At 43.8% G+C, this 72089-nt stretch overlaps 1 pseudogene across 3 annotated transcripts; it reads left to right on the top strand.

Moving 5' to 3' along the window:
• Positions 1-18652: 18652 nt before the first annotated feature.
• LOC145346981 (putative G-protein coupled receptor 141 pseudogene) lies at positions 18653-46271 on the top strand (annotated as a pseudogene). Of its 3 annotated transcripts, none has more exons than XR_013887748.1 (3): positions 18653-18698; positions 39916-40117; positions 45300-46271. The product of XR_013887748.1 is annotated as a putative G-protein coupled receptor 141 pseudogene, transcript variant X2 (transcript). The 3 variants fall into 3 exon arrangements; XR_013887747.1 differs by lacking the exon at positions 18653-18698 and adding an exon at positions 27467-27674; XR_013887749.1 differs by lacking the exons at positions 18653-18698; positions 39916-40117; positions 45300-46271 and adding exons at positions 27467-27674; positions 28491-29019.
• Positions 46272-72089: the final 25818 nt, after the last annotated feature.

Here is a 72089-nt window from a genome sequence, read left to right as displayed (position 1 = left end):
CCTTTTCTTTCGGCAAAAACGGCCCTTTAGGGTCTTTTATTGCCAGAATCTGGCATTCATGGGGCTCCCTGCCATAGGTTAGGTTGTCTGCCAGGAATGTGGGGACCCAGGTGTGTTTGACCACAGTGTCTTGACCCTGTAACATGAGTGTCCACTGTGCAACACGGTTCTGTCTAATTGTCCCATCTTTAATTCAGCCGTTCAGCAGTAAATGTATGGGGTGGGGGGGGAGGGGTTGCGGTGTTCAGTAATATAGTGAGAGGGTCCAAGCCGACTGTACCGGAAAACTGATAATAAGTGGGTTTCACACACTGAAAAGTTGGTTCAACCAGAGATAGTATGCAGGAAGCGTAAGCAATTGGGCCGAGTTGTTCCTGCCATTCTTGGAGGAGCACGACTGCTAGTGTGCTGTCAGTGGCCGCTACCCCAAGGGCAAAGGGGAATTCAGGTACCTGTAAGGCAGGGACTTGTGCAAGGGATTGTTTGAAGTCTGAGACTGCTTGTGGGTGTTGCGCAGTCCAGACATATGGGATGTCTTTTCATAAAAGTTTGGACAGGCGAGCAGCTTTAGTGGTGAAACCATCTATGTGGTTGCAGCAGTATCCCACTAAACCTAGAAAGGAGCTTGGGAAGGGAAGATGTGTTACAAACTCAATTTGCTTCCTTTCTAAATCATGCTTTCCCTCAGTCACTGCCCAAGTAAGAGACCTGTGGTCTCATGATTTGGACTTTCTTGGGATTTACCTTTAACTCTAGTGTAGTGAGGAGGTTCAGCAGTTCATCCAATAACTTTAGGTGTTTCCCTCTTGTTTCAGTCTGTAAGTCTGCGTATTGTACCAAACATTCTGGTTTGGAGAACCCCTCCAAGCCTTTTGCTAAGCACTGGTGAAATATGGAGGGGGAGTTATGAAAACCTTGTGGCAAACACATCCAGGCATACTGTTGTCCCTGGAATGTGAAGGCAAATTTGTATTGACAGTGGTGACCTAAGGGAATATTCCTGAAGCCGTTACTGATGTCCAACACTGTGAAAAGTTTTGCGTGTGGGGCTTGTTTCATCATGGCTTCTGAGCTAATCGCCACTGTGGGTGTTGTAATGGGGATGGTCTGACTTCAGGCTTGATAATCAATAGTGAGCCTCCAGGAACCATCCAGTTTTCTTACCGCCCATTTGGGGGAGTTGTCAGTGGAAGCAACGGGGTGCAGAATTCCTTGTTTTAAGAAACTGCTGATCACCTTGGCCATTTCCCCTTCAGATTGCTTAGGGAAGCTGTACTGTCTTTGGGGTTTAGGGTCAGAACCTTCTATGATTACCTCCCCTGTTATTCAACCGCAGTCATGCTTGTGACTGGCGAATGCCTGCGTGTGTTTGGCTAATATACCCTGTGCTTCAGGGTCCTCTGTCATTTCCGTGGGCCTGATCTACAAAAGTAGAGATTCGATCTATGTATCAGCTGGTGACCGCCTCGACTGGGGATTGACAAGTGGTTGGCATTAGCCAAATGCAACAATTAGCGGGGTCAATGATAGGTTGCATTTCCTTTTCAGATTGGACCCTAGAATGTGCTCTGCCTCAGGGTGGACTTTAACCAAGGCAGCTGGGCAATGACATATTACCCATTGAAATTCTAACGGGTCAGTTACTAAGTCCTCCTGTAAATGTCCCGTAAAGCCACTTATAGCATTATTGTTTTCCTGTTGGGCCAAGTACAGTTGTGGTCACGGGATGTGTTAAGAGTGGAACAGGATCCTCCATTGAAACTCGACAGGGCGGCCTCCTACTTCGCCTTTCACAAGGGGTCTCCCTACACTATCCCATTCAGTGTTGCAAACCCAAATTGGGAAGGCCTGACAAAGTCATGCTTCCAGTCTGGAGTCTAATTGAGGGTAGAGGCAGAAAGGGGTATCAGAGGCATCCACCAGGGTTGTGATGTATTGTCTGGCAGGTCCTTCTAATGTCATAGGTCAGGATTCTCCTCCATGAAATCGTTGGGGTGGTTGTGGGGTCTGGCTGGGCGGGGCTGTACATTCCCTGGCAAAATGGCCGATCTGGCCACAGTTGTAACACTGTGCTTGTGGGGGTAGATATCTGGAACTGTAGGGAGACCCCTTATAAAAGACAAAGTGGGAGACCGCCCCATCAAGTTCCGATGGGACACTGGGGGATCCCATTCCACTCTTAACTCATCCTGTAACCTCAACTTGGCCTACCAGGAAGTGGCTTTGTCTTGTTCCCTGTATGTGAGGTTGGAAGTATATCAGGGTTCTGCACGGGGCTGCGGTTTTCTGTATCAATGATTGGCAGGGATATATGGGGACGGATGCCCTGAGTTTCCCTGTCTCTGTTTCCACCTCCCCCTTCGTTACTCCAAACCGGGTTCATCGTTCCGTGTTTTGTGGGCTTGGGAGTGTCTGTTTGTCTGACTTCCCGTTCCCACATGCGAGTCATTTTGCAGATGGCCCAGGCTTCAGTATGTATATTATCATCAGGGTCAAAATTCTCACAGGCTTTCTGACTCCCCTCAGTGGTGCGTGCTATCAGGGTCTGGATCCATGTGGACCAGTGGTGTGCATTGAATTGAACTCAATTTAATTGGCAGAAAACTGTAACAAATTGGTTCCATAGTCAGCTGTCATAGGCTGTCAGGCGTTCCCCTCCCTGTTGTTGGCAGTTGTTTAAGCCTTGTACCTGGCCTTTCCTATTGTAGCCTATGGTGGCCAGAACGGCTGCCTTTATTTCTGGTAGGGTTTCCCTGGCCATGTTCTGGGGTTCAGGTAGAGTGGAACAGATGGCAGGACTTAAACATAACAAAATAAGTTTAACCTCTTTTGCCTCGTCTAGGCCATTTAAAACACGGTGTTGGGTGACCTGGTCAAAGAGAACATGTAGATCCCCAGAGGGTTCAAATACTCCAATCACTTTAGCTATGTCAGTGAGCTGGTCCATGGTGTATGGAGTTACATATGTCACATCGTGGTTCTATCCATTGTCGGGTGGTGACTGGGTTCGTCGGCACAGGAACCGGATTAGTAACTGGACTTATCGGGATGGGAATAGGACTAGGAGCTGAGACTGAGTTTTCTGAGATGGGGGCTAGATTAGGTGGTCCCATTGGTTCCATTACTGGGAAGGGAGGTGAGGGTCCCCAGTCAGCAGTGACGCTAGCTGTTGCATAATGGCAGGCATCTTCTTCTAAATCCCCCTACTCTACCCCTGGTTTTTGTGATGTATGCACAGATTACACCCCTTTTTATGGCTAGTTGTGATTTTAAATCTGCAATCTCGCCCAGGCATTTGGATTTGGAGTAGTCTGTTGCACGGGCGGTATTTGCTTTTCCTGCTCGGTGCTAAACTTTCACTGAGGCCTGTAGGCCGCTGCATTTACATTTCACTTCCCCTACCTGTTACAGTGCAGCCTCTCTCTCACTGACAGCCCGCTGTGCCTTGTGGTAGGCTTTATCACAGTGAGCCTGGAACTGGCTCATGTATAGCATATTAATCTGGTTCCTTTCCTCTTGTGTGCCCATCTCTGCTTCCAATTGTTGCATGCTTGTGGTAGCACTCATTAAATCCTGCTTTAGTTGGATTACCTGGGCCTCTCTGTCCCGTTTAACCCGGATAACCTCTGCTTCTCTACCACGAAGCTGTTCCAGACAACTAGTGATTGCAATCACCTTCCTAAGCTTGGGAGCCCTTTTACCCACTTCCTTATGGGCACGACTCCAACAATTCTCTCCCTCAGATCACAGATTTGCTTTTTTGGGCATTGCCCCTCTGTACCCATTTGGACAACTTATGGTTCAAATAAATATGGAGGACTTCCTCCCGTTCAGCATTACTGGCCATAACTATTTCCTTTTAGGATTCGTCATGTGAGTATGGGTAAAGGATCAGAGTAGGAGTCCAGTTATCACTAAATTCTCTCCCATAGATTTTACCCAAATTCCCTTGACTGTTCTAGTTCTAGCTAAGCAGTTTGTCCACCTTGTGTTAGACACCAGGTTTATGGCCCAATTTACTGGTCGAATCTGTATTAGCTCTTCACTCATTTAAAGCTGGCTGTCACATGGCACAACCTGCCCTCTTAATTCAGGCTCAGACAGAGTGTTAGAGAATACCGGATTGAAGGTTCGACTTTGGAGCAACTTATCACTTCTTATCAAAACCCCATCTGGGATGCCAGGTGTTGTACCTGTTAATTCACAGGTACTTTCGACCTGTTTGCATACTCCAAGGTTTTATCCCGATAACCTTATTTGCAAGATAGACAAAGGGCAAACACAAGTAAAGGTTCAATAAGTTTATTAATAATAACACTATTAACCCTTAAATTATCCACATAAAACAAGAGGATATCCTAGATTCAAGTATATTATCCACAAAGATGATTTGGTTAAACTGCAGGCTCGATTCTGAGTCCCTCTGGTCTGTCGTCACGAAGGTGAGTCTCGATGGCAGCTTCTTCCTTCCTTCCTTCTCTGGGCAATCTTCTGAATGCTCAAGGTCGCCTCCCTCGTTGAGTCTTCGCTGCTGGTATGTCTGAGATGTGTACCTTTATCCCCCTGCCTGCCTGCCTTTCCAGAAATTTCTCTGGCTTCTGGCCAATGAGGTCCCAGGAGGGGGTTTCAATACCCAGTGGGTTTCTTGATATCTGCCTGACAGGACACCAGGGTCTGCCCCCAGGTGTCCATCTCCATGCTGTTGCTTACATGGAACCTGTTGTCAGATAAACTAACTGCAGAAACTCGCAGTGACAGAAAGTCTGGCCCGATCTGGGCTTCTAACAATAGGCCGGTGCATTTCAATGTGGTGAAATGATTTCCTACTGGTTTCAGTAGAGTGCAATGATTTTTGATGGGTTATTGATGGGCCAGGCCTAGACATGTTTGTGCATTTGTATAATTGGCCTACTCGAGGTTTGACTTTGCTTGATTTTAATATGCCCAATTCTTTAATTTAGGATATTCAATTTAATCAGCCTAAAACTAGGCCCTGATTATATTACCATAGCCTGGTAACCATGCAAGACAGATAATAACTGGTCCATCTGAAAGCTTTGGGACTCCTCCCAACAGCCTTGCAGTTGGTCAAGTGTAGCCATCAGCCCCTCCTGCATTCCTTGACTCTGTTGCTGCATCTCCAGCAGTTGAGGGAGAAGTGATCTCAGAGGCCCCAACATGTAGGCTGGGGCCAGCTGAGTCATCGCCTCCGGCAGGTCCCCACGCGCAAGAGGCCTTGACCATTCCCTCCTCCACCCAATGTAAATCAGCAGATATGTTGTGCTCATCAGACAGTGACTCAGAAGCCTCACCACTAACTGGACCCACCAATGTATCAATATCTGGGATGGTGAGCTGTGAGTTGGAAGCTAACACCAAAATGGTGCCACTCTCAGAGGTGTCTTCATCTGTTTCCTTTGAGGACGCTTCACAGCTGTCAGTCTCAAGATGGGCAGGAGCTAGACTAGAGATCTCAATTCCAGATGGCCCTGCTGCATCTGGATCTGCTCTTGCAACAAGGACACAAGGTTAAGTGCAAGGGAGGGAGACAAATCTGGGTTGCCAGAAAGTTAGCTACCATTTCTCCATTGAATATAGAACAAATCACAAAGAAAATTAGATTAGAGAAACAGAACCTCCAGCACTCCAAGCCTACAGCGACCCGGCTGCCCATCTGAATTAAAAACCTCTACCCTTCTGGAGACCATATGCCTCTATTCCCATCCCATTCATATATTTGTCAAGATACCACTTAAAAGTCACTATCGCATCTGCTTCCACGACCTTCCCTGGCAGTGAGTTCCAGGCACCCACCACCCTCTATGTAAGTAAACATGCCTCGTACATCTCCTTTAAACCTTGCCCCTCATACCTTCAACCAATGCCCCCTGGTAATTGACTCAAATGGAACATAGAACATAGAAAAACTACAGCACAAACAGGCCCTTCGGCCCACAAGTTGCACTGATCATATGGCTACCTACTAGGCTTAGCTATAACCCTCAATCCTATTACCCGATACAAGTGTATAAGATGTTGAGAGATATTTGTCAGGTGGATTCTCAGAGGCTTTTTCCCTGGGCTGAAATGGTTGCTACAAGAGGACACAGGTTTAAGGTGATGGGGAGTAGGTACAGAGGAGATGTCAGGGGTAAGTTTTTCACTGAGGGTGGTGGGTGAATGGAATCAGCTGCCGTCAGTGGTGGTGGAGGCAAATTCGATAGTGTCTTTTAAGAGACTTCTGGATGAGTACATGGGACTTAACAGGATAAAAAAATTGAGTGGAGGATTGTCAGGTGCTCACTTCTCAACTCCAGTTCGACCATGCTTTTGCTGACAGCACGGATGTCCTGCTCTCTGGACAGCTCCAGCACCTGCTCCTCAAAGAATGTGAGGACCCAGAGGGCAGAGTCACTACCCCCTGTTTTCATCTTCATGTGAGTGTTATGGGCATCTTCTTCTGTGGAGACAGAAGGAGCCATGAAAGAAATGGTGGTTTGACTCCTGCAGAGTATCAGAGGGTGGCCCTTAGAGGGCAAGCGTAGTGATAGTTTTGGTGGGGTGGGGGTGAGGAAGGAGGTGCTTTGGGTCAGGAGCTGGAAGCATCCAAGGTTCTCAGGCTGGGAGGATCTAGCGGAAGATGCTAGATGGGGTTAAGCACTCACCTTTGCTGCCCGGATTAGGTCATTAACCTTTTTGCGGCACAGCTTTGTTGCTCCAGGGGCCGGTGCCATGGAACTAACCGAGATGACAAGTGCCTCCCAGGCTGCTTTGCCGTCAGCTCCCCCGGGTCTGCGTCCTGCCTGGGGGGAAGAGGGAGTCCTGCCTGGCCCCTGCAGCATCCAGGCCTCCCTCTGAATCTGAGCGCTGATTTCTTTGCCATTTTTTCCTGCACTGCCTATCTGCCTGTCCATCCTTGGGTGGTTTTTATGGAGCTGCCCCTTGTTAGGGCAGATCAGCTGCAGGCAGTTTGGCAGAACATTCCAGCAAGTTAAACACAGTTTGCTTGTTAGAATTGAGGGGAAGGCAAGTGAGCACTTGCAAGTGTGCTGACTTGGGGAATCTGTGCCTCTGTAATAATTGGGAGCCGCGGAGAGAGAAGGGGGTGTCATACAGCCACTGGAGTCAGGGGGCAGATGGAAGCCATGTGCAGGTGGGTCTGGGGTGGGGGAAAGGGGTGCACTGCCATTCTGCCTGCGGTCGGTGGAGGGGGAGGGGGAGATGGGCCGTGATCGATCTGGATGGTGGGGGATAAGGGGGTCAGTAACATTGTGGGAGTGTCCAATGTTGATGAGGGCCAGGGGGAGGCCTTATCCAGCCCAGGAGGGATCTGGCAGGGGAGCTATTTTATTTATTTTTTGCACAGACACAGTTGGAGACTCCAGTCAGAGCTGCAGAGTTTTGGGCACATTAAGCCCCACCCACAGGCTTCTGCAGCGAGAATCAGACTCACTCAAAATTTTGCAGCCAGAGTGCACATGGGGGGGTGCCTAAAAACATGTCCAAAAAATGGATCTGAAACTCTCCCAGTTTCTAAGCACTTAGACAAAAAACTGGTAAAATACCTCCCAAAGATTATGAAGATAGTGTGTTTAAAATGTATCTGATCAGCCATGATTGTATTAAAGGAACAGGCTCAATGGGCTGAATGGCTTACACCTAGAACAAAGAACAAAGAAAATTACAGTATAGGAACAGGTCCTTTAGCCCTCCAAATCCGCACTGACCATGCTGCCCAACAGAACTAAAGCCCCCTACCCTTGCAGGAACCATCTCCTTCTATTCCCATCTCTATTCATGTATTTGTCAAGATGCCCCTTAAAAGTCACTATCGTATCTTCTTCCACTAGCTCCCCTGGGCAACAAGTTCCAGGCACCCACCACCCTCTATGTAAAGAACTTGTTTCGTACATCCCCTTTAAACCTTGCCCCTCGCACCTTAAACCTAAGCCCCCACCTGTTCCTCTGTTCCTACGTTCCTATAATGATGGCAGGAGCCCCTCTTTGAAGGATATGTGAATTACCTGGGCTTTGACAACATTCTTGCAATTTGAAATAATAGTTGTCTGGCAGCACCCACCTAATGGCAGGTTTAAAGTTTAATTTCATGACTTATCATAGAGGAATTTGAATTCATAACCATATGATCGTTGACCTAGTATCACCAGCAGCATCTGGCCTACCTCATCTTACCCAATTATCATTCTACCAGCAGTTAATCTTCCCAGAAAGCAATTTACAGCCACTTCCTTTCTGAACCTACTTGGTTCTTGTGCTCTAAAAGTACAAAGAGAAGTAAATTCCTGTTTGACATATCCTTAGCATATTAACAATATAACCTATCAAATGCCATAACAAACATGAGGAGCTGAATGAGCTATTTCTGGTCTATGTTACAAATTCCATTCCTTGTTTTTTGGCAGACATTTCACTAGTTTTAGTACACTTCCTTTCATACGTCTTTGCGGATGCGGTCAGTGAAGGGACTGAAATAAGAAGGTCTGTAAGGCTGAGGAAGATAATGTGCAAAAATGGTGCACACCATACAAATGCTGTGTCCTTTATTCACTGCTTCACCAAAAGTGCTCATAGCAGAGCTCAGGAAGAGTACGGTAGCACAGTAATTTTACTGGATTAAGAATCTAGATATCCGCAGCACGCTGTTCCATACTGTGGAACCAGAAGTGGGTGCCATCTCGGCTCACATGTTGGGTGCTGTTGTCTATGCGATTCACATGAAAATTTGAAAGAGAGGTGGTGGGCACATGAAATTACATGGCAGGGGTGAGTTTCCATTGGAGAGTCTTACTGTTAATCTGGGCAAGGACCTTGAAAAGCTGAGGAACTTATGAGTTTTTGCATGATATGTGAGTCATAAGAGTTCCATGGGAAGCAGGCATAGACCCGCATCATTCTTCACCCGTGGTCACAAACCAGTTGGTCCTCTGGAGAGAGTAATCCCTTGCCGTTATCATTTGCTACTGGCTGTTAATGGGGAATCCTAAAGGCAACAGAGACTCAGCACGGTCAATTACCCTTTACACTGCAGGAAAATCAGCAGTGACCACAAAGCCCAATCATTGGCTGCCTGGCCATTACCATCTGTAGTAAACCTGATGAGGGCGAGTGAAATACCTCGTGGATGGACCTGTGTATTGCAGCCTGCAAAATTCCATACGTAAGCCTCGGAGACCTGGAGTAGACAGTGACAAAAAGGTTGAGTGCTGCAGTCATTCCGACGGTTGCTGCCAAATTCATATGGCTGCTTATCTGGCAGTAAAAAGTCTGACAACACCAGGTTTTAGTCCAACCTATTTATTTGAAGGGGCTAACCCGAAAGCTTGCGAGTATATTATCAAATAAATAGGTTGGACTAAAACCTGGTGTTGTCAGACTTTTTACTGTGTTTACGCCAGTCCAACGCCGGCATACCCACATCATGCTTATCTGGCCACAGGATCAGGCAAACAGCCTAAGAATGTGCTGATGTGTCAGTGACTTACTCTGATACCTATTCTGGATGGTTGCATCCTGATCACCCTTCCCCTCTTGTATGACTGCAAAAGCCATTCTACGTCATATCCTGTACTCTGCTCCCATAAATGTAGAAATATGGGCCACGATTATCCCAAAAGCACTGAATTGGCAGGAAAATTGTTTGAGATCCCAACTATTTTGTCAGTTCAGCTTCTCACATGAATCTCCGCACTCTGTGCACTGCAGAGGTCCCATTCTAGAATATCATTAAAAACCCAGGAGGGTCTATTCGTGCCAGAGTCTGACAGCTCTGGAGCTCTGCGCATGCGGAATGGTCCCAATCTGTCAGTCTCCCCATTTGCTGCCAACCTGGGACCCCCCAACATGGCCTAATTGTGGTCCCCATAACAATTCCCAGGCCAGCCCTGACAACCCCCCCCTCAAACTCTCCCCATCCCGGAGCACCCTATGTACAGCCCACCATCCCAGCTGTGGCAACCCCCCACCCTGGCCTCCCCGGGACAGACCATTCCCTCCCACCAAGATCACCATACTCTCCCCACTCGAAAGCCCATCCCAATCACTGCCCTTCCTCCATCCCAGATGTATCCTGTCTGCAGACTGGACTGACAGCAGGATCCCTCACCCCCACCAATCGCCCCTTAGCTCCACCCAAAATAGACCCCGCACCTTGGCACTGTCTGATGTCCAATGCCCAGGTACCCCCTGGGCATGGGCACTTTGCATCTTGGGCAGTGCCAGGGGGCACAGGCTGGCACTGCCAGACTGCCCATGCTCAATGGGCACTATCCCCCCACTGGCCAATCCCTGGGCGGCCCCCAATTGCACCCCCTTACACTCTGGCAGGGTCTCCTGCTAGTTCCCCAAACATGGGGAGCTACTCTAAACCCTGTTGGAATGAAGTACACCTGGTGGGGTGGGAGATGTTATCAGGCGCAGCAAGATCCGTGCCGGGCCTAATAATCACATTTAAACTACATTTAAAATATATTAAAAACAGATTGAAATGACTCACCTCTCTTCCCGCCAGTTTCCAGCATGGTCTCAACCGTGACTTCTCTCCAGCTGTGGGAGACGCTCATGCGTCAGAAATGCGTGCGCAAATCCCACAAAACGGTCAACAATGATTCTCCCGACTGGACCCGCCAGAAAATTTGTGGTTCACAGTGGGAGAATCACCCCCAAGATTTCTTGCACTCTGCATCACTGTCTGCTGCACATCATTGTGGTTGTGTCCCCAGGTCCTAATTTTGCTGCAGCTACTTATTTCCAAGCTCACATCTCAGAAACCTGTTAGTCCTTATTGAAAAGTGGAGCAGACTTGAGGACCCGAGTGGCCTACTCCTGCTCTTAATTTCTGTGTTAGTATGATTTGAGTCAAATACTTAAGTTGAAGCTACTCCTCTTGCCTCTCACCAGTCATCTCCAGCACTCTGTCTCACAGCAGGGATTCAGGAGAGGGAAGTGGTGAAAGAGAGCATTAAAAAAACATGGATTATAACAGCCTCAGCATTTCTGTACCATCAGATCCACAACTTTACAATCCATAGTTCTGGAACTCTGTCTTCGATTCGATCCAGATGTTGATTAGGAATGCAGGTTCAGGGAAGGAAACTAACGAGAGAGAGAGAGTCGGGGAGCAGGAGGCTGGTGAGAAGGTAAGTCAGGGAGAGACCACAAGTTGGAGGCTGAGCAGAAAGAGTATGCAGTAAGGAATAAGGGAGGTGCCACAGTGGTTAGCACTGCAGCGGAGGGTGGGGTGGGGGCAGGGGGGCTCTGGGTAAGATGCTCTTTTGGACAGTTGGTGCCGACCTGATGGGCCAAATGGCTTCCTTCTACACAGTAGGGGTTGTAAGATTCTATAAGTCAGAGGATTGGTGAAAGGTCAGGTTTACAGCGATCAGCAGGGTCAGGGAGTAACATGAATGGCAAAGGAGTTTCAGGATACAGGATCAGCAGCGAGTAGAAGGTAGACAGAAAGTTATAAAATTTCTTTTTTTAACTTTTATTTTAATTTAAAAGTTATTTCTTTACCAATTTAGGAATTCAGCAATGCAAAGTGTTTCAAATTGGAGGGCGTAATGTTTTAATATCGATGTGGCTATGCTGCTAACCTTGTGCTTCACATCACCTATGTGAGTTGGTTGATTGGTGACTGTTAAATTGTTAAACAATCTGTTTTGTTGGAGATTGAGCAGATGGCAAGTCTGAAATGGACTTCTTACGTAACATATGGCTTTGTCCATCTTGGTAAGAAGTCTCACAACACCAGGTTACAGTCCAACCATTTTGTTTGATAGTAAACCCACAAGTTTTCGGGATTTGCCCCTTCGTCAGGTAAGTGAAGAGTCCATCTTGACCATGGCAATACACAAAAATCTGCAACTATTATTGGAGGTTGCAGAGTCAGTGAGCACCACTTTGATTATTATCACAGACTTTTACAAATTCAATATCCTGATCCTGCCTTCTCCCCATATACCTCGATCCCTTTAGCCCAAAGAGCTATATCTAATTTCTTCTTGAAATCACACAACGTTTTGGCCTCAACTACTTTCTGTGGCAATGAATTCCACACATTCACCACTCTCTTGGTGAATCCTCAGTCCTAAAAAGTTTACCCCTTTTCCTCAAACTATGACCCCCTAATTTTGGACTGCCCCACCTTCGGGAACATGCTTTCAGAATCTACTTGCCTAATCCTCTTAGAATTGTATAAGTTTCTATGCAATCCCCTCTCACTGTTGTAAACTCCAATGAATATAGTCCTAACCAACTTAAGTCTATGAGAGCAGTGGCAGATAGTATTTAACACTGATAAATGCAAGGTGATGCACTTTGGAAGAAGGAACAAGATGAAGGAGTATCTTAATGAATGACAGGACACTAGGTAGCTCAGGGAAGACAGAGAGATTTTGGAGAAATTATTCATAGATCCCAGAAGGTGGCAGAACACAAGAATAGGATAGTTAAGGAGGCAAATGGGCCATTTGCTTTCAAGTGTTGTGGCATAGAGTAAGAGCAAGGAGGTAATATTGGAGTTGCAGAGAGACCTTGTTAGTCTACAGCTGGAGTACTATGTGCAGTTCTGGTGACTTCACTACAGGAAAAATGCGATTGCACTAGAGGGGATAGAGTAGAGATTCACAGGATGTTGCTTGGGATGTAGCTTTTGAGCTATAAAGAAAATTTGGCTAGGATTGAATTGTCTTCTTTAGAGCGGAGAAGGCTGAGGGGGAGCATGATGGAGGTGTATAGCATTACGAGGGGTATGGATAGGTTGAGTAGGAGCAACTGTCCCCCTTGGCCTCAGTTTGAAAAACAACCCTCTACAACCACTCTCTGGCTTCTGTCATCTAGTCAATTTTGTATCCATTTAGATACCTCACCCTGGATCCCATGAGATTTAACCTTATGCATTGTTAAAGTCCTTGCTAAAGTGTATGTAGACAACATCAATTGCACTGTCCTCATCGACCTTCTTGGTTACTCCTTCAAAAAATTAAATCAAATTTGTGAGACATGATTTTCCACTCACAAAGCCATGCTGACTGTTCCTCATCAATCCTTGTGTCTCTAAATGCCTGTAGATTCTGTCTCTTAAAATACCTTCCGACAACTTACCCACTACAGACGTGAAGTTCACCAGACTGTAGTTCTCAGGCTTTACCGTGCGGCCTTTCTGAAACAAAGTCACAGCATTTGTCACTCTCCAATCTTCAGGCACCTCACCTGTGACTATCAATGAATCAAATATCTCTGCTAGGGGATCTGCAATTTCCTCCCTAGCCTCCCATATTGCCCTGGATACACTTCATCAGGTCCTGGGGATTTATCTACCTTAAAATGCTTTAAGACTTCCAGCACCTCCTTCTCTGTAATGTGTATACTCCTCAAGACATCACTATTTATTTCCCTAAGTTCCCTAACATCCATGCTTTTCTCAACAGTGAACACTGTTGAGAAATATTCATTTAGGATCTCACCCATCTCAGCACACCTTTAATGGTAAATATTGTTGATGCAAACTTGAAAGGTCAAAGGGCCTTTTCTGCACTGTATGATTCTATAGCTCTATAATTTATACTCTCACAAATTCTTAGTCCAATCTGGTTTTAGGATAGGGACAATGGGTGCGGCCCATTTTAAATGTTGAACAGCTTCATGATACTGAAATTGTCCAGTCTCTTCAGTTCAACTTCAATCTTGGTGTTGCCTCCGGATTCAAATATATTTTAGCTTTAGCTCCCCTTATAAGCCCTTTTGAAAGACCTCTGCGTATTTATATAGCAGGTCCTGAAAACCTCCGCCTTGCAGATTTAATATCTCTAAACAATTTAGTTTAATCTGTTGCCACACTAAACAAGTTCAATACTTCTTAATTACCAAAACAGGTAACTGTGCCTTCTGATCTTTGTAGGACACTGTGACTGTTGCTGCTCCTAAAGTCTGTTGTGTCTTTCCAGACAATATAACTCCAGATCAATTAATCTCAATGGCTTGAGCTCTTTTTGAAGTTAACAAAATGCCTATTCCCCTTTGACTGTAGCCACAGTCCCTGTGTCGACTTCCATTTTACGAGGTCTGCCATTTGTTCTTTCTCACTTCCTGATAGATATGATCTTTGCATATCATCCATTAGTTTCTGAAAAAGTGTCAGCCTTTTCACAACTTCCTAGTGCTCAGTATTTCCAACTTTACTTGCATTGGTTGTTGTTCCTTTTCTTTCTAGTCCCTTGTTGGGCTCCTCAGCCAGTTTCTTCACAGAAGTTAAACTAACCATTATACATTTTTTTGTATGTTCTGTCCTGAAAGATTTAGGCTACACCACACTTATAAATGACGCTTATTGTTGTATTGAAAACACACAATTTCTATAACAAAAAGGCTTCTTTGAAATGATCACCTACACACCAATAACAAGCTCTGCCCTCGATGCTGTATCCCTTTTATCGGACTCTTCAGTACCTGCATTTGGGTTGGCCTTTGTAATAGCTGTTTCCCACTACAAAAATGTAAAGTTTATTTATTAATCATATATAGACTTACATTAATACTGCAATAAAGTCACTGTGAAAATCCCCTAGTTGCCACATTCTGGTGCCTGTTCAGGTATACTCAGAGAGAATTTATCATGGCCAATTCACCTAACCTGCACATCTTTGGACTGTGGGAGGAAGCTAGAGTGCCCAGAGGAAACCCACACAGGCACAGAGAACATGCAAACCCCACACAATCAGTGACCCAAACCAGGAATTGAACCTGGGTCCCTGGCATTGTGAGGCAGCAGTGCTAACCACTATGCCATCATACCACCAAGTGGTTTACTTCATTTGGCATGCCTTGAAATTTGCTTACACCCTATTCTGCACATTCGGTCGCTTGGGCTAGCTCCACCGCTTTTTCTATAAAAATTTTGCTCTCTGCTACCAACTTCCCTTGTATAATCAGGCTGTTTATACCACAGACCAAACAGTCCCTCAACATTTTGCCTAAAGCTGGGCTGAATTCACAATGCTCTGATGATCTGCTAATCCTCACTATCTGACGACGAAGCCTGAGACTGTTTTCCCAGGCTTTCAGCTGCTGAGTGAAACTTGTACCTCAACATAATTATTGAACGTTGGGATTGAAATGATTCTTAACCAGCTCAGCTGTCTGGTCAAAGATTGAGTAACAGTAGCATCAGGTGACTTTAAACTTCTGATTAAACTGTAAGTCCGTCGGCCACAAACTGTGAACAGAATAACCTTCCATTTTCTTCAATTGTTATCTCATTTGCTACAAAAAAGTAATGTAGTCTCTCAATGGGCCAGTTTTCTGCTTCAGTGTCAAAATGTTCTAAAAGCATTTTAACAATGTCCTTGCACCTTGCTTTTTCTTATCATAGAATCCTACAGTGCAGAAGGTGGTCATCCAGCCCATCAAGTCTGTACCGACCACAATCCCACCAGGCCCTATCCCCATAATCCCATGCATTTACCCTGCTGGTCCCCCTCACACTAGGGTGCAATTTAACATGGCCAGTCCACCTGACCTGCACATCTTTGGACTGGGGGAGGAAACCGGAGCACCTGGAGGAAACCCACACAAACACAGGGAGAACATGCAGACTCTGCACAGACAGTGGCCCAAGCGGGGAATCAAACCCGTGTCCGTGGTGCTGGGAAACAGCAGTGCTAACCACTTGCCACCATGCCATCCTATTATCTCGACACTCAGTCACTTCTCCCTCTAGCTATGTGCTGTGATCCCCAAAGAACTTTGAAAGATTTTCTCATCACCAGTGTAATGGACTCGATGAGGCTTCTCAACAGAAAGGCATTATTGCTAAAGCAACAAGTAATGATATATATTCAATGGGTGGTAGAGGTTCAGACCTCGCTTCCACAAATGGTAGTTGATGCTAAATTAGTAGCTATCATTAAATGTGAGATAGATAAACTTTTGTTAAATAAAGGAGTTAAGGGATATGGGCAAGAATATGGAGTTAGGCCACAGATCAGCCATGATCTTATTAAAAGGAGGAACAGACTTGATGGGCTGAACGGATTACTCCTGTTTGTATGTTCCTAACTATGTGACTGTACACTACTCCTCCCTGGCTCCATATGTCAATCATTTCCAACCCGGGGATATGCACCCTCACACTTAATTGGCTCAGCTTTCGGCCTCGACATTCCATAGGTTCCAGCCTGACTATGTGGCCCTCAGGGAACACCTCCTAAATGGGGTGAGACTATCACAGAAAGGGAGCAGCACTCATGTCTGCAAAGGCTTGCAGGTAGCAGTCTCGCCCTGTCTCTGATTGCCGGAAGCATCCAAATCAGCAAAGCCACAGCTGAAAAGGAAGAGTGACAACTTTTCAGCTAAATTGTAGAACTTTTCAACTACTGAAGTCAGCACTACTAGAGTCATGGCTTTCAAACAGTTGCAATGTTTTGTCATCTACTCCTAACAGACAAGTCAAGGACTCATTCACATATCTTCTTTACTTATTTTAACTCAATTCTCATTTCTAATCTGTGTGAATATAGCTAATAATTTCACTCTTTCTTTAACTCATAAAGCCTTATTAAATTGGTTCCTTTTAAAACGTTAACACAATGGCTCTGGAAAAAGTTATGTGCAAGAGAAGGATCATTTTAAAAGTAATCTTGGTGCAACCAATCAGGGGTTTTGAATAAACAAAGGGAGCCTGCTCAAAACTCCTCACCCAGGGGCATAATAATTCAATATTATCCCATCTGGAATTTAACAAATTGATGCTTGTGTCGAGGTAGTTCCCACAGAAGGAACAGAGGATTATAAATTTGTAGACTTAGCCCAGGAACTGGTTGAAACACTTTTCGGAGCAATATACTGCATTGGAGAGAATGTAAATCACAGTCACATATGACCAACAAGACATTTTACAGATGCACCATAGAAAGCATACTTTCTGGTTGTATCACAGCTTGATATGGCTCCTGCTCTGCCCAAGACCGCAAGTAACTACAAAAGGTGAATGTAGCCCAATCCATCACGCAAATTGGCGGCATGGTAGCACAGTGGTTAGTACTGCTGCCTCACAGCTCCAGGGACCTGGGTTCAATTCCCAGCTCGGGTCACCGTCTGTGTGGAGTTTGCATGTTCTCTTCGTGTCTGCGTGGGTTTCATCCGGGTGCTCTGGTTTCCTCCCACAGTCCAAAGATGTGGTGTTAGGTTGATTGGCCATGCTAAAATTGCCCCATAGTGTCCTGGGATGCTTAGGTTAGAGGGATTAGCGGGTAAAACGTGTATGGATATGGGGGTAGGGCCTGGGTGGGATAGTGGTTGGTGCAGACTCAATGGGCCGAAGGGCCTCTTTCTGCACTGTAGGGTTCTATGATTTCTATGAAATCAGCCTCCCATCCATTGATTCTGCCTACACTTCCTGCTGCCTCGGCAAAGTGGCCAGCATAATTAAGAACTCCGCGCACCGTTGTCATCCTCTCTTCCACTTTCTTCTGTCAGGAAAAAGATACAAAAGTCTGAGGTCACATATCAACCGACTCAAGAACAGTTTACCTCACACTAAGTTGATCTTTCTCTACATTCTAGCTATGACTGTAACACTACATTCAGTGCTGTCTTGTTTCCTTCTCTATGAACAGAATGTTTTGTCTGTATGGTGTGCAAGAAACAGTGCTTTTCACTGTATGCTAATATATGTGACAACAATAAATCAAATCAAATCAAATCCTCCATTCCCTTATGCTTTTGACCAGTTTTAATCAGGTCCATACAATAGGGGCATCTTGACAAATGTATGAATAGGATGGGAATGGAAGGATATGGTCCCCGGAAGGGTAAGGTGTTCTAGTTCAGTTGGGCAGCATGGTTGGTGCAGGCTTGGAGGGCCAAAGGGCCTGTTTCCTGTGATGTAATTTTCTTTGTTTCCTTTGTTCAGATGTGAAACTCTGTTGCAGGCACATTTGCTGTGAACTTACTATTTATATAACCATTTGTGCTTTTTCACTTCCTGATAGATATGATCTTTGCATATCATCCATTGGTTTCTGAAAAAGTGTCAGCCTTTTCACAACTTTCTAGAGCTCAGTATTTCCAACTTTACTTGCATTGGTTGTTGTTCCTTTTCTTTTGCTGTATTTCTCCCTAACATTTTTATCTACTTTCATCATATTGAACAACTAACAACTAAAACATTCACCTATAATTTCTCTTTTCAAATGCCATTTGACTTTCTGTCTGATTACAACATTTTATTTTATTTAGAGTTTCCACCATTTTCAATTTTTTACTTTTTCAATGAATAGCTAACTCATGTTTTGTTCAGAAATAGCACCCAGTGGTATACAACCACTGTTAAAGCATTCTCCCTTATAAGGTCACATTTAAGCTTTTGGCTCTGTAGATGTTTTTGAGAAGATTTCAGATGTACAAACCGCTATATATTTTACAGTGTTCAACCTTGTGGTTAACCTGACAATGTCCTGTTGGACTGAATGGACAGTTTCTATATTTGACCTCTGTGCTCGCCTGTAGTCATCGACGTAATATTGGTGCACAAATCTGTCAGAATTGTTTGATTTCCAGTGATTGTTTGCCCCACCTCTTCCTGAGTGTCAGTCACTTGCTTCCATATTTCAGCATTGACTTTCTTCACTGCACATTATAATTCGCAGATAAAAACCAGCATCAACTCATTTTGATTTGAGGTACCAAGTTTTTCATGTACAGAATTTTGGAAGGATAAATTATTTGAAATTCTATCAATGCATTTCGAGAAAAAAATTCATTTTGAATTTATCCTGATTTTTACTCATTTTAAGTACCTTGTTATTTCAATGCAGATGAATTAGATTCTTAAATAGACAAATAGAGTAAAATGTTTTTCTATGTGGTTACTATCGTTTTGACCTGTGCTTCATTTTGTATACATAATTTGCATACTATTGTGGAATTATATTTGCTTCTGCTTTAATGAAAAGAATTGACGTAGCTGACTCTGATACTCTAATAGCTACTCCCCTTGTGTGTGTTTAGATAATAAAAGATGTTCTGCTACCCAGTTATAGCTATATCAGTTACAGCCACACCTCCCTGCCATCCATACATGGAAACTTCCCAGCAGGGTTTGCTAAATAGTGGTCAGGAGTGGCAGCTTTTGCTCAGTGTCTGACTGGCAATGTTCTTCCCAAACTTTTGGGAACTAGAGTCTGGTTCACTTTTATATTGATGAGTTCATTGATGAGTGAGCCCTGTTCCTTAAGCCTGTTCCACCATTAAATTAGATCATGGTTGAACCATAACGTCATTTAACAGATGGTCCTATGATGTAGCCTCTGAGCCAGAAGCCCCAGGTTTGAGCCCCATTCCTGGATTTGATGGCTAAGGAAGGTGTTCTCATAACACGACTCAACAGGTTGAGCATCAACCTACAAATCGTTCCGACACACCACTGGTTGTAACATGGGAGAAACTCCTGGTCAGCCATGCTTGATTCAAGCTATAATCCTCCCACGACAGACTAGCAACCTGTTCCAAGAATAACTAGCTACAAAAACAGGCAAAAGTCAGCCTTAATGTACCATTAGGTTTGGGAAGAGGTTCGGAATGGAATTTACCCATTTTAATTTCATATTTGAATATTTCTGAAAAAGAGACTTGTTGCCAAACTTTTTAATCTTGCATTTATCAGGCTAAATACAAGAATGCAAATTTTTAAACGATCACAATATATACCACAGAAGAAAAAATTGGTTGGCAAATTGATGCTGATTGGCCATGATGTTGCGATCTGCTCCCCAAGATCCTAGATAATTCAAAAAAAGTGCAAGGCTTGAACATATTTCTTTTGTTTGCAGTGCAACAGTTTTGAATATGATCGTATGTCACTTCTAACAAACATAAATTAGCTTGATTGATCATCTTAAATTAGTTGCTTGCTAGAAGCAACAAACTTTGTTGTTCACAATTTAGACTTTAGAATCAAAAACACAACTTTGAAATTTGCACTTTGAAATTTGCATTTAGAGATGCAAGGACTGATTAGGGACAGTCAGCATGGCTTTGTGAGTGGAAAATCATGTCTCACAAATTTGACTGAGTTTTTTGAAGAGGTACCCAAGAAGGCAGATGAGGGCAATGCAGTTGATGTTTTCTACATGGACTTTAGCAAGGCCTTTGACAAGGTACCACCATGGTAGGTTGTTGCATAAGGTTAAATTTCACAGGATCCAGGGTGAGATAGCCAAATAGATACAAAATTGGCTGGATGACAGAATTCAGAGGGTAATTGTAGAGGGCTGTTTCTCAAACTGGAGGTCTGTAACCAGTAGTGTGCCTCAGGGATTGGTGCTGTTATTTGTCATTTATAATAATGATTTGGATGAGAATTTAGGAGGCATGGTTAGTAAGTTTGCAGATGATACCAAAAGTGGTGGCATGGTGGGCAGTGAAGAAGGCTATCAAGGATTGCAGTGGGATCTTGATCAATTGGGCCAGTGTGCTGATGAATAGCAGGTGGAGTTTAATTTAGATAAATGCGAGGTGATGCATTTTGGTAGGTCAAACCAAGGCAGGACTTACTTAGTTAATGGTAGGGCATTGGGTAGTGTTATAGACAAAGAGACCTGAGGGTACAGGTTCATAGCTCCAAGAAAATGGAGTCACAGGTGGACAGAGTGGTGAAGAAGGCATTCAGCATGCTTGATTTCATTGGTCAGAACATTGAATACAGGAGTTGGGACATCTTGTTGAAGTTGTACAAGACATTAGTAAGGTCACGCTTGGAATACCGTGTACAGTTCTGGTTGCCCTGTTATAGAAAGGATATTATTAAACTAGAAAGAGTGTAGAAAAGATTTACTAGGATGCTACAGGGACTTGATAGTTTGAGTTATAAAGAGAGGTTGGATAGTCTGGGGCTTTTTTCTCTGGAGCGTGGGAGGCTGAAGGGTGATGTTATAGAGGTCAAAAAATAATGAGGGGCATAGATCAGCTAGATATTCAACATCTTTTCCCAAAGGTAGGGGAGTCTAAAACTAGAGGGCATAAGGTTAAGGTGAGGGGGGAGGGATACAAAAGGGTCCAGAGGGGTAATTTTTTCACACAGAGAGTGGTGAGTGTCTGGAACAAGCTGCCAGAGGTTAAAGTACAGGCGGGTACAATTCTGTCTTTTAAAAAATGTTTAGACAGTTACAAGATGGCTATAGAGGGATATGGGCCAAATGCGGGCAATTGGGTCTAGGCTAGTGGTTGAAATAAAAGGGGCAGCATGACAAGTTGACCTGAAGGGCCTGTTTCCATGCTGTAAACCTCTACGACTCTATAACTGGGAACATTGGAGTTGCCCAATCGCTCATCATTGTGGTTCAATCACTCCATCCTTGGCTAATTTCTCTCGTTCTACTTCTACTTTGCCTTTAATTGTATAAGGGACAGTTCCTAGCTTGAAACATCGAGGATTGCTATCAGGTTTGATCTTGAGTTTTGCCTCCACTCCGGTCATGGACTCTGGGTATTCTTGAACACCCTCTTATACTTCTCCAGAAGTTTTTGTAGCGTGTTCTTGCTGTCAACTGCTCCCTAGTTAAGCTTGATTTTGTGTAACCACACTTTTCCAAAGAGTGCAGGAGAATTTCCCTTTACTATGTGCAAAGGCAATTCTGCTGATTGACCATTACTTTCTACTTGAACCATGATATATCCCTTCAGTGGGATTATCTCCACGGTATAAATTCTCAGGATACAGTTCAGGGTTCAAATGATAAATATTTAAGCTTCTGACTGTATATGCTTTCTGGGAGAAGTGATACAGCAGCTCTTGTATCTACTTCCAACTTTACTTCATTTCCGTCTAACTTTGGGTAAATCCGGAACTTTTGCATAAGCCCTTTCATGGATAGGAAGGCGATTCTCCTAAAAGTGCTGAATTGCTGAAAAAACTGGTCTAGATCACGACTGTTTTTTCAGTGAAACTTCAGACCTGAATCTCCCCACCCTGTGCAATGCAGAGGTTACAATCGTGAATATCATTAAAAACCTGGGAGCCGGGCCTATTCGCGCCAGAGGCTGACAGCTTCAGAACTCTATATATGCGCATTGGCCCCGATCTGTCAGTCACCCTGTTTGGTGGCCAGCCTGGGAATCCCATAGTGTGGCCTTTCCAGCACCCCCCCATGGCCCAATTGAGGCCCCCATGACAATTCTTGGATCAGTCCTGACTCCTCCTCCCGATGTCCAATCCCGCCCCCCCGCACCCAGCAGTGGTGATCCCCTAACCCCCCTCACCCCAGCATATCCGCCCCCCACCCAACCCCGGGATGCAGGCCCCTCCCCGGCAGACCACCCCACCCTCCCATTCCACCCTGATCACTGGCCTCCCCCCAGCCCAAACCGATCCCCATGCAGAGTGGCAGTGGGATCCCCCACCCACACTAATCGCCCCTAGGCCCCGGCCACAATGTCCCACCCTATTGGCACTGCTTGATGCCCAATAGGCCATGTGAAGGTGCCCTCTGGGCATGGGCACTTTGCCCCTTGGGCAGAGCCCAGGCACACAGGCTGATACAACCATGATGCCATGCCCAGGAGCACACTCCCCCCACTCCAAAATATTCTGGACAAGTATAGGAGGATGTTCAAGAATAACCTAGAATCCACGACTGGAGTGGAGGCAAAGCTCAAGATCAAACCTGGTAACAATCCTTGATGTTTCAAGACAGGAACTGTGGCCTTATACAATTAAAGGCAAAATAGAATTGGAACGAGAAAAATTAGACAAGGATGGGGCAATCGAACCATAGCGATGAGTGATTGGGCAACCCCAATATTATAGATTCATAGAGGTTTACAGCATCCCCTGGGGGCCCCTGATTGCCTCCCTATCACTAGTTCCCTGAATGTGGGGAGATACTCTAAACCTCGCTGGAGTGAAATACTCTTGGTGAAATGGGAGATGCTATCAGGCCCAGCAAGTTCTGTGCTGGGCTTGATAATAGATATAAAATACGTTAGAAAAAAGACTTATATCACTTACCTCTTTTATCGCTGACTTTCAGCGCACCCCCGGCTCTGGGAGATGAGCATGCATCGGAACGCATGTGTGAATCCTGCAAAATGGACGGCATGTGTATCTCCTGATCCGACTTGCCAGAAAATCACAATGGGAGAATTGCCCCCCTGTTCCAGTTTCAGTTCATGAATCTTCTCCAGTTCAGTAGCATCTTGGAAATTTTCACTACCATCAGAGATTTTGTAGATCTTGACACTTGCTTGTGTTTGCACACCTTCAGGATTTGCAAAATCTGTCATGTCCAACACGTCTTAGTTACATGACACCCCTTGCCATAACCTTTACATTTATTTTCCCTGTTCCAATATTCATATGACAAGTATCCCACTTCGGCACACCTGTGACATGTTTGCATTTTAAGAGGTTTCTTTCTGATAGTTTGCCTCTTCAATATATGGACTCCAATTTGAGAAGCTTCCTTCATGGCCAGTTCTATGGAGCCCTGATCTCAGCAGCGAGTTTTAGTATTAATGTATTTTGGATGAGTCATTGTCTTTGAATTGCTCTATTTTAAAGTTCACAAACAAGCCTATCTAACAGTGTGTCTTTGAGAGTTGAGCCAAACTCACAATTTTTTACAAGCCTTCTTGATGTTGCTACAAATTGTGATATATTTTTAACCAAAGGAGAAAATGCTAGAAAATCTCAGCAGGTCTGGCAGCATCTGTAAGGAGAGAAAAGAGCTGACATTTCAAGTCCAGATGACCCTTTGTCAAAGCTAAAAGGCACAGAAAGTGGGAGGTATTTATATTGCAGAGTGAGGGAATGAAAGATGAGTCATAGTCACAGAGGAAAGGCTGCCAACAACTGTCCACAGAGAGAATAAAGGGTGTGAATGGCCAAATGGCAGAGAAGCTAAAATGAAGATGTTTGGTGGGGGTGGGGGGGGGGGGGGGGGGGGGGGGGGGGGGAGTGGTGGGGGGTGGGAAGCAGCGGGGAGGAAAATGGTTGGGACAGAGTAAGATTTAGAAAAGGAGAAGCAAAAGGGGAGAAAAATTAAGTGAAGGGGTAATGTAAAGGGAAAGAGTGGGGGGAATGAAAATAAAGAAAGATAATAAAGAATTAAAAGATAGAGAACAGTAAAAAATTAAGTCAAATAGAATGAAAACAAAGGGGTTGAGGTGGGGTATCTCAAATCTACTGAAGTTGTTGAATTCGATGTTGAGACAGAAAGGCTATAATGCCTAGCTGGAAGATGAGATGCTGTTTGCATTGAGCTTCACTGGAACATTGCAGTGATCATGAGTCGCAAAAACCAGCTTGCAGGTGCAGCAGGTGGTCAGGAAGGCGAATGGGATGCTGGCCTTCATCGCGAGGGGGATTGAATATAAAAGTAGGGAGGTCTTGCTGCAGCTGTATAGGGCATTGGTGAGGCCGCAGCTGGAGTACTGTGTGCAGTTTTGGGCGCCGCACCTGCGCAAGGATATTTTGGCCTTGGAGGGAGTGCAGAGGAGGTTTACTAGGCTGATACCGGAGTTGAGGGGGTTGAACTATGAGGAGAAGCTGAATAAACTGGGCTTGTACTCGTTAGAGTTTAGAAGAATGAGGGGAGATCTCATTGAGACGTATAAGATGATGAATGGGATGGATAGGATAGAGGTGGAGAGACTCTTCCGCTCAAAAAAGACAGTAGGACTAGGGGGCACAGCCTCAAGATAAAAGGGGGGCGGTTTGGAACGGAGTTGAGGAGGAACTTCTTCACTCAAAGGGTGGTGAATCTCTGGAATTCTCTGCCCGTTGAAGTGGTGGAGGCTGCCTCGCTAAATATTTTTAAGACGCGGGTTGATGGGTTTTTGATAAGCGAGGGGATTAAGGGTTATGGGGAGAAAGCGGGAAAGTGGAACTGAGCAGCGACAGATCAGCCATGATCTTGTTGAGTGGCGGGGCAGGCTCGAAGGGCTGGATGGCCTACTCCTGCTCCTATTTCTTATGTTCTTATGTTCTTATATATTTTTACCCTCTTCTTGGCCCCATCTGAATCTCTCAGCCACTATTAGTAGTTTAGGTAAAGTGATTTTCAACAATCTGCGTCAGTTCCTTGTAAGCATTCCATATTTTCACATTTTCCTCAAACATTTCCATGGTGCCACCTTTGCCCGACATTGCAGTTATTGGTCCTTAGGTCGTAATACTTCTTTAACTCTTTATCTCTTCTCATTTCTTTTTCTCTTCCAAATTTAATTTGCGTTTTTTTTTGTTGTTTCTTCAAATTATTTCTTGGTTGGCCTGTATCTTCAAGAGAAAAGAAATCTAATTTTTTTTTCTTTATTTACCTCAATAACAGACAACAATTTGCCTCTAAAGTAGAAGATTTAAATTTAAATTCTGATTTATATTTGTTATTTTTGCGTTTTTGATGGAGCAGTTGCCTTTCTAGAAGCAGGTTTTCCTCTCTCCCTCTGAAACACAGTGTCTGTGCTGCCACATGCGGTGGTGCGCAGCCTAACAGGATGCTCCAATTCAATGACTAACGTTACGATTTTAGTTTTGCTTCCTGATTTGCACAATTTGCGCATTTACTAGGGGGTTCTCTAATTAAGCAATATTGCCGCTAGGTTCACCGGCGATTACTTTTCCTGCATTCCGATTCTGCAAGCCACCTCAAGATCACGTTGATTAAAAAATATAATGGAATATCCAGAGTGCTCTTATCAACTTAGAAGTTAATATTCATCGTCAGAAAATGCTTAAAAACAACCAGTTTCCATGGCTAAATTCACCACACTATTGATCAATGATATGGTGGCCCCTGAGAATCAACTCTTGACTCAAGGTATAGATGAATTATTTCTTCTGACTGTCTTCTCAATACCAGTTTTGCTTAAAACTGGTCTTTCTTGATGATCTTGTTTGAAGACTTTTCATTACCAGTTTTGTTCCTTACTGTTACATTTTGGGGCTTTAGCCTCTACTATAGCAAAGAGAAAAAGAGTAGGTGGCCATACTGTGGATTGCTTAACCAAGTCAACGTTTACTGAGATAGCTGTTGTTTCATCACAGTCTAAGATAGAACAAAGATAGAAACTTGCAAATGCTTTGGGTGATGCACAGCACATCATGTGACTAATCACAGAGCGGTGCATTGCTTGACTATACATAATATGGAGACAGTCAATACTGAGGAGGACTGCATCAAATAACAGGAGAACATTGATAAATTTGCAGAATGACACATTTGTAGCCACATTATATTTAAGTCTGGTCTAGTTAAGTTTCTGGTCTGGTTGCTGAAAGTAAGTGCACAGGTACAGAGGCAATAAAGATGGCAAATGGTATGTTGGTCTTCATAGTGAGAGGATTTGAGAATATGGATTGGGATGTTTTACTGCAATTGTACAGAGCATTAGTGAGGCCACACCTGGAGTATTATTTGTAGTCCTTATCTGAGGAAGGATGTTCTTGGTATAGAGGGAGTACAGCAAAGGTTTACCAGGCTGATTCCTGGGATGGCAGGACTGTTGTATGAGGAGACACTGAGTGGTTAGGATCGTATTCATTGGAGTTTAGGAGTGTGAAAGGGGATTGTATAGAAACTTATAAAATTCTAACAGGATTAGACAGAGTAAATTCAGAAAGAACGTTCCTAATGGTGGAGGAATTCAGAGCCAAGGGTCATAGTGTGGGGATAAGGCATAAATCTTTTAGAATTGAGGTGAGGAGAAATTTCTTCACCCAAAGAGTGGCAAATCTATAGAATCAACATCACAGAATGTAGTTGAGGCCAAAACACTGTGTGATTTCAAGAAGAAATTAGATATAGCTCTTGGGGCTAAAGGGATCAAGAGATGAAGGAGGGATGCGGAATCAGGATATTAAATTTGATGATCAGCCATGATCAAAATGGATGGTGGAGCAGGTTTGAAGGGCCAAATGGCTTCTATTTCCTATGTAAATTACAGAATATTGATGATTGAAGATTCAGTGATGTCATGGGGAGATAATTAGATTCTTTCTTGTTGGAGATGGCATGATGAACTCTATACTTGACAAAAAGCTTATATTGAAATATTCCTAGAAATGCAAAGTAAACTGAGAGATTTCTGGAATGAGGGATAATTAGAATCCCTGGCTATGATGAAGTCGATAGACTTTTGAGAAGTTAAGACTCTGGCTGAGGTTGCTGTGGGAATGAAAGTTTTGAAAAAAGGACAAACTTGTTGGGGTTTTGAGTTATTGATTGTGTTTCGCAGGATAAGCATTTTTAGGATGTTGAACCTCTAAATCCAGTCTGCACTCAACACAATATTAATTTCTTCCATTGAAATCTTAATCATTCAGGAAATAGGATACAATCTAGTGATGTAACTCAGGAAATGCTTATTATGTAACAGCAAAGTACAAAGTTAGGCGGCGTCTTTGCTGACTCAGTTTGGTTCCTGCTTCCCTATTCAGCCTAGGGCACAAAGACAGACTCGATCTTCACTCTCTTGGTCATCATCTGCATTCTAGCTGGAAAACAGGTTCTCATTTTCAGTTTCAAATACGGTATGTGGCTAGCAGCTGAGAGCTGATGCTTTTTCATTCTTTCTTGGACACAGCTCGTGTGCAGGATCAGCGGTGTTCCTAAACACTAATTGGGTGGACAGTGCATGACCGGTCCCAATTGATTTGGGTGGTGAGTGATCAGATTCTGATTGGTTTTGTAAGGGTAATGATTATCAATTGACATTTATTTTTGTTTCCTGTCTGTCACTGTAATGTGTCAGTTATTTATATGCCCAGCCTCCTCGTTACAGCTTTCTTGTTACAATAAAGTCCAGCCTTTCATGGCTTCCTCATTTGCATATTCATTTACCTGCCCTAAAGTCTTTGCACACCCATTGCCCAATGAAAACAACTGTTTGCTTATCAATGTTTTCTTTTCCCTCTCTCTTTCCCCAAGAATACAGCAGCCATTCCGGAACAGAGATCTTGACATATTTTAACAAGAAGATGGTGTCAAAGTTTCTGGAAGTAGATTCTTTCCATTAATCCTGACCAAGGACATTTAATTCTCTCTTTTTTAAGCACCTTTCCTGGAATGGTTGCAACCAAAGTGCAGCCCAAATGGAGAGATTAATCTGGATGTGTTCAAATTTCTCAGTGCAGTGTTGCAATAACAGCCCTGTTCAATTTTGAAATGTTCACCGATTTTGTCTGCCAGGTGATTTCTTAAATTAGAATTCCTTCTTTTGAAATTTTCAATACCTGCCTTGCATTGTTTTGAGGCTACCTCTGCCTGTCGTATATAGGTACTGTACCACAATCTGCTGTATGCTGTACAGGCATACACAGGGCTTGTCCAAGCATCTTGGGGACTGATGATCAAATTTCACTAATATTTCATACAACATTAGATTAAGAAGACTGAAGAAATTTGGCATGTCAGCTACGACTCTCACCAACTTTTACAGATACACCGTAAAAATCATTCTTTTTGGTTGTATCACAGCTTGGTATGGTTCCTGCTCTGCCCAAGACTGCAAGAAACTACAAAAGGTCGTGAATGTAGCTCAATCCATCACACAAACCAGCTTCCCATCCATTGACTCTGTCTACACTTCCTGCTGTCTCGACAAAGCAGCCAGCATAATTAAGAACCCCACGCACCCCGGACATTCTCTCTTCCATCGGGAAAAAGATACAGAAGTCTGAGGTCAAGTACCAACCGACTCAACAACAACTTCTTCTCTGCTGCCATCAGGCTTTTGAATGGACTTACCTTTCATTAAGTTGACCTTTCTCAATACACTAGCTATGACTGTAATACTACATTCTGCACTCTCTCCTTTCTTTCTCTATGAATAGTATGCTTTGCCTGTATAGCACGCAAGAAGCGATACTTTTCACTGTGTGCTAATATATGTGGCAATAATAAATCAATTCAAATCTAAACATTAAGCATGAATTTCGGAAGTATCAATGTCAAAGCAATATATTTCAATAAGAGTAATGAATAAAAAATGTCAATTAAAATGTGCCAAACAGCAGAGTTCACCAATAAAATGTTTTATTTGCCATTTCACCTTCATTTAGCCAACATGGACCTTCTGCATTCACTTCTGTAGCACTTTCTCTGAGTTGGCCTCAGTGGAATTTGTACACAAGTAGGGATCAGAGGCAGGTTGCCTTTTAGCTTCGGTGTTCCTCTTTTCCCAAAATGCCCTGTGGAAAGGTTTTTGGGGAGGGAGAATGAGGAAAGCATGGTATGTATTTCAGACTCATTGCAAGTTTCGATGTGCTCACTCTCACGTAAAAGCACCCGTACTCATCTTGATTCTCTACACACACACACACACACACACACACACGACACAAAGATTTTTACACATAGATACTCACACAAATACGTTCAAACCCTCTAACACAAGCCCACAACACACAGACTTACGCACACACATATACAAGCCAGAATGGTATTCACACCAAGAGGATTTTCTTATCCTGCTGCAGTGAACAGCGATTTGGCTGGCGCCAAATTCTCTGACTTCACTGCAGCAGCATGGCTGAGTTATTGCTTTTCTGATATTGAAGGTGAGAATGGGTGACGATAAGAAGCAGCAGCAGCATGGTTGAATGGCTGGTAATATCAAGCCCATAGACTTTCACACACACAAACACTCTCTCATGCGCAAGCGTACACTTTCTCCCCACCTCTCTCACACAGACTCTTCTCTTCCACGCACACACAATTTAACACACATAAAGGCATGCACTCTTGTATAGACTCTTGCTCACTCACATTATCACTCACACAGACATACACACACTCTCTGATACGCACTCTTTCCCTCTCTCTCACACATGTAGCCATTTGCACTCACAGCAAACATGGGTGCAAAATAATGCAGACTTGAAAATGAGAATCTCACCAGCAAGATCTTGTTTCCTGATCCCCCATATCCCTGCCAGTGATGTAAAGAGGTCTGATGTCAATATTCCCAACTACGGTTTTTTGCAGACTGGCTCCATCAATGTGAGGGTGTGGGGCACCCTTCAGATCATTATTGCATGGAGTGCTGGATTAGCTGGCAAGAAAATCTGGGCTGTGCAGACAGCCAACACACGCACACACACACATAAACTGCACCTCTCCCCAATTTCCAACTCACACGTTCATAGGCAGCCCATTCATTGCTGCTCAAGGGACATCTCTCACATTTTGCTTTCCTACACACATCTTCATCTCCCCTGTGGGTAGTATCTTCATTGTCCCATAGCTCTGACTTAGCATCTACACATTGTTGGACAACTTTACCATTCGCCCTGGTATGCATCCTGCTTGCACTCCTTTCATCTGCCTTCATGTAGCACAATCTGACACATGAGGTGGCGATGGTAAGCCAAATGAGGATCCAATACAGCATCATCCGTCACACAGCACTGATTTCAGTCATGTCTCCTGCATCTAAAGGCCCCTGCTACAGGTTCATAGCTCCTTGAAAGTAGGGTTACAGTTGGACAGAATGGTGAAGAAGGCATTCAGCATGCTTGTTTCATTGGTCGGAACATTGAATGCAGGAGTTGGGATGTCTTATTGAAGTTGTACAAGACATTGGTAAGGCCATACTTGGAATACTGTGTGCAGTTCTGGTCATCCTATTATAGAAAGGATATTATTAAACTAGAAAGAATGCAGAAAAGATTTACTAGAATGCTAGATGGTTTGAGCTATAGGGAGAGGCTGGATAGACTTGGACTTAAGTGCAGGAGGCTTAGGGGTAATCTTATAGAGGTCTATAAAATAATGAGGGGCATAGATCAGTTATAGAGAGATATAGTCATAGAGGTTTACAGCATGGAAACAGGCCCTTCAGCCCAACTTGTCCATGCTGCCCATTTTTTAAAACCCCTAAGCTAATTCCAATTGCCCACATTTGGCCCATTTCCCTCTATCCCCACTGTACCCATGTAAATATATAAATGCTTTCTAAAAGACAAAATTGTACCTGCCTCTACTGCTACCTCTGGCAGCTAGTTGCAGACACTCACCACCCTCTGTGTGAAAAAATTGCCCCTCTACACACTTTTGTACCTCTCACCTTACCTATGCCCTCTTGTTTTAGACTCCCCTATCTTTGGGAAAAGGTGTTGAATATCCAGCTGATCTATGCCCCTCATTATTTTACAGACCTCTATAAGATCACCCCTCAACCTTCTACACCCCAAGAGAAAAAAAGTCCCAGCCTTTCCTTATAACTCAATCCATCAAGTTCTCGCATTTGTCTAAATTAAACTCCATCTGCCATTCATCAGCCTACTGGCCCAATTGACCAAGATCCCATTGCAATTGGAGATAACTTCCTTCACTGTCCACTATGCCACTAATCTTAGTTCATCTGCAAATTTACTAACCATGCCCCCTATATTCTCATCCAAATCAAAAATATAAATGACAAATAACAGTGGTTGAACCTTGAGGCACACCACTGGTCACAGGCCTCCAGTTGGAAAAACAGCTCTCTACAACCTCCCTCTGGCTTCTGTCAAGAAGTTAGATAGTTAACATTTTTTCCCAAAGGTAGGGGAGTCTAAAACTAGAAAGCATAGGTTTAAGGTGAGAAGGAAGAGATACAAAATGGTCCAGAGGGTTATTTTTTCACACAGAGCATGGTGAGTGTCTGGAATAAGCTGCCAGATGGAGTAGCAGAAGCGGGTACAATTTTGTCTTTTAAAAAGTGTTTAGACAGTTACATGGGTAAGATGGGTATAGAGAGATAGGGCCCAAATGTGAGCAATTAGGACTAGCTTAGCGGTTAAAATAAAGGGCAGCATGGACTAGTTGGGCCAACCATGCTGTAAACCTCAATGACTCTATGACAAAAATCTTTGAAATAAATGGCACTGCACCACAACAGGCTTTGTGCTGAGAGATTACTTGGCAGGCATTGATCAGAAACTTTAAAATCTTGATTTGATTTATTATTGTCACATCTATAGGTATACACTGAAAAGTATTGTTTCTTGCATGCTATACAAGCAAAGCATACCATACATAGAGAAGGAAAGTAAAGAATGCAGAATAGGCGACATAGTGGCATACTGATTAGCACTGCTGCCTCAAAGCTCCAGGGACCTGGGTTCAATTCCTGGTTTGGGTCACTATCTGTTTGCACGTTCTCCCCGTGTCTATGTGAGTTTTCTCTGGGTGCTCCAGTTTCCTCCCACAGTCCAAAGATGTGCGGGTTAGGTTGATTGGCCATGCTAAATTGCTGCTTAGTGTCCCGGGATGCATAGGTTAGAGGGATTAGGAGGGTAGATGTGTAGTGTTATGGGACAGGGCCTGGGTGGGATTGTTGTGGGTGCAGACTTGATGGGCTGAATGGCCTCTTTCAGCACCGTAGGGATGCTATGAATGTGGTACAGTCTTAGCTGGGGTGTGGAGAAAGATCAACTTAATACGAGGTAGGTCCATTCAAAAGCAGGAAAGAAGCTGTTCTTGAGTCGGTTGGTACGTGTCCTCGGGCTTTTGTATCTTTTTCCTAACAAAAGAAGGTGCAAGAGAGTATGTCGGGGAAGAGTGGGGTCCTTAATTATGCTGGCTGCTTTCTGGGGTAATGGGAAGAGTAGACAGTATCAGTGGATGGGAGGCTGATTTGCGAGATGGACTGGGCTTCGGTCATGACCCTTCGTAAAATTTATTGCGGTCTTGGACAGAGCAGGAGCCATAACAGGCTCCTAATACAACCAGAAAGAATGCTTTCTATGTTGCATCTATAAACGTTGGTAAGGGTCATAGCGGCGGACATGCCAAATTTCCTTAGTCTTCTGAGAAAGTAAAGGCGCTGGTGAGTTTCTTAACTATAATGTCAGCATGGAGGGACGAGGACAGATTATTGGTGATCTGGACACTTAAAAACTTAAAGTTCTCGACTATTTCTACTTCGTCTCTATTGACGTAGACAGGGACATGTCCTCCATTACATTTCCTGAAGTCGCTGACTATTTCCTTCATTTTGTTGACATTGAGAGAGAGATTATTGCCATCACATCAGTTCACCAGATTCTCTATTTCTTTCATTGTTTGAGACCGACCCACTACAGTGGTGTCATCAGCAAACTTATAAATCGAGTTGGAAGGGAACTTTGCCACATAGCATAAGTGTATAAGAATTATCGTAAAGGGCTGAGGCCACAGCCTTATGGAGCATATATCTTGATGATGATCATGGAAGAGGTGTCATCCTGACTGATTGCAGTCTGTGGGTTAGGAAGTTCAGGATTCAGTTGCAGGGAGAGGTGCCGAGTCCCAGGCCATGGAGTTTCGTAGGAATAATGGTTTTGAAGGCTGAGCTGTAGTTGATAAATAGGAGTCTGATGTAGGTGTCTTTGTTATCCAGCTGTTCCAGGGTTGAGTGCAGGGCCAGGGAATTGGTTAAAAACAAATTACTGCGAACGCTGGAATCTGAAACCAAAAGAGAAAACGCTGGAAAATCTCAACAGGCCTGGCAGCATCTGTAAGGAGAGAAACGAGCTGATGTTTCAAGTCCAGATGACCCTTTGCCAAAGCTAAAAGGCCAAGCGAATGGGACATAATTATACTGCAGGGGGAGGGAATGAAAGCTGCCTTTCCAGCATTTTCTCTTTTGGTCAGAGAGGTGGCACTTGTTGCGGACCTGCTGCGGAGGTGGAGCTGAGGCCCAGATCAAGGAGTTTTTGAGGAGTTGAGAAATGGTAATCAACTGCTTGTTCAGTCGGGCTGCTGGAATACTTTTGAGTTGGTGTTAAAACAATAGTCAGAAAATTTCTCAGTTCTCAAAGGAATGTAGAGATTTCAAAATGGTCACGTGAATCATATGACCTTCTTTCTTCATAATTATTTGAAAAGGGATGTTCATCCAGCGTGTAGAATTGGCTTTGATTTTAGAATTGATAATGTCCCAGCCATTAATGATTGAAAAATTACCATCCATATTGAAGTTCTTGTTCAGAATGCTATTGTCTCGTGTTACGATCCCAACTGATGTTACAACCAGACAATTCAGATCCCAGAGTGGAACCTGGCTTGTTCTCCCCTAACTTCTATTTTTTGTTTAGATACCTGGAGCATGGTTACTGGAGAGTCACAGAGAATGCTGATAACTTTTAACAAAAGAATAAAATCTTTATTAAACAAGAAAAGATTAATTAGAATACACTACTCCTTTAATCAAAACTATATTTTTATGGATATAGGTAGATTCATAAAAGTAACAGAAGTTACAAGATCCATCTTAAGCACAATGTTCACAATAAGTACACAGTCTGTGTAAACCAATAGGCAACTTGTGGTTAGATCCACCACATCCTGAAACCAAGACACAAATAGCACTTAAGACAACTTCTGTGAGTTTCTTATCAACTCCCTCCAGCTGCTTACTGCTTTGTGAGCCAGCTGGTTTCACTGGAACTCCGTCTTTCGCATAAAGGTGTCCAATCTCTGCTCTCAAAATACATGGCTTTGAATCTTCTCCCAAACATTGTTTGCTCTCGGATGTCTTCACCAAAGATCCGCTTCCAGGATTCTAACCTCTCCTTCCAATGTTCCTCTGCCCTGGATCACCACATACATTCAAGCCTCCCCTTCCACACAGTCTTTCAGATACGCAACCATGCCAACAGAACACTGCTGTCTCACAGGCCTGTAGTAAGAAGCCACCAGCCTATGGGTTTCCTTAGATCTCCGGCTTTGTGCAAGCCCACATTATTCCATGCCTGTACCTTGCAGCCCTGCCTTTTAACTTGGAGGGCCTAATTTTACCATCAAGTTGCACTTGTTTACGGGTGTGAAAATTTGGTAAAGTCGGACGTGAGTGAGGATCCTGATCCGCGCCCACTTCTGCACTGGTTCCCCCTTTATCAATGCCTGAAAATGGCGGCGATCGTGACTGTGCCCAAAATGGGCATGATGGCTATTTAAATGCATTTGCATGCATTTAAATTGACTTAATGGGCTGCACGTCCAACCTTATCGGCACTTCCCTCTTTACCGCATTCACCCTTGCAGAATCGGTGCGAAACAGACATGCTCCAAAAAGTCTGATTCAGGCGTTCCAGTTAGCGAGGGGTAAGTGCCGAGCGTCCTATGGCTCTCTGCTTGAGATCAGTTGGGGGGGGGTGGGCGTGGGGATAGAGGTGGGTCCAACGACTGTCTGCTTGAGATAGGTGGGGGAGGAGGACAGGTGAGGTCCGCTGCCACTCTGCCTGAGATCAGTGAGGAGGAAGGAGGGTCCTCTTCAACTCTGCCTGAGATCAGTGCAGTGGAAGGGGGGAGGGGCTCACAATCGGCCTGAGTAGCGGAGGGTGTAGGTGTTAAGGGAGTCAATGTGGGGGTGAGGCAATGTCTGTGGAGATCAGTGAGAGGCATTATCTAACCTAGGAAGATCATTTTTTTTCTGCGCGTGTGCAGTTAGAAGCGCTGATCAGAGCTGCAGGATTTTGGGCACATTAAGCCCCACACACAGGTTGCTGCTGTGCAATTCGAAATTGCTGATATGTTTTCAGGCAGAGTGCACATGAGAACGGATCTAAAAGTCGGATCTGAAACACTCCCATTTCAAGTCCACCCATCACTTAGAATCAAAATGGTAAAATAGGGCCCAGAGTCTCTGGTCTTCACTCTTGCCTTAATTAAACAGGATGTTTGTCCAGATTCTTGTTGCTTCCCTTTGACTAGATTTTCTTGGAACTTCCTTCTGTCTCTCTCTTTAGTTTTGGAGTGTTCTGCTTTTTAAGTTGGGTCTTGCTCTTTGCAGTCTCCCTTCATGTCTTGCTAGACAAATACTTAAACTTCTCCCTGCATCTCAGACTATAATCACTGCATGAACTTCAAACTGCTTTCCATTCCCCGTGGCCTTTGTTGCTAGGCAACAACACAGTTTTCCACTCTTTGGGCGGGATTTTCTGGCCATGTCCGCCCCAAGGCTGGAAAATCTCACCTGAGGTCAACAGAACTCTGCATTGTCCATGTATTCCTGTGGTTTTTTTCTGTTTGGTTTCTGGCCAGTGGTGACCCCAGGATTTTAATGATTGGGGTTTAGCAATAGCAGTGCCATGAAATGTTAAGACAGAATAGTTAAGGGGTTCTTGTTGGAGATGGTCAATTATGTGGTCTGAATTTTACTTGCCACTTATCAGCCAAAACCAGAATGTTGTCCAGCTCTTGTCCCATAAGGCCATGGACTGTTCCTTTATGTAAGGATTTGCATATGTATGTGTTCAGTGTGCACTCATCAGTGCACACTTCCAATTCCAACAAATATTTTGAAGAAGGGGCATTGATGAAGCAGCTATAGTACGCTCAGGAGTTAGTTAGCAGACAGGAAGCAGGGGTCTCACGGGGATCAGTGCTTGGGCCCCAGCTATTCATAATTTCCATCAACGTTTTAGATGAGGGAACAAAAGATAGTATTTCCATGTTTTCTGATGACACAAATCTTGGTGGTAATGTTACTTTTAAAATTCATTTGAGATGTGGGCATTGCATTTATTGTCAATCCCAAGTTGCTCTCAAGAAGCTGGTGGTGAGCTGTCTTCTTAACCATTGCAGCCCTGAGTTGTAAATACAACCACAGTGTTGTTAGGAATGGAGTTCCAGGATTTTGACTCAACAACAGCGAAAGAACAACAATATATTTCCAAGTCAGGATGGTGAGTGCCTTAGGGGAAGTTCCATGGGGTGGTGTTCCCAGGTAACTGCTGCTCTTGTCCTTCTAGATAGTAGAATAGGATCTATAGAATCCCTACAGTACAGAAAGAAGCCATTCAGCCCACCAAGACTGCACCAACAATAATTCCACCCAGGTCCTATGCCCTTAACCCCACATATACCCCTGACACTGTGACAATTTACCATGGCCAATCAACCTAACCCACACATCTTTGGACTGTTGGAGGAAACTGGAAGACCTGGAGGACACCCACACAGACATGGGGAGAGTGTGTAAACTCCACAAGGTCACCTGAAGCCAGAATCAAACCCGGGTCCCTGGCAGTATGAGGCAGTAGTGCCAACCATTGTACCACCGTGGCTGTGGGTTTGGAAGGTCCTGCCAAAGGAATCTTGGTGAGTTGCTGCGATGCATCTCATAGATGGTACATATGGCTGCCACCGTTTGTCAGTTGTAGAGGGATTGAATGTTTGTGGATGGGGTAACTATCAAGCATGTTGCTTTGTCCTGGATGCTGTTGAGCTTCTTGAGTGTTATTGGACCTGCAGTTATCCAGGCAAGTGGAGAGTATTCCATTACACTCCTGACTTGTGCCTTGTAGACAGGTGGACAGGTTCTGATGGGGATGGGGGTTAGGAGTGAGTTACTCACCACAGGATTCCTAGCCTTTGACCTGTTCTAATAGCCACGATGTGATTATGGCTGGTCCAGTTCAGTTTCTTGTCAGGATTTTGATGTTGGGAGATTCCATAATGGTAATGTTAAGGGCCAATGGTTAGATCCTGTCATGTTGAAGTTACTCATTGTCTGGTACTTGCGTGGAATGAATGTTAGGCACTTGTAAACCCAAGCCAGGTCTTGTTGTGTTGGAAAATGAACTGCTTCAATATCTGAAGTGTCATGAATAGTGCTAAACATTGTGCAGTCATCAACGAACATCCTCACTTCCAACCTTATGATGGAAAAGAAGTCATTGATGAAGCAGCTGAAAATGGTTGGGCATAGGACATTATGCTGAGGAACTCCTGTAGTGATGTCTTGGAGCTGAGACGATTGACCTCCAACCATCGCAACCGTCTAACTTTGTGCCAGGTAAGCCTCCAACCAATGGAGTTTACCCCCGATTTCCATTGACTCCAGTTTTGCTAGAGTTCCTTGATGCCATACTCTGTCAAAAACTGCCTGTCAAGTGCAGTCTCTCACCTCACCTCTGGCATTCAGCTCTTACGTTCATGTCCACCTGCTGGTCAATCTGATTGGCTTGCAACTGAGTAGTTCCAGAAGTACCAGCACACAGTACTGGGACCACAGGGAATCTTTGAAAAAGATCCCTACTGGACTTGAGTAAGTCTGGAAGAGGGATCGGTAACCCTGAGGAAAGGGGTCAAGGGTGCTGTGGGATTGGGTTTTGTAGACCAGGTGAAGACACCATCTTGTAGGGTGCTCCCTATGGGTATAGTTGATCCCTAAAGGAGGTATCTCCGCTTCCCTTACAACCTGAGTTGTAAGTGATGGGCTGGCCTCATTCATTTTGCCTTCCCCAACTATATGTATTATTGTGGGGTAGGTGGAATTACATTTACTGGCCAGTCAATAGGCCTAAAGGCAGATGGTTTGTCTGGTGCCTTTCCAACCCTCTGTAATATGGCGGACAGATCAGGGTTAGTGATGGGCTAGCCACCAATTTTATTTTTCATACGCCACACCCCACCACCTGTAAATACACCAGTGAGGTGTTGTAAAATTCTTTCCATTGTTTCTGAAGAGTGCACGGTGATGGAATAATGCAATTTTTGCTCTATTACTGCTGAGTGAAACCCATGGAATGATCATGACATAGTTTCACTACCACCGCCAAAACCATATAAAATGGTGTGTACTCTGCACAGGTTATTCTGTGTTGTCACAGAGTTAAATCCCTCTCTGTTATGGTAATGACTATATTATAGTCGTGTCTGACGAATTTATTGGATTTCTATGAGGATGTGACTAGTGCGGTAGACAGAGGGGAACCGGTGGATGTAGTGTTTCTCGATTTTCAGAAGGCGTTTGATAAGGTGCCGCACAAAAGGTTGCTTCAGAAGGTTAGGGGGCATGGAGTTGGGGGTAAGGTGTTAGCGTGGATAGAGGATTGGTTGTCTAATAGGAGGCAGAGAGTTGGTATCAATGGGTGCTATTCTGATTGGCGGTTGGTGACTAGTGGAGTGCCGCAGGGATCAGTGCTGGGGCCTCAACTATTTACCATTTATATAGATGATCTGGAGGAGAGGGCTGAGTGTAGGGTGTCAAAATTTGCTGATGACACAAAGATGAGTGGAAAAGCAAATTGTGCGGAGGGTGTGGAAAGTCTGCAGAGGGATCTAGATAGGCTAAGCGAGTGGGCGAGGACTTGGCAGATGTTAGCAAGTGTGAGGTTATCCACTTTGGCAGGAATAATAGTAGGAGGGATTACTATTTAAAGGGTGAAAAGCTGCAGCATGCTACGGTGCAAAGGGACCTGGGGGTCCTTGTGCACGAGTTGCAAAAACCCAGTCTGCAGGTGCAGCAGGTGATCAAGAAGGCGAATGGAATGCTGGCCTTCATAGCGAGGGGGATTGAATATAAAAGTAGGGAGGTCTTGCTGCAACTGTACAGGGCACTGGTGAGGCCGCAGCTGGAGTACTGTGTGCAGTTTTGGTCTCCGCACTTGCGCAAGGATATTTTGGCCTTGGAGGGAGTGCAGATGAGGTTCACTAGGCTGAACTTAGTTGAACTTAAGGGGTTGAACTATGAAGAGAGGCTGAATAGACTGGGTTTGTATTCGTTGGAGTTTAGAAGGATGAGGGGGGGTCTTATAAAGACGTATAAGATAATGAAAGGGATGGATAGAGTAGAGGTGGAGAGATTCTTCCTGCTCAGAAAGGACAGCAGGACTAGAGGGCACAGCCTCAAGATAAGGGGGGGCAGTTTAGAACGGAGTTGAGGAAGAACTTCTTCACTCAAAGGGTGGTGAATCTCTGGAATTCTCTGCCCGTTGAAGTGGTGGAGGCTGCCTCGCTAAATATATTTAAGACACGGGTAGATAGGTTTTTGGTTGGCAAGGGAATTAAGGGTTATGGGGAGGAAGTGGGAAAGTGGAACTGAGCCACTTCAGATCAGCCATGATCTTATTGAATGGCGGGGCAGGCTCGAAGGGCTAGATGGCCTACTCCTGCTCCGATTTCTTATGTTCTTATGTTCTTATTACAGTGCCTGTGGCATTATTGTAGAGGCCACATTGATTGATTGAACCCAAGGAACATAACCAGACTACTACAAGCGGGGAGAGAATTCATTTACTTCTTGGTTGCTGTTTTGGCTAGGAGGCCAAGTTGACAGTTAACTTACAAGATAATATTCTCAGATTGCATTGTGTGGACCATTTTCGGAAGTGTTTGTGCCTCTTGGAGTGGTACGTGAATTATTTAACGCTCCCACATTTTAAAAACGACTGTATACCTTTTAGACTCACTCTATACAATATCAGTAATATTGGAGTTGAACTGCTTTAAGGGAAGTACAATAAGTAGTCCACCTAAATACTGTCTACTGATTGTTACAGCAGGGATTTTACCAGCAAGGAAAGTGTCCATGGTTGCAATCTATGATTGTATTACTATTGAATGATACACAGACAAATAACATTTGACTGATATGTATTACCTCAAGAATTAAGACACCATGAGGTATGACCTGTATCGTAATGCTGTTGGTATTTTTCCTACATCTATCCTATGTTTGCTATACTATATTTGGGAATACGAAAGGCTGAAGTAAAAAGCTGCAATGTCTATGTATCGAAGTTATCAAAATGTTTTTTCTCAGTATTTGGCTTGGTTGATATTTGTATTTCATATTTTCATATAACAACAACAAATTCAACACCTAATGCTTTAGAAATTTTAGGTCATTTTGAAGACTTTAATTTCCACATTCTCATTGAAAGTGTGAACTGCATGGAAAGTGCTCACCAATAAATAAATAATTCTGTACAAAAACACACCCCAAATTTTAAATGGATTAAATAAAGCAAAATAATTTTACAGTAATGTTCAACTCACAGATAAAATGCTACAGGGTCCATGTGATCTAGATAAATGTTATTAATTGATCCTATGAACTGGTGATATAGACTGGGCTGTAACAATTACATTTAGTACTTCTAGGGATGGTGAGTCCTCCTGCTTGATGGAAAATGCATTTGGAGAAACAGGTTGCTTCTTATGATGAATAGGCCCCTATCAATGATAGTCTCTGCTCATACATGATGGATGGCTAGTTCGTTGAAGGTCAAGAATTGGAAGGTTACAGATACTGGGCTTTTATGAAATGAATTGCCTCTGAATCCAACACAAATAACAGAAAGTTTATCAGACTTGGGGTACAGAAATATTTCATTTAGATAGGCCCGCTTCTTCCTAGCATTGTACCAAACAATCCTGGTACCCAACCTTTGCTCATTTTATTTCCAATTTCTGCAGCTATCAGAAGTTTGGGTTTTCTGAGTCTGGTTCTAGGATCTGGATTTTCACTGAGTCAGGTTGATTGGGGATCCTTTCAAAGATGGCAGGCAGGTCCCGATTCCAGGATTCCCTATCACGTTCCTGGGCTAACTAATTTTTGAACTATAGCAAAGTTATAGTGCAGAAAGAAGCCATTCAGCCAATGGTGTCTGCACCACCAGAAAAAGCGTAAAAAGAAACTAACTGCTCATTTTAATCCCAAATTTAGGGAGTACCAATAAAGGTTGTGGTTGCTTCCTGTCAAAAGCCCATATCCGGCACTCCTAACCTGGCCTGCTCCAATGTGGGGAACAACATGTCATGCCCCTCTGCATTTTCATGGAGTCAGACCAGGTTTTTATTGGGTTCTGGTTTATAACCCCTCAGGAGGAATCATGAGCCCTCATCAGCATGAAGCAGTCTGTCAAAAGGTAAGTTCAGAAGATCTCCTCATGCCCAGCTCTGCCTTTCCACCCACCTCCTCAGGTCTCTCATGTTCTTATTGAAACATAGAAACTCGGAGCAGGAATTGACCATTCAGCCCTTTGGGCCTGCTCCACCATTCAATATGATCATGGTTGATCCATTATCTCAATCCCATATTCCTGCTTTCTCCCATACCCCTTGACGCCAATAAAGTTTAAAATATATATGTATATCTTTCTTGAATACATTGTGACTTGGCATCCACAGCCTCTGTGGCAGAGAATTCCACAGGTTCAGTACCCTTTGAGTGAAGAAATGTTTCCTCATTTCAATCCTAAATGGTCTACCCTGTATCCTAAGATTGTGTCCTTTTGTTCTAGATTCCCCAATCAGTGAAAATATCCTCCCTGCATCTAGTCTGTCCAGCCCTTTTAGAATTTTATATGTTTCGATCAGATCTAGAGGATTTTCACAGTAACTTCATTGCAGTATTAATGTAAGCCTACTTGTGACGCTAATAAATAAAAAAAATTCTCCTCATAGAACAGTCCCGTGAACCCTGGTATTAGCCTTATGAACATCCGCTGCACTCCCTATTTCCTGTCTGACAACCAATTCTCGATCCATGCCAATACAATCCTCCCAGTCCCATGAACTTTAATTTTTCCCACTAAACTCTTATGAAGGATTTTATCTTAAGCCTTCTGAAAGTCAAAATACACCACATCCACTAATTCTCCCTTGTCTAGTCTACTAGTTACATCCTTGAAAAACTCCAGTAAATTTGTTAAGCATGATTTGCCTTTCATATACCCATGCTGGCTTTGTTGTCCAATTCTCTCCCTCTCTTTTTAAATAGTGGGTTTACATTTGCTACCCTCCAATCTGTAGGAACAGCTCCATAGTCTACAGAATTTTGGATGATGGCCACCAATGCATTCAATATTTCCAGGGCCTCTTCCTTTAATACTCTGGGATCTTGAATGTCGGACCTTGGTGATTTGTCAGGCTTTAACCTTGTTAATTTCTCCAGCACCATTTTCTTAAAAATATTGATTTCCTTTAATTCTACCCTCTCACTAACATTTGTGGGAGTTTATTGTGCCCTCTTCTGTGAAGGCAGAACCAAAGAACGTTTTCAATTGTCCTGCCATTTCTTTGTTCCCCCTTATAATTTACCTGGCTTTACTGTCTTTACTAATCTTTCTCTCTTCACCTATTTATCTAAGGAATCATAGTTCCCTTCATTTAGATTAAGGACCCTCGTTTCAGATTCAACTACTTCAGTCTCCATCTTGATGAAGAATTCTATCACATTAGGTTGCTCTTCCCCAAGGGATCCCATACAAGATTATTAATTAATCTTTTAACATTGCATGTTACCCAGTTTAGAGTAGCTTGTTCCCTGGTTGGTTCCTTAATGTACTGATATAAAAAAATCCATCACGTTCACAGTCCAAGATACCATTGCTAGTTTTGTTTGTCCAATCTTTGTCTAAATTAAAGTCACTATTGAGTATAGTTGCACCCTTACTGCATGTGTGATGGTAGTGTGCTATTGTTATAGACATATATTTCACTCTTGTGGGGTTTACAGTAGGTCTCCACTTTCAGGGAACTATTGGGATGATCCTGCTGGAGTGAAGGAGGTGCAATCAGGGCACCTCAGGTTGTCAAGTGGTGGGGGGTTGCCCCCTGGGTATGGGCACCCTGCCAGGCTGTGCCCCTGGCACTGCCCAAGGGGTAAAGTGCCCATGTGCGGACCATCTTGGCACTACCCATTGGGCACAGGGCAATGCCAAGAGGTTGGTGATTCATGGGGGATCCCACTGCCACTCTGCATTGGGATCAACTGGAGCAGGAGAGAGGCCAGTGATCAGACTGGACTGGGGTTTGGGGGGTGGGGGTGATGGGGGCGGGGGGTGTTAGGGGAGGGAGGGTTGGGGGGGGGTTGTGGGAAGTCTGCCGGGAGGGGGTCTGTTACCCAGCGGGCCTGCAATGCTAGGAGGAGGGGGGGGCAGATTGGGCAGGGCCGGGGGGGCCATGGTCAGGCTGTGGGGGACAGCACTGTGGGGATTCCGTGGCTAGCCAGCGATTGAGCTGGCCACAAATGGGAGACTTTTCAGGGCCACTGCGCATGTGCAGAGGCCTGCTGGTTTCAGCTTCCCAGCCAGGAATAGGCCCCAGCCCCTGCAATTTAATGATATCCATGCTGGCCTCTGCATTGCACAATGTGGGTGATTCTTGTTTAAATTCCCACAGAAAAAAACAGTGAATTTTTCCAGTTTTCCTGCAAATTCAATATTTAGAATTTTTTTGGGACAATTCCAACCAGCATTTGTCTAACATGTGCTTTTACTCTGATGGAAGAATACTACTAAATCCATTCTCCCTCTCCCTAGCATTTTAATATTTGTGCATTATGCACAAGGATCCCCAAACCCTTCTGTGCTACAGCTTTCTCCATTTAAATAATATTCAGCTCCGATAAAGACTGTTGTAATGACTGCCAGAATGCAGATCATAGGACCTTGGAGCAGGAGGCTGCTTGGTGAGATCTAAAGTGGTAGTTGTGGGGGTTCAATAATTAAAGTGACAGATGGCATCCTTTGTAAGTAGGATTAAGAGTCCTGAATGTTTTGTTGCCTATTTGGTGCCAAAGAGAAAACTATCTCAAACCAGCTTGATATCAAATATAGTCACTCTCACTTCACCTCTGGAATTTAACTCTCATCCATATTTGGACCAAAGTTGTAATGAGGTCTAGAACTAAGTGGCCTTGACAGAATCCAAACTGAGCATCAGTGAGCAGGTTATTGCTGAGGAAGTTCCACTTGCTAACTCTGTCAATGACAACATCCATCACTCTGCTGATACCAGGGAGGGCAGTAATTGGATGGAAGAACAGAGGACGCTGGACAAAGTCAACCGGTCTGCCAGCAGTTTTCCAGCATCTTCTGTTCTTGTATCAGATTCCAGCATCCACAGTATCTTGCAATTGAATAGATTGTGTTGGTCCTTTTTTTTTATGGACAGGAAATACCTGCGCAATTTTTCACATTGTCAGATAGATGCCAGTATGGTGGCGACAGTGGAACAACTTGACTAGGGCACAGCTAGTCCTAGAGCACAAGTCTTCAGGACTACAGTCAGCATTTTGTCAGGACCCCATAGCTTTTGCTGTATCTAATGTGTTTAGCTATTTTTTGATGTCACATAAAGCTAATCAAATTAACTGAAGACTGGCAACTATGAAGCTATGGATTTCAAGAGGAGGGTGATCAATGACTCATCACTTCTGGAAAGTTAATGTTTCAGATGCTACCTTATTTTCTCACTCCTGCCGTTGACCAACCTTCTGAATGTTTTCAGCATGTAAAGCTCCAGTGTTTATTTGTAAGATCATAACTCATACAAAATGGCTGCTGGAAGTGCTATATAACAGCCACCGAATTCAAAGTATTCCAATGCATGTAGAATGCTTTGCAGTGTTTCCGAAAGATGAGTTCAGGTATTACAATTAGATTGAGGCACAGAGGTGAATTAAAACCTATATTAAAACTGCATATTTGGGTTATGACTAAGATTTTGTATTGGTATGAGAAAGTAAATCATCTGCGAAATTATCACTGTGTTATGAACTTAAGCACTTTTGTTTTATTGAAGGCCGAACAACAAACAAAATTCATCAGCTACAGAAATGACAGAACAACCTGTGATGTCTACTGATGGCTATTTCAACTCTTCAAGTGATAATCAAATAGAACAGAAGTCTGTTTTAATAACACTGTATTCTATTGTGTTTGTGGGAGGAGTTATTGGAGCTGGTGTTACACTACATCAGATACTCAAGAGTGACAAGAACTCAAAGTCGTTTATCATAATCAATCTCTCAGTAGCACATGTCATTTTTCTTATAACAGTGCCATTTCGTATTTCTTACTATGTAACTAAAGAATGGAAGTTTGGGTTAGTTTTTTGCAAGTTGGTCAGTGCTGTTACACATGTCCACGTGTACTTAACCTTTGCATTTTATGTGATCATCATCACCACAAGATTTCTTAATGTCTTTCAAAAGAGGAAGAATCCAAAGTTTTGCAGGCCATGGATTGCTGTAGTGCTCAGTGTAACTCTTTGGCTTGTGGTGACTGTCATTATTTTTCCAATATTTCTAACTTATTATGGTGTTCACCAAAATTATGATGAAAATGTGTGTTTTCATTTTGAGGCCGATATTTCATTATCTGTGAGGACAGTCAACTACATTTTAATCTATCCAACAATATGTACAGTTATCATTATGCTTATCTGGCAGATAAGCATAATGTCAAATCTAGCCATCAAGCATGGCTCACAGACATGTGCTCATCAAGTTTTTCGTGCCCAACTAAAGACATTAACATTTATATTAATAATGTTCGTGTTTTTTGTTCCATATCTTGGATTCAGAATATCTTACATCAACAGTTCAGAGGCAAATTTATCAGTTATGTATCCAATTAATGAAATAGGTTTATCCATAACAGGAATGAGTTGTTTTGATTTGCTGATTTTTTGGATTTGGTATTCCTTTTAAAAATTTAGCAAACTATGAGCCAGTGAAGATTGAAAATTGTTTATATTTATTTGAACTTTTCCTTTTGGGCGCTTCCTTTTCTTTCACATAACAAAAACATTCCTTTTAAAAATTAGTTATTTTAGAAACATGTATCTACTTACCAAAATTGCAGTTCATGGGATCTCTTTGCGTTCTGACAAGAAATTGCTATTTATGGTACAAATTTGGAATCATGGACAGATGGGAAATAAAACAAAGGGAAGTCTATTATCACTCCAAATCTGTAAAGTAAATGTTCTGTCAAAGGTTAAATACATCTTGTTTGATTCATTCAGTTGGTACTGATGTGATTTTTAATATTACTGCCTGTTCCATCCTCTGTTGGAAAGTTGGATTTGATTTGCTGAAGCCAAGCTCATACACGTGCTTCTACATTCTCATTGAATTATGGAAAATCATCCTATCTGAAGCTGGATACATTTGCCATGCTCCAAAGAAGTATATGTAATAATGGATTCTGTTGCAAACTTTCAACTTTGTACAGTATGGATTTATCATTGTATCTTCAAGAATTATTTCAAGTAATACGTTCTTTTTGAATAAAAAACATTTCTGCAAACACTTTCACATACCCCAACTTTTCTGTTCCCAAATTTCAGACATGAAACAATTCAGCCTAATACTTTGTCATCTAGCCAATGGACACAGACTTTTATGAAGCAGTCTGTATATTATTAATTTTCTTCTTAAAACCAGGTAAACTGATCATCCAACAATGATGAACAAACATCTTCATCAACAGTCCTGTATCCCCACCACCGATATAATTTCCCTCTCTGGTCACTATTTCAGCTGAACCAGACTGTTCATAACCTTGGCATCACATTTGTAATGTGTTGAGTTTCTGACTACAAATCTTCCCCACCATAAAGACCATTTACATCTCTGTCTCAGTCCATCTGCTGATGAAACACTCATGTATTCATTTTTTATCTGCAGCCTCAACTATTTCAAACTTTTCCCTCTATAAACTTAATTTCATCCTAAACTCTACTAATCAAAACTTTTCCCTTATCATTGTCCTGAGTTCAGGCTTTGGCCCTTGTAGATGTACAGCAGTTCTTCCTCTCGCAAAAACCCTTAAACCTAAAATTCTCATCTGGTATTTAAATCCCTTCTTGGCCTCAGAGCCACTCCATTTTTCTAATTCCCATCCCAACTCCCCAACATCAAATTGATCTGTTTGTACCACTCCTTTTTGCAGCAACTTTTTCAGTTACTTAGACCCCAAATTCTAAAAATCATTCCTACATGCCATCTTCCTCTTTTCCTTTAATAACCTTCTTAACTCTCCTTCTATATTCAGCCTCCATTTTCGTTCTGCTTCTAAGATGTTTCTTGGGTCATTTTGTACATCAAAGACATTGCACAAATGTAAATTGTTTTACATTTTTTCTTACTGCCATCCCATACTTGAATTGATAAGATTAATACAAAGCTTCTCTTTTGCTCTGCTAGGCATTCTTCATTGGGATGACCACACTATACCAACTGATATTGTCCAATCCTCTGCTCTTGTAGCTCATTCCATCCAGGCTACTTTTGACAACCACCCTCCTCCCCCAATTCTTCTTTGCCACCCTCACCTAAACCACAAAGTTCAATGCACTCTTAGGGTTCTTATGGTTTTTAATGCTCAATGGCCCAAGTTCAAAACTATTGTTGCAATTGTTCTTCCCTTCCTTTTAATTTTCTTTCCCCTGGGACAGAGATGGAGGGGTGGCAGGGGGTGTTGTGTTGGGGTGTTCAGATTTTACTTTCTTGTATCAAAGCAGCCTTTAAAAATGGCACTCAATCTACAAGTTCTGGTGGGAGGTCACTATGCGAGCATTATGTGGTGAGACCTGCTCCTTCAGGATTTTTTCACTACCTCCCTAACAAAGAAAATTACAGCACAGGAACAGGCCCTTTGGCCTTCCAAGCCTGCACTGACCATGCTGCCTGACTGAACTAAAACTCCCTACCCTTCCAGAGACCATATCCCTCCATTCCCATCCTATTCATCTATTTGTCAAGACACCCCTTAAAAGTCACTATCATCTCTGCTTTCACTATCTCCCCCAGCAGTGAGTTCCAGACACCTGCCTTCCTCTGTGTAAAAAACTTGCCTTGTACATCTCATTTAAATCTTGCCTTATGCACCTTGGTAACTGACTCTTCCACCCTGGGAAAAGCTTCTGACTATCCACTCTGTCCATGCCTCTTATAATCTTGTAGACTTCTTTCAGGTCACCCCTCAACCTCCATCGCTCTAATGAGAACAAATTAAGTTTCTCCAATCTCTCTTCATAGCTAATGCTCTCCATATTGGGCAACATCCTGGTAAATCTTTTCTGCACTCTCTCCAAAGCTTCCACATCCCTCTGGAAGTGTGGCGACCAGAATTGAACACTATGGGCCTGCTTTAAGGCTTCCCCCATCAGCACTTAGCCTAGAAAAAAATCAGCAGTCTGAATCATGCTGTGGCGGGGGGGCTTAGTGTGCCCAAAATGATCGGAGCTCTGAACTGCGCGCAGTTAGAAAAAAATTTGAAAAAGTGCACCCATGTCAGATTGCCCCTGGGCAGCAAAAAGTGAAGAAAGCAGCCCAAGAGTGAAAAGCGAGAGCGATGGCCCCCACAGACATCACTGTTTCCCTTATCCACCCACTAGCCTGACTGATTGCAATCCCCTCCCCCCTTCCCACCTCCTCCTCCCACCACACCACCAAACCAGACAACGATCTGCCCTTCTCCCACCACCACTCCCGCCCACCTCCAGACAACGATCAGGCCTCCCTCCTCCCTCCCTCTGCCACCAGACAACAATCGAGCCAGAGAATGATCTGATCTGCCTCCTCCTCCCCTCCCCCCATCAGAGAATGATCTCACTCACCTTGGTAAATGCATTTAAATCGCCGTTGCGCCTGTTTCAGGCACGAATCAAATCGCGGCAATTTCCGGCTTTTGGTAAAATATCCATCTGCGCAGATGCAGGCGCAGATCGCATTAATAGCCTCACACCCGACTTTACAACGTTTTTGCATGCAGCCTAACTAAGGTTCTATAAAGCTGAATTATAACTTGCCAATTTTTTAACTCAATGGCCTGGCCGATAAAGGCAAGCATGCTGTATGCCTTCTTGACTACCTTCTCCACCTGCTTTGCCACTTTCAGTGACCTGTGTACCTGTATGTGGAGAAAGCTGCCACTGGCGCCGACTGTTTCAATGCTGTTTTTCCTGCCCACTGCAATACTCTGCAGAAAAATGGAAAGATTTTGCTCTTAGTGCAAGTAATTATCGTCATGAGCCTAGGGATTTTTGTGAAAACCCATCAGGTTAACCATTAATGTCCTTCAGGGAAGGAAACATACTGCCCTTAACCAGTCTGACCCATGGGTAAATCCAGAGAAATGTAGTTTCCACAGCAATGTAGTTGACGCTTAACAGATATCTGAAATGGCCTAGGAAGCCATTCATTTGTATCAAACTGTTGCAGAAAAATCAAAGAAGATTAAATCTGGATAAGCTCCCTGGCATTGGCCTGGGCATCAAAAATTCCAAAAGCAATCCCTGCCCTGTTGACCATGTAAAATTCTTCTCACTTACCATCTTGGAACTCATGCCAAAACTGGAAAAGCTGTCAAGCAACAGCCTGAGTGGCACATCTTAACAGTCATTGTCACAGACATTTCATCAATATCCCTGCGTCTGCATTGTCCCACTTGCAGGACAGACCCAGCAGAAGTGGTGGCATAGTGGTATACAGGTGGGAGAGTATGGACTTGAGAATGTTCTGTATTGACCCAACAACTTATGAAGTCTCATGGCATAACACCAAACATGGAAAGGAAATCCCTGTTAATTACCACATATTGGCCTCCTTCTACTGGTGAAAAGCTCCTCCATGTTGAAAACCATTTGGAGAAAGTACAAAGAGTAGCAAGGGCACAAAATACGCTTTCGCTGGAAAATACAATATTCAACATTAAGTGTGGTCCAGTGGCACTACCAGCATTTAAAACACAGAATGGCGGCAGAGAAATTCACTCTCAAAAAGATCTAGAAAATTCAGTCACAGACTAGCCAATTAAATAAAAATGCTCCGTATGTAAGAATGCCTTCCATTTGCCAGTTGTTCCTTTCTGTTCAAACAGACTCACCTTATCAGAGGGTATCCTGCTGAGATCTGCAGTCTAGTCATGGCGACTGCACCAACATCTTCCAGAATTCCTCTCAGTGACATCCCCCTGCCACCTTCTGATTCAGTAGTCTTCCTCGCATTGATCACAGAGGATGCCTTGCCAAGATCTACTGTCCAGTCATGTAACTGCGCTGACGTCTTCCAGAATTCCTCTGAGCGACGTCTTCCTTCTGCTCTTTGATTCGATCAGTAAGGGAATCAAGGGTTATGGGGATAAAGCAGGAGAGTGCAGTTGAGGATTATGTCTTAAGGTCTTCATTCAGCAATCTTGTTCTGTCCATAATCTCAAGTTTATTTTTCTGTTTCAGAATTGCTGAATTTCCTGTCAATTTTAAGCTTTTACTTCTTCAGTTAAATTTTCATTGTCAACTTTCCTTCTAAAGGCTTTGAATAGTTTGTTCACATTGCTTGTTGAGACTTGACAGTTCCAAATTAAATTGTGCTATATCAATTGTATAAGCCCTGCACTGCTTAGGTTCATCTATAAACCTAGGCCAGAAGTTTATCACACCGTCCACCATGGGAATTGGAGCGGGAGTGGGGCGGATAATGGGAAGGACCATTGACCTTGGGTGGGATTTTATAGTTTTGGGATGAGCGAGGCCTAAAATCCTGCCTCTAGTCTTCAAGCTCTTACTGTCCTGATTTAATTCTTATAATTCAGTTCTTATCTCCTAGTTGTTTTTTCATGGAGTATTCTCCATTATCTTCCTTAATATCTCCCCAACTTAATTTTGGAAATTTTTGGAAATTTTTTTCCTCCAAGTTTGCTGTCAGCTACTTCATCTTGTTTTAAAGACTTCTGTAGAGTTTTAATTCCTTTTGCTGACTTTTTTTAGTACTTCTAGCTCTTCCATTGCTGATTCCTCTTTATGTTCAATAATTTCTAGTTTCTTTAATTTCTTCATTTCTTCTGAGAGGATTTCATCATGTTTTTACTAGACGTTTTCACAAATGAACCTTCATTTTAATTGTCTTAACTTCAGCCAAACCTTTTTGGATTCACTGTCTCTGCCAAGTACTGACTTGTTTCCATTCTTTTTGTTCTTTCTGGGGTCATTTGTTGTCTTTCGATGCCTTCTTTCTCAGGTCTTCTGTTACCTCCTATCTGAGGTCTTTCATCACCCTCCTTGTGGGATCTTCCACTGCCTCCTCTTTGAGATCGTCTGTTGCCTCTTCCTGGAGATCTTTCATTGTCTATGGACCATTTTTGAAAGTTGCACTTCAACTGCACTCTATTGTTGCCTCTCCCTTAAGGCCTAGTTATCTTTTCTATGAGGCTTTCCTTACCTCCTTTGAGGTTTTCATTTGCCTCTTTTTATAAGCCATTATGAACATCTTGAAGTGTTCATTGCCCACGGGCCTTTCTTGTTAGTTGCTATTTGGGATCTTGTCTAATTTTCCTGTCTATAGCCATTTGTTTTGTCTTGGGTTTGCCACTTCGAAGGGTGGAATTTTCCATTAATGCAGCAAAGGTTTATGGCGGGCTAGAAAAGTTGAGCCCAACAGCAATGGCAGGTTTTCGCACCACATTTATACAAAAGGATTTCAGCCCACAGGTTTCATGCTGGCTCAGTGGCATCCCCCTCGCCATCACCTCAATGCTCTAATGATGGGTGCAACATTTAAAGGCTGCCTTGGCAATCATGCCTTGGTCAACAGAAACAGATGGCTGCAAGGAAGGCTTCTCCCAAGTTTTCTGACACCTCCCTCAACTCACTGCTGGATGCAGTGGAGGGAGGTTCAGCATTACATCCTGTACCCACAAACAGAGAGAAGGCCATTGAGCCGGGATAAAACCCAACATGAGCGATGGTGGCAGGGGTGGTAAACACCTAGGTCCTGCAATGCAAAATAGGCATCTACCTCCAAAAATGGATGAATGATTTCTTCCCTTTGATTAGGGTAAGTCACTCCTCTCATCACTCTCAACTCACACCCTGATAACATCTCCACAGAGAGCTCATTTACTGCTAGCTCAAGGGACATCACCACTCGCTCTCCCACACACACCATCTCCCTCCCAGTCATGTCCTCATCACCTTGCTGCTTCCACTCACCATTCACACTTGTCAGGCATCTTTAGCATCAGTTCTGTCAATGGGTCATTTGGACTCGAAATGTTAACTCTTTCCACAGATGCTACCAAGCCTGCTGAGTTTATCCAGAATTTTCTGTTTTTATATCTCTATCATATGCCCTGGCAGCCCATATAAAGGAATTCACTTCAAATGGTTGGGGACTATAGTTCCTGTCAATTAGCTTATGGAAGAAATCAAAAAATACTTTTGATGGCATGGGATCATTCTACCGCCTTTGGAAAGGACTATGCTTAGTTCTATTTTCTCTTTGCACTTCAATGCCCTGCACATAAGGAGAAATGAGATGGAGATGCCGGTGTTGGACTGGGGTAAGCACAAGCCACATGAACCCAAGATCCTGGTTGAGGCCGTCGACATGTGTGCAGAACTTAGCTATAAATTTCTGCTCAGCGACTCTGCATTGTCGTGTGTCATGAAGGCCACCTTGGAGAATGCTTACCAAAGATCAGAGGCTGAATGCCCGTGAATCCCCAACAGGAAGAGAACACTCCTGCCAGGTAATTGTCAAGCGGCGTTCATTCATCCATTGTCGTAGTGTTTGCATGGTCTCCTCATGTCTCAGGAGATCCTTTCCTGTGGTGTATCAGGTAAAAAATCTCACAACACCAGCTTAAAGTCCAACAAGTTTATTTGTAGCAAATGCCCCGAGCTTTCAGAACATGTTGTTGCTTCGTTAGGTGGCTGGGTGTTCTCCTGGGACTTTAAGCTGGTGTTGTGAGATTTCTTTCTGCATTACCCCAGTCCAACCCTCAGTTGCAGCAATGTCATCATTGTGGAGGATACTGGTATAGTGCGTCAAGACATCCATTGTGACGAGGAGTGCTCCTGGTTCAAATGCTCCATGTGTGCTGACTTTCTGTAGGAAATCCATAGTGTCACAACAAAAGCTGGGGGTTCTTTGTACAATGGGTTTCAGGATGCTCTCAACATAGCCGGAGAGGTTCTCACACAGGGTCCCATTGCCCGATACAATGGGACGTTCGGGTGTGTTGGCCTTGTGTATCTTCAGGAGGCAGTAGAAATCTCCAACGTGGGGACTATGTGGGATGAGAGCACGGAGTGTGCTCTAAAGGTCTGGGTCAAAGGTCTTGATCAGTCTGTTGAGTTAACGGGTGTGTTCTTTGGTTGGAACAGATTACTGAAAAGAAGTGTACTGATAACTGAACAATGAGCAACACTACAGTTACCCGCAGATCCGACCAAAGAACACACCCTTCAACTCAACAGACTGATCAAGACATTTGATCCGGACCTTCAGAGCATACTCTGTGCTCTCTTCGCACATACTCCCCGCATTGGAAATCTCTACTGCCTCCTGAAGATACACAAGGCAAACACACCTGGCCATCCAATTGTTTTGGGCAATGGAACCCTATGCGAGAATCTCTCCAGCTATGTCGAGGGCATTCTGAAACCCATTGTACAAAGAACCCCCAGCTTTTGTTGTGACACTATGGATTTCCTACAGAAACTCAGCACACTTGGAGCAGTTGATCCAGGAGCACTCCTCATCACAATGGATGTCTCAACACTCTACACCAGCATCCTTCGCAGCGATGGTATTGCTACAACTGCCTCAGTACTCAATGCCAACAACTGACAATCTCCAGATGCAATTTTACAACTCATCTGCTTCATCCTGGACCACAATGTTTTCATCTTCAACAACCAGTTCTTCATTCAGGCTCATAGAATAGCCATGGGGACCAAATTCGGCCTCAACATGCCAACATCTTCATGCACAGGTTCAAACAAGACTTCTTCACCACACAGGACTTCAACCGATGCTATGCACTAGAGACATCGATGACATTTTCTTCCTTTGGACTCATGGTGAACACTCACTGAAACAATTATATAATGACATCAACACGTTCCATCCCACCATCAGACTCACCATGGACTACTCTCCGGAATCGGTTGCATTCTTGGACACATGCATCTCTGTTAAGGATGGTCACCTCAGCACTTGTAATGCAAGACCACAACCTCACGATGCTCCACTTCTGCAGTTTCCACCCTAAACATGTTAAAGAAACCATCCCCTACGGACAAGCCCTCCATATACACAGGATCTGCTCAGATGAGGAGGATCACAACAGAGACCTACAGATGCTGAAAGATGCCGTCCTAAAAACAGCATATGGCGCTTGCCTCATTGATCGACAGTTCCAACACGCCACAGTGAAAAACCGCACCAACCTCCTCAGAAGACAAACATGGGACATGGTGGACAAAGTACCCTTTGTCATTCAGTATTTCTCCGGAGCGGAGAAGCTACGACATCTTCTCCAGAGCCTTCAACATGTCATTGATGAAGATGAACATCTCGCCAAGGTAATCCTCACACCTCCACGGCTTGCCTTCAAATAACCACACAACCTCAGATAGATCATTACCTGCAGCAAACTACCCAGCCCTCAGGAGAACAGTGACTACGACACCACACAATCCTGCCACTGCAGATTCTGCAAGACGTGCCGGATCATCAAACTGGATGCCATCATTTCATGTGAGAATACCATCCACCAGGTATACGGTACATACTCTTGCAACTTGGCCAACATTGTCTACATGATACGCTACAGGAAAGAATGCCCCAAGCATGTACATCTGGGAGATTATGCAGAAGCTAAAACAACAGATGAATGAGCACCACTCGACAATCACCAGGCAGGAGTGTTCTCCTCCTGTTCGGGAACACTTCAGCAGTCATGGGCATTCAGCTTCTGATCTTCAGGTGAGGGTTCTCCAAGGCGGCCTTCACGACACACGACAACACAGAGTTGCTGAGCAGAGACTGATAGCCAAGTTCCGCACACATGAGGACGGCCTCAGCTGGGATCTTGCGCTTATGTCACACTATCTGTAACCCCCATGACTTGCCTGGGCTTGCAAAATCTCACTAACTGTCCTGTCTGGAAACAATACACATTTCTTTAACCTGTGCTTAACCCTCTCTCCACTCACATTGTCTGTACCTTTAAGACTTGATTATCTGTAAAGACTCGCATTCCAACCATTATTTTGTAAATTGAATTTGTATCTTTATATGCCCTGTTTGTGAACACAACTCCCACTACTCACTTGATGAAGGAGCATCGCTCTGAAAGCTTATGCCTTGTGCTACTAAATAAATCTGTTGGACTTTAACCTGGTGCTGTGGGACTTCTTACCATAAGGAGAAAGGCATTTATCAAGGCTGAAGGAACAGAGAAAATTGATTGAGTCATATGGCATCGCATGAGGCCTCCAGAAAGAAATTTTAATTCAGTGCACATTGTGGGGGTGATTCTCCCAAGAACAAAATAAGCGCCCAATGGCTGGGAATGCGGGAGACTTTCCCACCCGTTACTTGGACAAACTGAGTGGAATGTCTCTTCTGTATTCTTTTTGGGGTTTGGGGGCGCGAGCCTGAATCTGCTGAGAGGCTAGCGTCAGCATGCTGTCTGGGCCATTGCGCATGTGTCAGTAGGGTGATCAATACATGTGCACTGACCCCCACATTGCCAGCCTCCCAGTGTTATACCTGACCCCCTCCCAATCACCAGCCTCTGTGACCCCGCTTCCCCCAACCGTTGGCCTTTATGACACTACCTGTTCCAATGTCCAGCCCAACATCCCCCTCTCCCACCCATGCCTACGGTGGATTACCCCCTCCCTCCTCATAGAAATCCTACAATGCAGAAGGAGGCCATTTGGCCCATTGAGTCTGCACCAACAACAATCCCAATCAGGCCAATCCCCATTTGCTAATCCCTCTAACCTATCACATCCTGGAACTAAGGGTTAATTTAGCATGTCCTATCCATCTAACCCGCACATCTTTTGAGTGTGGGAGGAAGCCGGAGCCCCTGAGGAAAGCAACACAAACATGGAGAGAATGTGCAAACTCCACACAGTGACAAGTCGGGAACCAAACCCAGATTCTTGGTGCTGAGAGGCAGCAGTGCTAATCACTGTGCCACTGTGCTAACCCCACCAGTCCCTTATGGAGAATGCACTGCGGGTCCCCTCTCCCCCCAACCATCACCACCATGATCAGCCCCTCCCCCAGGTCCTACACCCTGGCAGTGTCCACGGCGTCAGGCTGGTACTGCTACCTCGTGCCCCCGACTCCCAGAGGGGTGGGGGGGAGGGGGGGTGGGGTCTCATTGGCTTCTGTCCCACCAGCAGGGTGATCATACCTGGTCCTCTTTGATGGGGGCCAATTTTAATCCCGCAGTGGAACCTCTTCCAGCGGGGTGGGAGACATTAACGGGCACAGAGGATATTGGCCCAGGCTCACTAATGATATGGAAATCTTTATTTCCATTCTGTAATCAGCCTCATACTGATTTCTGGTGCAAGGTTGATTACATTAAAAAAAGTGGCTTCAGAGAATCGTGAATGGCTAGATGCCAGTCATGAATCCTGCTTCAGCAACCCCCCTTATCTCCCAGCTTGCTGCACTATCTGAGCAGCACAGTGGCCCAGGAGAATCATCCCCTGTATGTTACAAAGGAGAATAATAGCAAGGTATTTGACATGGCGCCACACAAAAGACTGATCCAGAGGTTAGATCCCAAAGGGGTTTGGAGTAGAGTGGTGGTTTGGATTGAGGATTGGCTGACTGATAGAAAGCAGAGGGTTGGGGTAAATGGGTTCTTCTCCAGTAGCGTTTTGTAACTAGTGGGATCCTGCAGGGTTCAGTTTTCAGACCACAACTATTTACAATCTATATCAATGGTCTACAAGGGCCAAAGTGTAACATAGTGAAATTTGCTGATGACACAAAAATAGATGGGAAAGAAGGCTGTGATAAGGAGATAAAATGTTTACAAATGGCGATTGTCAGGCTAGGGGAATGGGCCAGAATCTGGCGGATGGAGTTTAATGTGGATAAATGCGAGATTTTCCACTTTGGCCAAAAAAAAGGGCAAATTATTATTTAAATGGGAAATATATTCAAAAGGCCTCTGTGCAAACTGATACTAGGTGTCCTTGCACATGAGGCTGTGAAAGTGAGTATGCAGGTGCAGAATGTTACAAGGAGTCTTGGCATTTATTGCAAAGGGTCTAGAGTATAAAATTATTAGAGAAGTGTCGTTACAATTGTATAAGGCATTTGTAAGACCACACTTGGAGTACTATGTTCATTTTTGGTCACCTTCGTTGAGGAAGGATGTCATGGCTCTGGAGGCAGTTCAGAAGAGCTTTACTAGATTGATTCCAGGTTTGAAGGGCTGTCATATAAGGAGCAGTTATAGAGTCATAGAGATTTACAGCATGAAAACAGACCCTTCATGCCCAACTTGTTCATGCTGCCCTTTTTTCAAAGCCTTAAGTTAGTCCCAATTGTCTGCATTTGGCCCATATCTCTTTGTACCCATCTTACTTATGTAACTGTCAAATGCTTTTTAAAAGACAAAATTATACTCGCCTCTCCTATTACCTCTGGCAGCTCATTCCCAACACTCACCACACTCTGTGTCAACAAATTGCCTCTCTGGACCTTTTTGTATCTCTCTCCCTCACCTTAAACCTTCGCCCTCTAGTTTTAGACTCCCCTACCTTTGGGAAAAGATATTGACAACTTAGCTGATCTATGCCCCTCATTATTTTGTAGACCTCTATAAGATCGCCCCTCAGCCTTCTACGCTCCAGAGAAAAAAGTCCCAGTCTATCCAGCCTCTCTTTATAACTCAAACCATCAATTCCCAGTAGCATCCTATTCCAAGTGTGGCCTTGCCAATGTCTTGTACAAATTCAACAAGACATCCCACTCCTGTATTCAATGTTCTGACCAATGAAACCAAGCATGCTGAATGCCTTCCTTACCACACTGTACACCTGTGACTCCACTTTCAAGGTTGAGTAGCTTGGGCTTGTACTCAATGGAGTACAAAAAAATGAGGGGGAATTTGATTCATAGAATCCTTACAGTGCAGAAGGAGATCACTTGACCCATCGAATCAGCACCAATAACAATCCCACCCAGGACCCATCCCCAGAACGCCATATATTTACCCAGCTGATCCCTCTAACCTATGCATCTCAAGACACTAAGGGGCAATTAAAATGACCAATCAACCTAACCTGCACATCTTTGGATTGTGGGAGGAAACCAGAGCATCCGGACAAAACCTACACAGACATGGGGAAAACGTGCAGACTCCACACAGACAGTGACCCAAACCGGTAATCAAACCCAGCTCCCTGGAGCTGAGGCAGCAGTGCTAACCATCGTGTCACCATGCCACCGGTGATTGAGATATACAAAATACTCAATGGGATTGATAAAATAAATGTTAACCAAATGATTCCCCTTCTAGAACAGTCTAGGACAAGGGGTCATAGTTTTAGAGGAAGAGGGGGGAGGTTCAAGACAAAGATAAGGAGAAACTACTTCTCGCAAAGGATTGTGAATCTGTGGAACTCACTGCCCCAGTGGATTCAAGAAAGAGATAGATAAATATTTGATCAAAAGAGGTTTAAAGGGCTATGGGGAAAAGGCAGGAAAGTAGAAATTAGGATGAGATGGAGATCAGCCATGATCATGTTGAATGGTGGAGCGGGCTCAAAGGCCTGAATTGCCTACTCTCACTTCTAATTCCCACGTTCCTAAAAATGGAAAGGCCTCTGTAAGGCAGAAATGGAAAAATAATAATTTCACAGCATGGCAGCCAATGTTCCGTGGGAGCACTGAAGAGAGGCTGCGATTTGCGAGTGGAGAGCTTGTGGGTGAGTACAGCGACTTTTTCTTTCTTTTAAAAACTAACTTTGTTTTTAGTGAGTTTAGTGGGGGTTTTTTTTTGCTTGATTTAAGTTTGACCCCGGTTTGACCCCGGAAGTAGTTGCGAGGGCACTCGGGTCAAGTTTTTTTTTCACCTACTATAAATTAGACCAGAGGGGTTGGCTCACAGGGCCAAAGAGATAAGGTAAGTTATAAGTTTTTTTTTTAACTTTTTCCTCTGGGTTGCTATAAGGGGCAAGTATGGGTGTGAGACCTGTATGTTGTTGCCAATACAACATGTGGGAGATCTTGGAGGCTCCTGGTCTGCCAGACATCCACACCTGTGCTCGGTGTGTGGAGCTGCAGGCCCTACGAAACCAGGTTAAGGAGCTGCAAATGCAGCTCGAGGACCTTCGGCTCATTCGGGAGAGTGAGGAGGTTATAGATAGGAGCTATAAGCAAGTAGCCACACCAGGGCAACGGGATGAGGGCACTTGGGTAACTATTAGGAAGGGGAAACCTCGGGTGACGGAGAGCACACCGGTGGATGTCCCCCTTCAAAATAAGTACTCTGGCCTGAGTACTGCTGGGGGGTACAGCTCATCTGAGGGATGAAGCGGTGGCCAGGTCTCTGGAGCTGAGCCAGTGAGTCGAAAAATCAAAAAAGAGAGCAGAAAGGTAGTATTAATAGGGGACTCCACAGTGAGGGGCGCAGACAGGCGTTTTTGTGGACGTAGGCGGGAGTCGCGGATGGTGGTTTGTCTCCCTGGGGCTGGGATTCGGGATGTCTCTGGGCGTGTCCCAGACATCCTGAAAGGGGAGGGTGAGGAACCATAGGTACTACTGATGTAGGCAAGAGGGAGGCACTCGTGAAAAGGGACTATAGGGAACTGGGTAGGCAGCTGAGGAAGAGAAAAGCGAAGGTAGTAATCTCAGGATTGCTGCCTGTGCCACGGGAGAATGAGGGAAGAAATAGAATGAGGTGGAGGCTGAATGCGTGGCTGAGGGACTGGTGTCGAGGGCAGGGATTTCGGTTCCTAGATCACTGGGACCTCTTTAGGGGTAGGTGGGACCTGTACAGTAAGGACGGGTGGCACTTAAATCCCAGGGGGACTAATATCTTGGCAGGAAGACTGGCTAAGGCTACCGGGGGGACTTTAAACTAGAAAGGATGGGGGGTGGGAATTGTGATGGGGAAACTGGGACGGAGGAGTTTAGCTCCCAGGTAGGGGAGGACTGCAGGCAGTATGAGAGGGAGGTTAGACAGGGGGTGGAGAAGGGAAATGCCCAGACTGAGGGGCTGAAGTGTATATATTTTAATGCAAGGAGTGTAGTGAATAAGGTAGATGAGCTTAGGGCGTGGATTGCTGCTTGGGATTGTGATGTGGTGGCCATTACAGAGACTTGGATGTCTCAGGGACAGGACTGGGTACTTCAGGTGCCAGGTTTCAGATGCTTTAGGAAGGACAGGGAGGGTGGCAGAAGAGGTGGTGAAGTGGCACTGTTGATCAGGGACAGTGTCATGGCTGCAGAGAAAGAGGATGCCGTGGAGGGACTATCTACAGAGTCTCTGTGGGTGGAAGTTATGAACAGCAAAGGGTCAAAAACTTTGCTGGGTGTATTCTATAGGCCACCCAATAGTGACAGGGAAGTTGAAGTGCAGATAGGGAAACAGATTCTGGAGAAATGTATTAATAACAGAGTTGTCGTGATGGGAGACTTCAATTTCCCAAACATCGACTGGAGTATCCCTAGGGTAAGGGGTTTGGATGGAGAGGAGTTTGTTAGGTGTGTTCAGGAAGGTTTCCTGACACAGTATGTGGATGAGCCTACGAGGGGAGAGGCTGTACTTGACCTGGTACTGGCGAATGAACCAGGGCAGGTGATGGATCTCTCGGTAGGGGAGCATCTTGGGAATGGTGACCATAATTCTATCTCCTTCACAATTGCATTGGAACGAGATAGGATCAGGCAGGCTAGGAAGGTGTTTGTCTGGAGTAAGGGGAGATACGAAGAAGTCAGGAAGTTACCTGGACAAATAAACTGGAAGGAGGCATTCTTAGGGAAAAGTACTGAAGGAAGGTGGCAGATATTCAAGGAATGTTTGTCTGGAGCTATGCGTGACAACGTTCCGATGAGACAAGGGGGTTTTGGTAGGTCGAGGGAACCGTGGTGCACGAAGGCTGTGTTGAACCTAGTCAGGAGGAAAGGGAAGGTGTACAAAAGGTTCAGGGAACTCGGAGAGGCTAAGGATCTTGAGGAGTATAAGGACTGTAGAAAGGAGCTTAAAAGGGAAATTAGGAGAGCCAGAAGGGGTCATGAGAAGACCTTGGCGGGTAAGATTAAGGAGAATCCCAAGGCCTTTTATAAATATGTGAAAGGTAAAAGGATGAGAAGAGAAGGGATAGGACCTATAAAAGGTGAAGGGGGTAAGGTCTGTGTGGAACCAGAAGAAATGGCAGAGGTGCTTAATGAGTACTTTGCCTCAGTATTCACGGTGGAAGCTGATCTGGGAGATTTTGCCACGGATTTGCAGCAGATGGAAAAGATTGAGTATGTGGATATTAAGGTGGAGGATGTATTAGAACTTTTGAATTCTATCAAGATTGATAAGTCGCCGGGACCAGATGGGATATACCCCAGGATACTGTGGGAGGCGAGGGAAGTGATTGCAGAGCCCCTGGCGATGATCTTTGCGTCGTCAATGGAGACGGGAGAGGTTCCGGAAGATTGGAGGATTGCAGATGTAGTCCCTATTTTCAAGAAAGGGAACAGAGACAGCCCGGGAAATTACCGACCGGTGAGTCTGACCTCAGTGGGTGGTAAGCTGATGGAGAGGCTTCTGAGGGACAAGATTTACGACCATTTGGAGAGGTTTGACATGATCAGGAATAGTCAGCATGGATTTGTCAAGGGCAGGTCGTGCCTTACGAGCCTTGTTGAGTTCTTCGATAATGTGACTGAACACATTGACGAAGGAAGTGCCGTGGACGTGGCGTACATGGACTTCAGCAAGGCGTTTGATAAGGTCCCCCATGCAAGACTTCTTGAGAAGGTGAGAGGGCATGGGATCCGAGGGCCTTTGGCCTTGTGGATCAAGAACTGGCTTGCCTGCAGAAGGCAGAGAGTGGTTGTGGATGGGTCTTTTTCTGAATGGAGGTCAGTCACCAGTGGAGTGCCCTAGGGATCTGTTCTAGGACCCTTGCTGTTTGTCATTTTCATAAATGACCTGGATGAGGAGGTGGAAGGATGGGTAAGTAAATTCACTGATGACATGAAGGTCGGTGGTGTTGTGGATGGTCTGGAAGGATGGCAAAAGTTGCAGCAGGACATAAATAGGATGCAGGACTGGGCGGAGAAGTGGCAGATGGACTTCAACGTGGATAAATGCGTAGTCGTCCATTTTGGCAGAACCAACGGGATGAATGAGTACACTATCAAGGGCGGAGTCTTGGTAGTGTTGAGGAGCAGAAGGATCTTGGGGTCCGGGTCCACAGGACTCTTAAATCGGCCTTGCAGGTGGAAGATGTGGTCAAGAAGGCGTATGGTGTACTGGCCTTCATAAATCGAGGGATTGAGTTTAGGAGTCGGGAGGTAATGCTGCAACTTTATAAGACCCTTGTCAGGCCTCATTTGGAGTACTGTGCGCAGTTCTGGTCGCCTCACTATAGGAAAGACGTAGAAGCTATTGAAAGGGTACAGAGGAGATTTACAAGGATGTTGCCTGGACTGGGAGGCATGCCTTATGAAGTTAGGTTGAGGGAGCTGGGTCTCTTTTCCCTGGAGAGACGTAGGTTGAGAGGCGACCTGATAGAGGTTTATAAAATGTTGAGAGGAATAGATAGGGTGGATTCTCAGAGGCTATTTCCCCGGGTTGAAATGGTCGCTACGAGAGGACACAGGTTTAAGGTGCGGGGAGGAAAGTACAGAAGTGATGTTAGGGGTAAGTTTTTCACTCAGAGGGTGGTGAGTGAATGGAATCAGCTGCCGTCAGTGGTGGTGGAGGCGAACTTGCTGGGGTCTTTTAAAAGACTTCTGGATGAGTATATGGGGTTTTATGGGATTGGGGGTTATAGATAGGAGTTGATGTGATCGGCGCAACTCGTGGGCCGAAGGGCCTGTTTGTGCTGTAGTGTTCTATGTTCTATGTTCTATGTTCAAACTATTAGGCTACATTCTTGAGGCTAATTGGCATTGATTATACAGTTATAGAAACTGAATGTGTAACAAAATGAAGATACCCATCAACTACACACACACACACACACACACACACACACACACACGGAACAGATCATATCAGATAAAGGGGTGACTGAGTCCAAACCAATTGATACTGAAATGCAGGATAAGGCTACTTATCCCAAAGGACAACTATCCAAAGTTGGCACTCTAACATATATGCCAGTGGGAGCCAGTGCATGGAAGGATCTCACCATTATAGGGAGAGCAGGCAATGACACCAACAAATACAAACATTGGCTGAGTGTGCAAGATGAAGGGCAAGACCCATTGATTTTCAAAATGAGGTAGTTACGTGGAAGGCAAGAAGATACACTTAAGAGTTTTGAAATTGGCCTGGGAAGTGGTCATGGCCGTAGGAAAATGTCACAGGCTTGTGAAATGCACTGATCTTCAAAGGGAAAGATCATGTAGCAGTAGTTCAGAAAGTGATAGGAGGGTGAGTAGCAGTCAGAATTTGATAAAACAAGGCTAGGAAAGCCTCTAGAACGTCCATATAATTGAAAAGTTTTAGTGACTACTAACAAATTAAATGACAAGGGAAATCAAGTGGTGAAAAATTGGGAAAAAAATGATGGAAACACTTTTATACAAGAGTGGGGCAGCCAGCTTTATCACACAGGTGGATACTTACAGAAAAGATATTTCCTGACGACACAAGGCTAAAGTTGGGCTCAGAGTTTTGAAGAAATACCTGGTGATCAAGATGTCAAGAGTGAACTCCTCTATTGCTGGAAAAGTGAGTTTGAAGGCTAACTGTTTTAGCAATAGATTCCAAGGTGAGAATTCTCATTGCAAAATTTTTTGAAATTATTTAAAGAAGCTGGCAACATAGAAAGGAAACTGTGGAAATTAAACAAGTATGTTTACTGATACATTTAGAATATGGTATTTCTCAGTTAGGTCTCTCCTGCTTAATAAAATGGGCTGTACTCAGCTAAAGGCAGATCCAGCAATATTCAATTCACAAGAAGAAATTAATAGGCATCTTTATAATACATGCTGGTGATTTTCTGTGGGGAGGTTCTGCAGAATTTGAACAATGGGTGGAAGATAAAATTGGCGGCATGGTAGTATAGTGATTAGCGCTGCTGCCTCACAGCACCAGGGACCTGGGTTCAACTCCCAGCTTGGGTCATTAACTGTATGGAGTCTGCATGTTCTCCCCATGTCTGCGTGGGTTTTCTCTGGGTGCTCCGGTTTTTCTGCCACAAGAAGTCATGCAGGTTAGGTGCATTGATCTAAACAGGCGCCGGAGTGTAGTGACTAGGGGAGTTTCACACTAACTTCATTGCAGTGTTAATGTAAGCCAACCTGTGACCAATAAATAAATAAGCTAAACTTCAAATAAAAGGGGAATTTAGGCTGGGAAGCCAAGCTTCAGGGGCCTGTAAATATATAGGGTCAGACATTAACAGAATAAGTTACAGCTATTTGTTTTGTATATTAATGATTTGGATGAGAATTTAGGAGGCATGGTTAGTAAATTTGCCAAGATTGGTGGCATAGTGGACAGTGAAGAATAGTGTCTAGGATTGCAACAGAACCTTGATCAACTGGACCAGTGGGCTGATGAATGGCAGATGGAGTTTAATTTAGATAAATGTGAAGTGAAGCATTTTGGTGGATTGAATTGGGGTAGTCCCTATTCAGATAATAATAGGACATTGGGGAGAATTATAGAATAAAGAGATCTAGGAGTACAGGTTCAAAGCTCCTTGAAAGAGGAGTCACAGGTGGACAGAATAGTGCAGAAGGCATTCGGCATGGTTGGTTTCAGAACATTGAATACAGGAGTTGAGACATCTTGTTGAAATTGTACAAGACATTGGTAAGGCCATACTTGGAATCTGGTCACCCTATTATAGAAAGGATATTATTAAACTCGAAAGAGTGCAGAAAAGAATTACTAGGATACTATCGGCACTTGATGGCTTGAGTTATAAGGTGAGGCTAGATAGACTGGGACTTTTTTCCTGGAGTGTTGGAGGCTTAGGGGTGCTAATGTAATGAGGGACACAGTTAAGGTCAACAGCTTTTCCCAAAGGTAGGGGAGTCTAAAACTAGAGGTCATAGGTTCAATGTGAGAGGGGAGAGATACAAAAGGGTCCAGAGTGGCAATTTTTTCACACAGAGGGTGGTGAATGTCTGGAGCAAGCTGCGAGAGGCAGTAGTAGAGGCAGGTACAATTTTGTCTTTTAAAAAGCATTTGGACAATTACATGGGTAAGATGGGTATGGAGGGATGTGGGCCAAATGTGGGCAATTGGGACCAGCTTAGTAGTAAAAACTGGGCAGCATGGACAAGTTGAGCCATAGGGCCTGCTTCCATGCTGTAATTTTCTATGACTCTATAAGTTAATTTGAACCAACAATCTTACTTAGAAAATGTAAATCACATCCCAATAAATTGGGCCAGGTTCTCTCAGGAAGAGGATCTTTCATTGAGAAGGAACAAAACAATCAAGAAGTTTAATTGGACAGCTAACAAAGAACAAAGGCAAGTACAGCACAGGAAGAGGCCCTTCGGCCCTTCAAGCCTGTGCTAACCATGATATCTTCCCAGCTGGGAAACTGGGTATGTGTGAGGCATGTTAATGCTGAACACAAGTCAATAAACTTTCTGTTCAAGGACAGAATGTATCTTAGTTTTGACTTCACCAATTGGCATAGATCCTAATAACAATATATATCAAGTAGAGCAACACTCCCAGCACTGACCCTTGAAGAACTCCACTACAAACTTTCCTCCATCCCGAAAAACATTCATTAGCCACTACTCTCTATTTCCTGCCCATTCTTCTCCATATTGGGACTGTCACTTTTATTCTGTTATGATATGGCAGGTGATAATTTCCAGGCTGACCAAATCCCAAAGGGAAACTTAATCAAGCTATCATAATGATTGGCACTTTTATTATGAGATGGTATGCGTACTGAAGTCAGAAGTAAATATGCCAGTATCAATTTTGGAGATTTTAAATAATAAGTTAAAACATTTATTATACAAAACATCCAGGAGACGGATTTTACCACCTTGCTCAGGCAAAGCTTGTAAAATCCCACCTGAGACCAATGGAAAATTTCGTTCTGCGAGCTTCACCCACCACGGCAAAACTCTGACCAAGATTATAGAGTTAAATTTAGTTTTTATAACATTCTCCAAAAGATTTTTACTTAACTAAACTCATAAACAAACATAATTTGTCAGGTAACAGTCTCTATAGATTCTTAATCCATATAAAATCCGGTAATATTACTGCAAGGCACCTACTGTTACAATGGGGAGGTGGGGGTATTTCTCTCTCCTTCTCATTTGACAAATGAAATCCAAGGCTTGTAACAAAACCTTGCTTTCTGGAAAAAAGCAAACACTCCTCTGGGGGTAGCTAGAGGTTGCTTATTTCACAGGTATGTCCCAGCACAGCACATGTTTTACTATATCACATGACCACTCCTCTCATACAGCTTTCAATCTTTCCTTAAACATGTTTTTTCTCTTTCATCTTTAAACTCATTATTCTTCTTTTTTTTTGGAAGTTACCCCCCCCCCCCAAGTATAAACATATTTCATGTTGACTTTATGGCTATTACTTTTGGATAAAATAAATTGAATCATTTTGCTTTACTCATTTTTGATCCTTACCGATTGTAAAACTTGATTTTATTCCTCTTTAAAATTTAAAGAATAGACACAAATCTTATTTATCTTCTCATGCAAATTTTCATCCATTTACAAATGTTTACTTGCACGTTATCTGGGCTTTCCTCATCTTCACTTCAAATGCCAGCTTTCACACCTAACTCTAACTGCCTTCAGTTCAATTATATTAGTCACATACACAAACATATAGGCAGCCTCCACAAGTCTGATTCACAATATCTCACAAATTATTGGAAAAAATAGTACTTTTCTTTATTTTCCATGAGCTATAACTTGCTACAAGTCTGTTTGGGGTACCATAGCCTAATTAATCAGCACTTGTTCGTGTGACTGTTAATTTTGTCCCAAATTATTGCTCCGAGTGATATCCTTGCCGCCGAAGTTAAACTAACTGGTCTGTAATTGTTAGGTTTATCATTACACACCTTTTTGAACAAGGGTGCAGTGTTTACAATTCCCAGTCCTTTGGCACCACTTGAACATAAGAGCATAAGAACTAGGAGCAGGAGTAGGCCATCCGGCCTCTCAAACCTGCATCGCCATTCAATAAGAACATGGCTGATCTTTTCATGGACTCAGTTCCGCTTACCTGCCCGCTCACCATAATGCTTAATTCTTTTACTGTTCAAAAATGTATCAATCCTTGCCTTAAAGACATTCAATGAGGTAGCCTCAACTGCTTCACTGAGCAAGGAATTCCATAGATTCACAATCTTTTGTGTGAGGAACTTTGTCTTCAACTCAGTCCTAAATCTGTTACCCCTTATTTTGAGGCTATGCCCCCTATTTCTAGTTTCACCCGCCAGTGGAAACAACTTCCCTGCTTCTATCTTATCTATTCCTTTCACAACCTTATATGTTTCTATAAGATCTCCCTTCATTCTTCTGAATTCCAATGAGTATACCCCCAGTTTACTCAGTGTCTCCTCATAAGCCAACCCTCTCAATTCTGGAATCAACCTAGTGAATCTCCTCTGTACCTCCTCCAGTTCCAGTATATCCTTTCTCAAGTAAGGAGACCAAAAACTGTACACAGTACTCCAGGTGTGACCTCACCAGCACCTTATGCAGCTGCAACATAACCAAGTTGTTTTTAAACGCCATCCCTCTGGAGTTTAAAATTCCATTTGCCTTCCTACTTATCTGCTGTACCAACTTTTTGTGATTCATGCTCAAGGACACCCAGGTCCCTTTGCACAGCAGCATGCTGCAATTTTTCATCATTTAAATAATAGTCCATTTTGCTGTTATTTCTACCAAAATGGATGACCTCGCATTTACCAACATTGTACTCCATCTGCCAGACCCTCGCCCACTCACTTAGACAATCTATATCCCTTTGCAAAGTTTCAGCGTCCTCTGCACACTGCACTGCCACTCATTTTAGTGTCATCTGCGAATTTTGACACACTACACTTGGTCCCCAACTCCAAATCATCTGTGTAAATCGTAAACAATTGCAGTCCTAATACTGATCCCCTAAGGCACACCACTAGTCATTGATCGCCAACCAGAAAAACACCCTTTTACCCCCACTCTTTGTTTTCTGTTAGTTAACCAATCCTCTATCCATACTAATACATTACCCATAACACTGTGCACCTTTATCTTATGTCGCAGCCTTTAGTGTGGCACCTTGTCAAATGCCTTCTGGAAATCCAGATACACTACATCCACAGGTTCCCTATTGTCCTACGTAATGTTCTGAAAGAATTGAACCAAATTAGTCAAATATGACCTGCCCTTCATGAACCCATGCTGCGTCTTCCCAATGGGACAATTTATATCCAGATGTCTCGCTATTTCTTTCTTGATAATAGATTCAAACATTTTCCTTACTACAGAAGTTAAGCTAACAGGCTTATAATTACCTGCCTTTTGTCTGCCTCTTTTTTAAAACAGTGGCGTTACATTTGCTGTTTTCCAATCTGTGGGAACCACCCAAGTCCGGCGAATTTTGGTAAATTACCACTAGTGCATTTGCTATTTCCCCTGCCATCTCTTTTAGTACCCCTGGGATGCATTCCAACAGGGTCAAGAGACTTGTCTACCTTTAGCCCCATTTGCTTGCCCAACATTACCTCTTTCGTGATAATGGCAATTTCTAGATCCTCACCTGCCATAGCCACCTTGTCATCAATTTTTGGCATGTTATTAGTGTCTTCCACTGTGAAGACTGACACAAAATACCTGTTCAGCCATTTCCTCATTTCCAGTTATTGCATACCCCTACTCATCATCTAAAGGAGCAATGTCTAATTTAGCCATTTTTTTCCGTTTTATATATTTGTAGAAACTTTTGGAGTTTAGGAAAGACTGAAAAATTATGAACAGTGATTTGCAATTTCTCTCAGTATCCTGATGCATCTCATCTGAATCTGGTACCTTACTAAATTGAAGTACAGCCAGCTTATCCAATAACTTCCCCTTATTAACTTTAAACCCTTCTCGTGTGCAAGTACCCTCATCTTTCACCAAGCGCCTTGATAGCATCTTCTTTCTTGGTAAAGACAGATGCAAGGTATTAACTTTATACCCAAGCTTTGCCCGCTGCCTCCAGGCATAAATCTTCTTTCTAGTCTCTAATTATCTCTTTACCTGCCGCTTTACTATTTATATGCCTGGAATTTAAAATTCACAGCGTTGTGTTTACATACATTTATGGCCTTGCCCCTCCTGATCTCTGCATCCTTCTCCAGGCTTGGGTTGTTTTTGTCAGAGCAGAGAAGACTGAGGTGTGATCTGATTGAGGAATACGAGATTATGAGGGGCATTGACAGAGTGAATAGGGAGCAGCTGTTGCCCTTAGTGAAGGGTCAGTCACAAGAGGACACAAGTTCAAGGTTGGAACAAGAGGTTGGGGGGATGTGAGGAAAAACCTTTTTATCCAGAGAGTGGTGTTGAAGAGAATATGCTGCCTGGGAGAATTGTAGAGCTGGGATGCCTCATATCCTTTAAAAAGTACCTGGCTGAACATTTGGCATGACATAACATTCAAGGCTATGGGCCAAGAGCAGGTAAATGGGATTAGGTGGGAGATCAGGTATTTCTCGTGTGTCAGTGCAGATTCAATGGGCTGAAGGACCGCTTCTGCACTGTATTTCTATGATTTATATGTATTTCCATGATTTATATGCCCACTGCTCAGTGGGGAGTGCCAGGGTGCTAAACTGGCACTGCCAAGGGAAACCCTTCTCTCACCCAGATTTCCTGGGGGAAGGGCCTCAATGGCCTCTGTTCTCTCCAGCAGGATCAGGGCATCTGTTTCCCATTAGTGGGGAGCAGTCATAAACTGGAGGGAACCACTGGAGGTAACCATTCCCTGTGTGGAGGAGAAGCTAGCAGGCAGAAGAATAGCACCCTGTACCCGCTAATCATACTATAATTCAAATTTCAATATGATAATCAGCGCTACGCTGGATTATGCTAAAACAAATGCTTGGGAGGCCCTTTTAAGAACATAAGAACCAGGGGCAGGAGTAGGCTATCGGGCCCCTTGAGCCTGCGCTGCCATTCAATAAAATCATGGCTGACCTTTTTGTGGACTCAGCTCCACTTAGCCACTTCCTCACCTTAATGCTTAATTCCTTTACTGTTCAAAAATCTATCTATCCTTGTCTTAAAAACATTCAATGAGATAGTCTCAACTGCTTCACTGGGCAGGGAATTCCACAGATTCACAATCCTTTGTGTGAAGAAGTTGTTCCTCAACTCAGTTCTAAATCTGCTTCCCTTATTTTGAGGCCGTGCCCCCTAGTTCTTTCACCCAATGGAAACAACTTCCGTGCTTCTGTCTTATCTATTCCCTTCATAATCTTATATGTTTCTATAAGATCTCCCCTCATTCTTCTGAATTCCAATGAGTATAGTCCCAGTGTACTCAGTCTCTCCTCATAAGCCAACCCTCCCAACTCCGGAATCAACCTAGTGAATCTCCTCTGCATCCCCTCCAGTGCCAGTATATCCTTTCTCAAGTAAGGAGACCAAAACTCTACACACTACTCCAGATGTGGCCGCGCCAGCACCTTATACAGCTGCAACATAATCAAGCCTCCACCCCTCTGGAGTTTAAAATTTGATTTGCCTTTTTAATTACCTGCTGCACCTGCAAACGAACTCCAAATAATAGTCCATTTTGATGTTATTCCTACCAAAATGAATAACCTCACATTTACCAACATTGTACTCCATCTGCCAGACCATCGCCCATTCACTTAGACTATCTATATCCTTTTGCAGACTTTCAGAAGTCAGACTCGACTCCAAGAATTTTTTCTGTTTCGGCATAAATGTGAGGATTGGATGCTTCACTCTGGGTATAATTCTGCTGACACATTAGAAGTTTTTTAGTAAAAGCAAATTAAATTTTACAACACCATTCGAGTATAACTCAACAAAATGAAGCAGTTTACTCTTAACAGCTGAACAATAGTTAAAAAAATTAAAGGAGGCAACTTTAATTTCAATATTTCAAGGTGTAATTTCCACATAATTTTATGTACATAATACTCAAGATCAGAAGGATATGGGAAGTGTCATAGGGAGCTCAAAAAAGAACTAAAATAATTATAGGAAAGGCTAGTTGATATGTACAAGCCAGCAGTTATACTGCAATACAAGCAGGACGAGCTGGTAAGATTACACCCATGATCTTTGCAGTATGTCAAATTCAAGAAAAGACTCGTGAACAGAATAAGGACCTCCATACGGTGTTGTTACCTGGACCAAGCCTCTGATATGGTAAATCTGGAGGCCTTTGGAAGGCTCCCTACAGATCTGGCTGCTCTGCAAAATTATCAGTGTCTCCTTTCACTATGCCATGATAGCCAGTGTGATGCTATCAGTTGCTTTTCCTGTCACAACAGCAAGAAGCAAGATTGTGTTTTTGCTCTAGCACTATTTGTCAGATAATTCTCAGCCATACTCTCATGTGA

Source organism: Carcharhinus amblyrhynchos, chromosome 8 (genome assembly GCF_965287045.1).
Source record: "Carcharhinus amblyrhynchos chromosome 8, sCarAmb.v2.hapA, whole genome shotgun sequence".
Lineage (NCBI taxonomy): Eukaryota > Metazoa > Chordata > Chondrichthyes > Carcharhiniformes > Carcharhinidae > Carcharhinus > Carcharhinus amblyrhynchos.
This window is presented reverse-complemented; position numbering and strand designations above follow the sequence as displayed.